The sequence below is a fragment of the Budorcas taxicolor genome, chromosome 4 (genome assembly GCF_023091745.1).
Source record: "Budorcas taxicolor isolate Tak-1 chromosome 4, Takin1.1, whole genome shotgun sequence".
Lineage (NCBI taxonomy): Eukaryota > Metazoa > Chordata > Mammalia > Artiodactyla > Bovidae > Budorcas > Budorcas taxicolor.
The window spans coordinates 63,539,889-63,611,977 of record NC_068913.1 but is presented as its reverse complement, the minus strand read 5'-3'; positions in this window follow the sequence as shown (position 1 = coordinate 63,611,977).

Here is a 72,089-nt window from a genome sequence, read left to right as displayed (position 1 = left end):
GAGGGACAGCAGCAGCTAAGTTGCCTATTTCTAAACAACTGCTGCTGGAATAATTGATTGCAGGAAAAGCCAGACTCGGTTTGGTCTATTTTGGTGATCACTAACTCAACTACCTAATTTTCAGGGAAAACATTTGTCTCCAGTAAATAAAAACAGAATAAACAGTGAGACTTATATGCTGCATTTCAGAGAACTTCAGTCACAGGTCGGATGTGCAAAAGGAGACAGCTGGGGAAATCTGGCCTTGGGTGAGCACAAGTGACAGACAGCAAGAACGATAACAGTAACAACCAATATCAAGTTTTGGTGATATTATTGATAAAGTAACCCATTTAGTTGTCAGATTAAGGTGATAAGCATCATTATTATCCCCATTTTATAGATGATAAAACAGAGGGCCTGAAACTTCACTGATTTGTGCTGAAAGTTACATAACCAGCAGGTGACAAACACTTAGAAGACAGATTCTTCACCCAATCCTGCCCTGCCGTGGTTTTCTTACAGGGAAAATGAGAGGGTGCTATCAGATTCCTCTTTGCCAAACTTTTGTCGTTTTCTTAACACCTTTGAACTTTTTGGCCAATTCTCATACAATTAATACTACTATGTTTTTAGAACTTTTTGTAAACCAACTTTTTTCGGGGAAAGTTTAAATAAGTCTATTAAAAAGGAAACATATCAAAATGTAGGTTGAAAACTAGTATCTCTTAGCTAGAAGATAAAAAATAAATATGTGAAAAAGATTACTGAGTCTGAGGCATAGTCCTATTTCTCCTTGTTAAAAAGAGAGGTTAGCCAGTGTTATAGATATGTTAGGACCTATTAGATTCCATCCATAATTTTCCTCCTGGATATAATCAGAAGTATTGAAAGAGAGCAGGAAAAGCCTTGCTTATGATTGCACTTGGGGAATTGTTACATTGCCCATTTCTCAAGTCTTTCTCCAATATCATAAAACTGAAACCGCATGGCAGAATGCTGGGGCTCAGAAGCCTAAAGAGCCTTAAGTCAGTGGTGAGCCTTCTTTGGCTCTGATGGGCCCTGGCTCAGGTTATTTGTGTGCTGATCATGCAAAGGGAAATGGTGAGGGCATCTTCTTTACCCAGTCAAGAGGAATCTCCTAGCGGTGCTCCAAGCTCCAAAGCATGCAGGTAGTCTTATGGTAGAAGTCTGGGACTACACATCCAGCATGCCTCTCCTTTCAGGCACATGAAGGGACCACACTTCACCACTCACACTTTGGCAAAAGCCATGACCCTTTGACTTGCTTTGGCCAATGAAGCGTGAGGAGAAATGAAATAAAATGATTTCCTGGTGGAAGCATTTAAGAGCTAGTGCATGCTCTCTCTTTGACTGCCACGGTGAATGCTGGGACCTCCTGTGGAGGCAGCAGAGAGGTAAGGTGGTGACGCCTCCATCAGCATGGGTCCCCAAGTGATCACTGTATGCGGCAAGGCCCCACACCATCCTAGCTCTCTACTGATTCACAAGAGCATTCATGTTGTTTTAAGCCACTATAACTTTGCAGTCCTTTGAGGTTAAAGCATAGGCCAGCCTATTCTGACTGATAAAGGGACAGAGCTCTTGTACTGACCACCAAGGCTACAGATCCAGGCCCTGATCATCTGGTGAGCTTTTCTCTCAGCTGGAAGTCCCCTCTTTGGCCATTATTTCTGTCTGTTCATTATCAGCAAACTTGGAAATCTTCAGATGCTTCTGGCATCTGTAGCCACAGTTCTGGAAACTCTGCAGATAATGCTCTTACCAAGCCTTGGTATCCTGAGCCCCCAGGGCATAGTCCCTGGGTACTCATTCTTTTTTTAACTTTTTATTTTGCATTGGATTATAGCTGGTTGACAATGTTGTGATGGTTTCAGGTGAACAGTGAAGGGACTCAGCCATACATATATGTGTATTCCTTCTCCCCCAAACTCCTCTCTCATCCTGGGTTCTTGTTCTTGACCCTTCACGATCATCAACAATGTTTCTGTAAAATGAGACTGATGTTCCCTGGCTGTGTTAACCTCAGTTAAGTGTGCCCCAGAAGCAAAAGTTCTTGGGCACCAAGGATTTTAGCATTTAGAGATAAAGTTCTTTGGATTCACACATGCAACCTCTTCCCTCAGATGCAAACTCACCAGGCTGGCTGGGTCATTTCTTCCATGCTGTGTTCCATGTCTTCAGCCTCTATCAGGGCCTTCCCTCTCAACAGACACGTTATATGTGTCAAACCAGAAAGATCTTTTCCCCTGAAGTCTCCTCATCAGCTGCAGAGAAACAGTGGGCACTAATGGACGTGAAGGGAGTATCTGAGTGTCTGCACTGGCCCATCCAGGGCACTCTGTATGTGGTGGCCTTTACAGTTTCTATGTACATGGGGTCTAATTTTTCCTCATAGACTGTAGGCTCCCCAAAGGAAAGAAATAGTTCTTGATTATGTCTGCACGTGTCTAGTTATCTGTTTCTTCATGACAAGCCTCCTCAAACTAAATGGTACAAAACAAAAATCATTTTATTATGCCCATGGATTCCAGAGATCATAAATTCAATTGGCACTCTAGGATATCAAGAACACTACTTGCAAGCTAACAAGTTAACATGCCACAGTTTTGAGGGTGCAAGCACAAAATATGAGACTTCTAGACCAGAGACAAATGACTTTATTGCTCACAGCAATAACAGTATTTTGAGTATCAGTATTTTCTCATGTCATTTCCCTGAAACCCAATTCCCACAGGGTGATGGGATGAGAGCAGGTGACACCTGCACACAATGGGTAACATTACAGGAGAGGAGCCCTAAGCTTAGGGAAGCTGAATCATTTATAGTAGGAAGTAATGCTTCACATAAACTCCAGAGGAAGGTATTTTCTTTACAAAATAGGCTGCTATTTGTTTTCCAAGTCTGCAAGAAAATCTGCTCTTTGTTTCAGAGGCAAGTACAAATCTTTCTCCTGTATTAAAAGATGGTCTGGAACAAGGGCAATTTGTGCTTCTCCTTATAAGACATGCAGAAATGCTAGCGATCCAGGGAGAGTTGTCTCCCAATGTGGCAGTGGCTTTTTTTCTGCACCAAAGTGTCTAGAGCCTCAGCTGGGAAGACTCACATGGCTGCGGGCTGGAATTATGTGGAAGCCTCTTCATGCACATGTCTCATGGCTGAGCAGACTTAAAAACTGTCCTCAGCTGGGACTGTTAGCTGCTACCACCCTCTGTATGGGTTGGGATTCTCACATTATGGCAGCTGGATACAGAAAGGGAATATGGTAAGAGGGTATGTGGAAAACAACTGAACGAATAGAACCCAAAGGGAAACTGTGTAGTATTTCCCAACTGGCCTCAAGAGTCATGCAGCTTTTCTTTGCCACCTTCTCTTGGTTATAAGCAAGTCATTAGGGCAGCCCAGATGCAAGAGGAGGGTAATCAACCAAGGTCACATTGAAGAGCAATGAGATGGGATACTGTGGTGATTGTCCTTGGAAAGTAGGCCCATGGAGTGTAGTGCCAACCCAAATGCCATAGTTCATGCTTAGTGTAGTGGAAAGAAACCAGCCTAAATATCTACAGGGCTCTGTTTCAGTTTCCGTTGTACCAATATACTACCTGGCCATGACCTTGGGCAAATCACTTACCTAACTGAGCCCCTGAGATCCTAGTTCCCTGGGAGAGCACCAGGAGCATAAAAGGAACCTGTCCTTCTTGCTTCACTAGGTTGTTGTGAAAGTCATGTGAAAGTGCTTTGAGGGTCCTGGATGTGCCAGACAAATAAGCAAGGGGTTCTAAGGATTATCTCATATGTGGCTGTCCAGGAGGTACAGTGTCTGCAGACCATCTGCACTGGAGGCTCTCTTGGAGCCTTACTGGATAAGAGGCACAAAGCTTCAAAATAAATAATGTAACCAAAGCCTTTTAATGCTTATAATCAAGTTACCCATGAAGAGGAGGGGTAGCACCTGGCTTTCTTGCCCTCTAAAGGCTAGAGAACAATAAAAGGATTAAACATACTATGAATTAGCTTCTTGGGTGTTCCTAAGTAGGAGCCTCCTGTACCTAGTCAAAAGAAAATGAAGAGAAAGAGAGAGAGAGAGAATGATAGTGGAGGGAGATGCAAAGAGCAGGATGGATAACTTACCCTGAATGATAGAGACCCATATCCCACTGCTGAGTACAGTTGCCACTACAGGAGACTTAGGAATGGGTGCATGCAATTTCCTGGGCCCTCAATGTCCACACCTTAGGACTGGGTAACACAAGGGTAACACAAGGGGAAATATTTTTAGTTTAGAACATCAAAAAGGCTTGAAGTGTTGCATATTAAAGTTGTTGAGCATTTACTATGAGTAGAAATTTCATAAATCTGGGAGCTGAGTATTATTATTATAAAAGAAGAAACCAGGGTGCAGAGAAGAGAAGCAGATTGCCCAGACTGCATGGCCTGGAAGGGATAAAAGGACAACTTAAACTGAATACTGTTTGGCTCCAAAGCCCAGCCTTCTCCATCATTTCCCTTATTTCTTTGCCTCTTAGCAGGGGTAAAAGTAGGAGTGTGTGAGGGTAGAAACTGGAGTAAGAAGAGGTCATCCAAGCTATGCCTGCCAAGGATTTGTTGCCATGAGGCATTCTGTCATGTCCCCAGCATCAGCCTGATACTTTTGCAGAGTAAGAGTCAAAGGATAGGCAGAGGGAAAACTGCCTGGTCAAGTAGGTGAGTAGTTGCTGAATTTTCAAAGCTTGAGGCTGATTCATTCTGGGCAAAGTGTTGCCTCTGGAGCACCTCTGGTCTCAGTTTACTCTTCTTGATGTGTGCCATTCTACTCTTTTTATAGCTTGGTTTAGAGAGTATTTGTTGAGTGCTTGTTATGTGCAAGACACTTGCCTGCCTCTGGGGATGGCATGATGAATATAATTTCCTCGCCTGGATGAGCACTCAATTTAATGGGAGAAACAGATCATTTTTATTCAGACTGATTAATGCTCTTATAGAGGAAAAAGCATAAGAATACATCCAGGCTCACCAGGAGTAGCAAGAGTCAAGGAAGGCTTCTTGGAGAATTTAATGGCTTAGTTGAGTCTTCAAGGACAATAGATGAAAAGCAAGGGCAGCATGATCAAAGTTATGGTGCATGGACCACTGCTGCTCTACTAGTGTACATTATGATTTCTTTCCTTTTGTCACTTCAAATGCCTTTAGCTTTAGGTTGTATAATACCCAGCTCAAACAGGCTTAAACAATAAGTGGACAACTAAACAGTTGTAGGATTGAAAGGGGGCCATAGCTACAGAAAGAGTAGAGACTTTTAAAATCTTTAAAGGCCTTAAGAAAAATTTAAATGAAGTCCTCAACTTTTGAGAAAATATAAATTAAGAAAATTGACAAAGAAATAGAAAATCTGTATATACCATGAACTCCTTAAAGAACTAAACCAATAGACATAAATCTCTTTGGCAAAAAGGACATAACATGGTACAGCTGGAAAGTTTTACAAAACTTACAAGAAACATATAACTCTTATATAAACTGATAATCTTCTAATTGGTGGAGACAAACCTTTTAATTTCCTCCCTAAATTTAGGAAAACATATGATAAAATTTAACAGCCATTAATACTATGAAACCCTTAGCAAACCATACATGAAAGAGAATCTCCTTAACTTCTCAAAAACCAAGGACATCTGTTATACTTGATGGTGAAACATTAGACATATTCACATGAAGTCAAGCACAAACAAGGGGGCCTATTATTACCTCTCCTAGTCCACATTGTACTGGATGTTCTAGCCAATGCAATAGGACAAGGGGGAAAAATTAAAGATGAATGAAAGAGACAAATTACTGTTGTTTATAGATTAAATAGAAAACAAATGAGCAGAAGATCTAAATAGACATTTCTCCAAAGAAGACATGCAGGTGGTCAATAAGCACACGAAAAGATGCTCATGACAGCTAATTATTAGAGAAGCGCAAATCAAAATTACAATGAGGTACCACCTCCCACCAGACAGAATGACCATCGTTAAAAGGCTACAAATAATAAATATTGGAGAGAGTGTGGAGAAAAGAGAACCTTCTTACACTGTTGGTGGGAATCTAAATTGATATAGCCACTATGGAAAACAATATGTAGGTTCCTCAAAAGACTAAAAATAGAGTTGTTATATGATCAAACAATTCCACTCCTGGTCATATACCCAGACAAAACTATAATTTGAAAAGATACACGCACCCCTATGTTCATAACAGCAATATTCACAATAACCAAGACATGGAAAAAGCTTAAATATCCATTGATAGATGACTAAAGAAATGAAGATAAAGAAATATATCCTTTATGAATATATATATATATATATATATTTAATTCATCCATAAGAAAGAATGAGCTCATTCATAAGATATTACTCATCCACAGGAAAGAATGAACTAATGCCATTTGCAGTAACATGAGTGGACCTGAGATTATCATACTAAGTGAGATAAATCAGAAAGAGAATGAAAAATACCATATAATATCATTTGTATGTGGCATCTAAAATATGACACAAATAATATATCTACAAAAAAGAAACAGACTGACAGACACAGAGGACAGACTTGTGGTTGCCAAGGGAGAGGGAAGTCAGGGAGGAAACGATTAGGAGATTAGGATTTAGCAGATGAAAACTAGTATATCAGTTCAGTTCAATCACTCAGTCATGCCTGACTCTTTGCAACCCCATGGACTGCAGCAAGCCAGGCCTCCCTGTCCATCACCAACTCCCAGAGTTTACTCAAACTCATGTCCATTGAGTTGGATGGTGATGCCATCCAACCATCTCATCCTCTGTCATCCCCTTCTCTTCCTGCCTTCAGTCTTTCCCAGCATCAAGGTCTTTTCCAATGAGTCAGCTCTTCACATCAGGTGGCCAAGTTGTTGGAGTTTCAGCTTCAACATCAGTCCTTTCAATGAACACTCAGCACTGATCTCCTTTAGGATGGACTGGTTGGATCTCCTTGCAGTCCAAGGGACTCTCAAGAGTCTTCTCCAACACCGCAGTTGAAAAGCATCAATTCTTCAGCGCTCAGCTTTCTTTATAGTCCAACTCTCACATCCATACATGACTACTGGAAAAACCATAGCCTTGACGATCCAGACCATTGTTGGCAAAGTAATGTCTCTACTTTTTAATATGCTGGGTTGGTCATGGCTTTCCTTCCAAGGAGTAAGTGTCTTTTAATTTCATGGCTGCAATCACCATCTGCAGTGATTTTGGAGCCCCCCAAAATAAAGTCTGACACTGTTTCCACTGTTTCCCCATCTATTTCCCATGAAGTGATGGGACCAGATGTCATGATCTTAATTTTCTGAATATTGAGTTTTAAACCAACTTTTTTACTCTCCTCTTTCACTTTTATCAAGAGGGTCTTTAGTTCTTCTTCACCACTGCAAGGTGGTGTCATCTGCATATCTAAGGTTATTGATATTTCTCCCAGCAATCTTGATTCCACCTTGTGCTTCATCCAGCCCAGCATTTCTCATGATGTACTCTGCATATAAGCAGGGTGACAATATACAGCCTTGACGTACTCCTTTTCCTATTTGGAACCAGTCTGTTGGTCCATGTCCAGTTCTAACTGTTGCTTCCTGACCTGCAACAGATTTCTCAAGAGGCAGGTCAGGTGATCTGGTATTCCCATCTCTTTCAGAATTTTCCACAGTTTGTTGTGATCTATACAGTCAAAGGCTTTGGCATAGTCAATAAAGCAGAAATAGATTATTTTCTGGAACTTTCTTGCTTTTTCGATGATCCAGCAGATGTTGGCAATTTGATCTCTGGTTCCTCTGCCTTTTCTAAAACCAGCTTGAACATTTGGAAGTTCACGGTTCACATATTGCTGAAGCCTGGCTTGGAGAATTTTGAGCATTACTTTACTAGCATGTGAGATGAGTGCAATTGTGCGGTAGTTTGAGCATTCTTTGGCATTGCCTTTCTTTGGGACTGGAATGAAAACTGACCTTTTCCAGTCCTGTGGCCACTGCTGAGTTTTCCAAATTTGCTGGCATATTGAGTGCAGCACTTTCACAGAATCCTTTTAGGATCTGAAATATCTCAATTGGAATTCCATCACCCCCGCTAGCTTTGTTCGTAGTGATGCTTCCTAAGGCCCACTTGACTTCACATTCCAGAATGTCTGGCTCTAGGTGAGTGATCACACCATCATGATTATCTGGATCATGAAGATCTTTTTTGTACAGTTCTTCTGTGTATTCTTGCCACCTCTTCTTAATATCTTCTGCTTCTGTTAGGTCCATACAATTTCTGTCCTTTATCAAGCCCATCTTTGTTGAAATGTTCCCTTGGTATCTCTAATTATCTTGAAGAGTTCTCTAGTCTTTCCCATTCTATTGTTTTCCCTATTTCTTTGCACTGATCACTGAGGAAGGCTTTCTTATCTCTCCTTGCTATTCTTTGGAGCTCTGCATTCAAATGTGTATATGTTTCCTTTTCTCCTTTACTTTTTGCTTCTCTTCTTTTCACAGTTATTTCCTCCCCAGACAGCCATTTCGCTTTTTTGCATTTCTTTTCCATGGGGATGGTCTTGATCCCTGTCTCCTATACAATGTCATGAACCTCCATCCATAGTTCATCAGGCACTCTGTCTATCAGATCTAGTCCCTTAAATCTGCTTCTCACTTCCACTGTCTAATCATAAGGGATTTGATTTAGGTCATACTTGAATGGTCTAGTGGCTTTCCCTACTTTCTTTAGTTTAAGTCTGAATTTGGCAATAAGGAGTTCATGATCTGAGCCACAGTCAGCTCTCTGTCTTGTTTTTACTGACTGTATAGAGCTTCTCCATATAGGATGTATTATAGCAACCAAAAATGTATTATAGCAACAAAATTATAATGTGGCCAGAAGTAAATCTAACAAAAGTGATGAAAATCTTCTATAAAGAAACTATAAACTAGTATACAGGATGGACAAACAACAAGATCTCACTGTATAGCAGAGGGAACTATATTCAATATCCTGTGATAAACCATAATAGAAAGGTATATGTGGAGAATCTGTACCTTAGTCATTCTGCTATATAGCCGAAATTAACACAACATTGTAAATCAACTATACTTCAATAAGGTTATTAAAAAAGGGTTACAAATAAACTATTTGAACTAAGCTGTTAACAAAACCACTTGATATAAGATCAACATAAACAACAATATCCCAGTGTACTTAAGACAACAAATTAGAAAATATACTCGAAAATGTATTATAGCAACAAAATTATAATGCGGCCAGAAGTAAACCTAACAAAAGATATGAAAATCTTCTATAAAGAAAATATAAAACATTATTGGATGACATGAAGAATAGCTCAGATAAATGAAAAAGTATGCCATCTCTACAGACAAGAAGAATCAGTATCATAAAAATGTAAAATTTCCCTCATGTTAATGTATTACTTCAATTAAATTCCAAGCAAAACACCCAGTATATGTATTTTTGCCATAACCTGCCAGTAGAATCTAAAAGTATTAAAAATAAAAGCCTTGAATATTCAGGCATTTTTGAAGATAAAGAAAGCATAGGAATTTTCTTAAAAGAGATATCAAGGCTTATTATAAAACCATCATAATTAATAGTGTGTGGTATTTGTATAGATTATGCTAGCAAGCCATAAACAGGCACCCACAAGTCCCTGTAAACTTTGTCTGTGAAAGATGTAGCATTATGAATCACTGGAGAAAAGATATTCTATTCAGTGAATATTGCTGGGCCAGTTAGTTAGTCATACAAAAAGAAATTGGATCTTTACCTCAGATAATACACAAAAATTAATTCTAGGTAAATTAAAGAACTAAATGCAAATAGTGAAACATTTAGGAAAATAAAGAAAAAATTTAACAGTTATAGAAAAGAATTTCTTAAAATACAATAAGCTAAAACTATTTTTTCAAGTTTGATAAATTTCACTGATTAAGATATTTCTGTATGGAGAAATATACCATAAATATAACTAACAGATATTATATTTTTAAAGGGAAATAGTAATGAGAAATGATACTTGTTGGTATACAACCTTCAGAAGATTAGTATATAAATCATATTAAAAACTTCTAAAAGTAATAATTGCAAGACAAACAACTCAGTAGAAAAATAGGCAAAGAATATTAATTTCCTTTAGTGTCCTTTTTCCCTATTCCATTTAATAACAGGACTTCTGGAGTTTAGATATATAATTGACGGTGCTGAGGACTATATTTTCTAGCTTCCTTATAGCTAAGTATGTCCAGACGACTAAATCTTGGCCAGTCATGTTAATGGAAGCAATGTGTCCATTCTAGTCTTATGTTTTGAGAAGGCCATTGTTTGCCAGCAACTTCTGCCCCATTTCTGTTTCTCAGGGGCTGGAATGCAGACTTAGTTGAAGTCTATGAGTCATCTGGTGGACTAAGACAAAACCCTAGAGAATGGCATGGTAACAAAGTTAAGGAATTTGGATTCCTGGGTTACTTCCTAGAGCAGAATTGCCTACCTATCCTGATCTGCTCACCCATTCCTGCCTTATTATGCAAGAGAACAATGAATTTCTTTGATATTTGAGTGCCTGAATTTGGAGATCTTTGTTATACCAGTTTTACTTATATCCCAACTAATGTAGATAGGAGTAGGAAATTGAATGATACACAAATATGTATATTAAATATAATAGGAGATTGAAATAAATAATATAAAAATACGTATTGTGTTGTTCAGTTGCCAGTCATGTCTACTTGTAACTCCATGAACTGCAGCACGCCAGGCCTCCGTGCCCCTCACTATCTCCCAGAGTTTGCACAAGTTCATGTTCATTGCATCAGTGATGCCATCCAGCCATCTCATCCTCTGACACCTTCTTCTCCTTCTGCCCTCAGTCTTTCCCAGCAGTAGGAACTTTTCCAGTGAGTCAGCTGTTTGCATCAGATGGCCAAAATACTGGAGCTTCAGGTTCAGCATCAGTCCTTCCAGTGAATATTTAGGGTTGATCTCCCTTAAAGATTGATTATTTTGATCTCCTTGCTATCCAAGGGGCTTTCAGGAGTCTTCTCCAGCACCACAGTTCGAAGGCATCGATTCTTTGGCGTTATGCCTTCTTTATGGTCCAACTCTCACAACTGTATGTGACCACTGGAAAGACCATAGCCTTGACTATATGGCCCTTTGTTGGCAGAGTAACATCTCCATTTTTCAACACACTGTCTCGGTTTGTCATTGCTTTCCTGCTAAGAAGCAAATTGTCTTCTGATTTCATGGCTGCAGTCACCATCCACAGTGATTTTGGAGCCCAGGAAGAGGAAATCTGTCACTACTTCACCTTTTCCCCTTCTATTTGCCATGCAGTAATGGGGCTGGATGCCATGATCTTGGTTTTTTAAATATTTAGTCTTAAGCTGGCTCTTTTACTTTCCTTCACCCTCATTAAGAGGTTTTTTTGCTCCTCTTCACCTTCTGCCATTAGAGTGGTATCATCCACATATCTGAGGTTGTTGCTACTGCTGCTAAGTCGCTTCAGTCATGTCTGACTCTGTACGACTCCATAGATAGCAGCCCACCAGGCTCCCCTGTCCCTGGGATTCTCCAGGCAAGAACACTGGAGTGGGTTGCCATTTCCTTCTCCAATGCATGAAAGTGAAAAGTGAAAGTGAAGTTTCTCAGTCATGTCTAACCCTCAGCGACCCCATGGACTGCAGCCTTCCAGGCTCCTCCATCCATGTGATTTTCCAGGCAAGAGTATTGGAGTGGGGTGCCATTGCCTTCTCTGTGAGGTTGTTGATACCTATACATATACATATTATTATTTTATATTATATATAATAATATATAATACTATATTATATTTATATTACTATATATTATATATTTGTGTTAAGGACACGACTGAGCAACTTCACTTTCATTATTTAAATAAATATTTATTTTTTAAAACATCCTAAAATAGAGTACTACTGTTGGGAAAAAATGTGAAAAAGGATATTAATGTTAAACATCCACCCAAATCCACATGTTGAAATCCTAAGCTCCAGTGCCTCAAAACGCAACCTTGTTTGAAAATAAAGTCATGGCAGAAGTGATTGGTTAAGTTAAAATGAGGTCTATTTAGGGTGGGCCCTAATCGAATATGACTGTTGTCTAATTTCCCCATTAGTCACTTGGCTGGTGTCTAGTGGAAAATTTAGACACAAACATAAAGATGAACAGAGGGAGATGATGTGAAGAGACACAGTCGTCTATAAGCCAAGGAGAAGACCTGGGACAGATGCTTCCTCACAGCCCTCAGAAGGAACCAACTTTGCAACATCTTCATTTTGGAATTCCAGCTTCCAGAATTGTGAGACAATCAATTCCTGTTGTTTAAGCCACCCAGTTTATAGTGCTCACTTATGGCAGCCCTAGCACACTAATCCACCTGGGTGTGTTCAGCTTCTAAGTTGTGTCCAACTCTTTATGACCCTGTAGACTATAGCTTGCCAGGCTCCTCTGTCTGTGGGATTCTCCAGGCAAAGATACTGAGGTGGGTAGCCATTTCCTACTCCATAGGATCTTCCTGAACCAGGGATTGAATCCATGTCTCTTGTGTCTCCTGCACTGCAAGGGAATTCTTTACCTGCTGAACCCCTGGGGAAGTCCAAACTAATCTACCTGTGACTCAACGATTCCTTGTATAGGTGTATGTCTACAGAAACTCTCACAAGAGTGCACCAGAAGTTACACAGAAGGATGAAGCATGGCAATAATGAAATATTGTATATTCATCAATAAGAAAATAAATATTATGCATAAAGTATATTAACACAGTGGAAAACTCTACCACAGAACAATGATGAACTAGTAGCCTCTCAATAGGGATTAAAATACGTAAAAATTTTAAAGTTCACATCCAAAAATATTTTTAAATAAAATTTTAAAACAAAATAAAATACAAGCTGAGAAAAAGTATTTGTGAAATAAGACAGCAAATGGATTTTTATTCTTTTTGCTATGAAGAGTTCTTATAAACAATGACAAAAAGGTAAATACTTCCATACAAAAGGACAAGACACAGCAGCACTTCGAAGAAAAATGTAAATAACAAATAAATGTAGGAAAAAATATTCATTATCACTAAGAACAAACAAATACAATCTTACATCAGGAGAAACCAAAAAGATTTAAAATCTTAACTTTGCAAAGATTAGTAGCACACCAAACTCCTCTGTGCATGAGATTTTGCAGGTAAGAATAGTGGAGTGGGCTCCCATTTCCTTCTCCAGGAGACCCTCCCAGTCTAAGGATTGAACCCACAGCTCCTGCTATGTCTCCTGCATTGCAGGTGGATTCTTTACCACTGAGCCACCAGGAAAGCCCATTCCCAAGTGGCTCAGTGGTAAAGAATTTGTCTGCCAACACAGGAGACGTAGGTTAGTATCTGAGTATGAAAAGTTGAGATATTAATCAATGCCAGTGATTAATAATCTTATTTGAAGGACAGTTTTGCAGTATTAAAAACAACTAAAATATGGAAACCTTTTTGTCCTCCAATATTAATATATCTTAAAATAATAAGAAAGTAACTCAAAGATGTAATCAACCTTGTTCATAATTACCATGAAGTTGTCAACAGACTGGTTTCAAATAGGAAAAGGAGTGCGTCAAGGCTGTATATTGTCACCCTGCTTATTTAACTTGTATGCAGAGTACATCATGAGAAATGCTGGGCTGGAAGAAACGCAAGCTGGAATCAAGATTGCCGGGAGAAATATCAATAATCTCAGATATGCAGATGACACCACCCTTATGGCAGAAAGTGAAGAGGAGCTAAAAAGCCTCTTGATGAAAGTGAAAGAGGAGAGTGAAAAAGTTGGCTTAAAGCTCAACATTCAGAAAACGAAGATCATGGCATCTGGTCCCATCCCTTCATGGGAAATAGATGGGGAAACAGTAGAAACAGTGTCAGACTTTATTTTTTTGGGCTCCAAAATCACTGCAGATGGTGACTGCAGCCATGAAATTAAAAGATGCTTACTCCTTGGAAGAAAAGTTATGACCAACCTAGATAGCATATTCAAAAGCAGAGATATTACTTTGCTGACAAAGGTCTGTCTAGTCAATGCTATGGTTTTTCCTGTGGTCATATATGGATGTGAGAGTTGGACTGTGAAGAAGGCTGAGCACGGAAGAATTGATGCTTTTGAATTGTGGTGTTGGAGAAGACTCTTGAGAGTCCCTTGGACTGCAAGGAGATCCAACCAGTCCATTCTGAAAGAGATCAGCCCTGGGATTTCTTTGGAAGGAATGATGCTAAAGCTGAAACTCCAGTACTTTGGCCACCTTATGCGAAGAGTTGACTCATTGAAAAAGACTCTGATGCTGGGAGAGATTAGGGGCAGGAGGAGAAGGGGATGACAGAGGATGAGATGGCTGGATGGCATCACTGACTCGATGGATGTGAGTCTGAGTGAACTCCAGGAATTGGTGATGGACAGGGAGGCCTGGCATGCTGCGATTCATGGGGTCTCAGAGAGTCTGACACGACTGAGCAACTGAACTAAACTGAACTGAACTGTCAATGCAGATTAATCAGAAACAGCTTTTAAATGGTAGCATATTTTAAAAAAATTTTTAATTGAAAGAAATTGCTTAATAGAATTTTGTCGTTTTCTGTCATACATCACCAAGAATCAGCCGTAGAGACACCCATGTCCCCTCCCTCCTGAATCTCCCTCCCATATCCCTCTCCATCCCACCCTTCAGTCTGTTACAGAGTCTCTGTTTGAGTTTCCTGAGTCATACAGCAAATTCCCACTGGCTATCTCTTTTATGTATGGTATTATAAATTTCCATGTTACTCTCTCCGTATGTCTCCCCTTCACCCTCTTCCCCTCACACCATGTTCATAGGTCTGTTCTCTATGTCAGTTTCTCCACTGCTGCCCTGAAAATAAATTCATCAGTGCCATCTTTTTAGATCCCGTATATGTGTCAGTATATGATATTTATATTTCTCTTTCTGACTTACTTCACTCTATATAATAGGCTCTAGTTTTGTCCACCTCATTAGAACTGATTCAAATGTGTTTCTTTTTACAGCTGAGTAGTATTTCATTGTATATATGTACCACAGCTTCTTTATCCATTTATCTGTTGATGGACATCTAGGTTGCTTCCATATTCTAGCTATTGTAAATAGTGCTGCAATGAACAATGGGGTACATGTGTCCTTTTCAATTTTGGTTTCCTCAGGGTATATGCCAAGGAGTGGGATTGCTGGATCATATGATGGTTTTATTCCTAACTTGTTAAGGAATCTCCATACTGTTTTCCATAGTGGCTATATCAGTTTACATTCCCACCAGCAATGCAAGATGTTCCCTTTTCTCCACACCCTCTCCAGCATTTATTGTTTGTAGACTTTTTGATGATGGCCATTCTGATTGGTATGAAGTGGTATCTCATTGTACTTTTGATTTGCCTTTCTCTAACAATGAGTGATGTTGAGCATCTTTTCACATGCTTCTTAGCCATCTCTATGTCTTCTTTAGAGAAATGTCTCCTCAGGTCCCCTTCCCATGGTTAGTATATTTTTAATCTAAATAAATACTGATGCATCCTTAAACTATCCAGTATTGCTATTTATCGCTTCCAATATATTTTTTTCTATTTTTTTAAAGGAAGCATATAAGGCAGTAATCAGTTTATAGGGTAGGGTCTTCACTGGAGGATGAGGAACTCTAGGGTGAGAAACACAACAGCCTGGCTTAGCACAATGATGGGGGCACCTGTGTCCTCCAGACAAGGAGGTGGGTGGGGGACCACCCTTCAGTCAATTGCAGAGGGAGAACCACTCCCCTGGTTTGACAGAGGGGTCCTTCTACCTGGCAGATGTGCTCTGCATGGAGAAAGGACTGGAGTGAACCAATTTAGTTGGGGCTAAAATGTTGATTTTTACTTTTTTCAGTATATTTGAAGCATTTCAAAATTGAAAGAGCTTTAAAGGTGCTATAACAGAAAGGCTCCAATTTTAAATAACAACTCAAAACTTCAAAAGCTGGTAATAAACTTTATAAGCTAAGTGTAAGATCTCTATGAAGAAAGCCAGAACACCTAGCAAGAAGCTTAAAAGAAGATGGGCAAAATGAAATCTGAGGCTGAAGCCTGACATATAAAATAGTTGCTAATATTTGTTGAGCAAACAGATAACAGACTCCGTTTATCAGGCACGAATTTATGCCAGACACCCCGCAAAGTGCTTCATGCACATTGTCCCAGTTAATCCTCTAATGGTCCAGCAAAGCATGGATTACCAGAATCCCTGTTTTACATAAGAGGACACCATGGAAGACTGAGGTTCTCTGTTTAAGATCAGAGAACCAGGAAGTCCTGGTTTGTAGCTCAGGAATGCCTGGCTCCAGAACTAGGATCTTCACTCCACTGTAAAACCTGTCTCATTTAAGTGGGGTGGAGTCCTGCCTCTTGACACCCTCATACTCCCTAGAAATAAGGAACTATATCTGCTAAGATAGGAAAACAGTACAGCTCTGTAAAAACTTGGTTGATTCAATGTTTCTTGTATTCTGTTCTGCGTCATCTAATTTTTTTATTTTGAATTGCAGCCAGTGTCTTTGGTGCTAACCAGTGTAGGGGTGGCAGAAAGAAACAGGTGAAAGGATCTCAAAGGAAAGATGAGACAGCAGTAAAGGGAGGGTGCTCCATCCTCCTATAGGGACTGCTTCTGGGGCTAATCCTTGCAGGCTTTGTGGTTCAGTTTTGTTTGTTTGTTTGTTTGTTTTACTTTATTTTGCTTTACAATACTGTATTTGTTTTGCCATACATTGACATGAATCAGCCATGGGTGTACATGAGTTCCCAATCCTGAACCCCCCTCCCACCTCCCACCTCATATCATCTTTCTGGATCATCCCCGTGCACCAGCCCCAAGCATCCTGTATCCTGTATCAAACATAGACTGGAAATTCATTTCTTATCTGATAGTATACAGGTTTCAATGCCATTCTCCCAAATCATCCCACCGTCTCCGTCTCCCACAGAGGCTAAAAGTCCGTTCTATACATCTGTGTCTCTTTTGCTGTCTTGCATAGAGGGTTATCATTACCATCTTTCTAAATTCCATATATATGTGTTAGTATACTCTATTGGTGTTTTTCTTTCTGGTGTGGTTCAGTTTTGTAAATGATTTCCTGCCCCCCAAAAAAGGGTATTCTCAGCACTCTGGAATCCAACTCCCTGAGATTCAAGTCTCATTTCTTCTTCTTGGTAGATGTATGAACTCAGGAAAGTTATTTGGCATCTCTGGACCTCAGTTTCTTTATCCTCATAAAAGACTTGTCAGGGCTAAATGAGGTATTGCATGAATAGTGTATGATTCAGAATTTAGCATATAATAAACCCAAATTATGTCTTACTCATCATCATCATTGTCATCATGGTCACATCACCATCATTCTCTGAACCTAGCAGCCCAAGAACCTCAGCTCCTCAACTTCCTACTGCTCTGAACACATAGCCTCAACTTAACTGAGTTCCCCACAGCATGTGGCTACAATAGACCAGGGCCCTGGGAAATGCCCACTCCATCAGGTTCTTGCTCCCAAGCCCAGGGCTGAGAATTGTTTGTAGAAGGCTGAATGAGAGACTGATGACTCAAGATAAGATAGGCAATCAGCTTGGACTCACCACTGCAGACTTCTGGCCTACTTGTAAAATGAGTCTTGTCATTTATTTGACAGTCCCCAGGATTTCACACAAGGGGAGGGACAAATAAAGTCAAGCCCCCAGTGGAATGTTGCTGATAGCCTCAAGTGAGGAGTTGGGTGTTCTGGGGGCCCCCAAGCTTGGGCAGCCCCTCAGTTTCCTAGCCATCTCGAAGCCCACCATTCATTTCAGCCAGTGTTTATAGAGTACCAACCATGAGAAGCAGGTCCAGGTGGTTTTCCTCTTTAAAGACCAGTGAAATATTTGCACTTCAAATGTATTTAATGTGGTTTCAAAAATTTAACTCAGAGCAGAAGTATCCCATCGGTATACCTCCAGCCACCAGCTGCCCTTTAGTCATCTGTTCCTTAAGTGGTTGGGAACACAGGCTTGGCCAGCAAAGATCTAAGTTCAGAGGCTGACTCAGCAGCTCTGAGCCCATTTTCTCCTCATTCTGCTACTAGTTTTGCAGGCTTGCGATGGTTAAATAAGATTGTGCATAAAGCATCCAGGAATGCATGCACCTCATTAAATTAATCCTAAAGAAAATAACTGGCAAAGCAGAGGATCCTCCAGCCACTTTATCTTCTTTATATAGAGTGTTTTTATGTATTAGGTCTCCTTAGAATTCAGATACCACAGTCAGGGGAGGGAGGCCCCGTCCAGTCACGACATATGGCAGGCCTGCCACGCCAGCGTATGGCCTGGGCCTTTGCAGGCTGCCTTATCTGTGAATGTCTTCCCCACCCACTTATGCTGCAGGTGTGGTTCATTTCATTTGGTATTCTCAGCACCTAAAACTAGGACCTGGCATTATGTGGTCACCTCGGTCTATATCTGCTGAAGGAGAGGTCAAAGAACGAGTGAAAGAAAACAGAAAACAGTGAGGAAGAAAAAAATTATCCTATTGTTCAACTGCAGCTTGATGCTTATTCTTCAAGATCCAGATCATCTTCTCTTTTTAACTTTCCTGGCTCCCTCATCTTTTCCCTTTCTTCCCACCATGCCCCCCATGTCTCTCCTCTCCCTCACTCCCATCTCTCCTTTTCCCATGGTAGAATGGATATCTCTTGGTCTCCTTCCTCTTAGAAAATCTACAGAGAGACTGTAAATGAAATGGAATGCACTGACATGGTTAACACAGAGGGGGTAAATGCAATGCCCTCCAATCCCTGAGCCATTGCCAACGGGATCCGCTTGACTATGGAATGGCTGGCTCTTCCTCAGGCCAAAGAAGCGGAGTAGCAGAGTGGGACAAAAGAACATGCATCTGGATGCAAGCCTAGAAACAAAAGGTAGAGTCAACTCACAGAGCGCACTTCAGAAAGTTTAAAGGGAGAGAGAGAAGAGGTACTATGGAGGCCCTGCTGTGACCACCCAGCGAGGCAGAGAGCATGAACAGCATTTTTGTCCAATAAATCGGTGCTTCTCAATGCTGTGTGCACAGGTGTTAGCCAGAGATTTTGTCAAAATTCAGATTCTGCTTTGGTAGATCTAGGGTTGGGCCTGAGATGCTGTACTTCTAACAAGCTCCCAAGTAATGCTAGTGCTCCTGGTCCAGGAATCAAACTTTGAGTACCAAAAGTTTAATGCAAAAAGCCCTAAAAAGTTTTCCTGGCATGTTCTCTCTCATCTTTTTAAAGATGTAACAGGCCACCCAACAGAAATTGAAAGGCTTTGAACAGCCTGGTATCCAAAGGGATTCTCTGGTCTCTCCCCGACCCTCTCTTCTTACAGCCTTTGCCTGGACACTCCCCAACATAGGGCAGCCTCCTCCAGGCAGCCTAGGCTGAAGGGGGATTAGGAATTCCAAGAGCTCAATTTTAAACCTCTAGCTTGATCCCCAGAACCACATATAGCTCCCGCAGCATAGATGAAGGCAGCCATAAAACGTCATCCTCAGGCTTCCTTCAAAGAACGCTTAAGCCATACGGAATTTAATTTCACTGTCTATTCTCCCTTCTAGATAGGTGATTTAAGAGCATGTTTGGAGATACTTCTGCCTCTTTTTGCCCTCCTTTACCCCAACACCCACAACCGTAGACACTGAGCACTTGAGGAAATGATTATTTCCTTATTCTCAAAGTTTTTAACATAGTAGGTACTTGGTAAATGTTTGTTGAACTAATTAACAAAAGTCTTGACTTTTTTTCACTACTTGAGCTAATCAAATTAGATTTTCTTAAGGCAGTCAAATTTCTTTTGCATGACAGCACAGGTTTTGTGAGCTTCAGTGGTTTTACTGAAGATAACTGGCAAGGAGAAGAAAAGAAACAAAAACTGTGGTTCCTGGAACAAACTGTAATACTAGTTTCTCACAGTGTGAGGTGAACAGGATTGGATTAGCCTATTTAAAAGATCACAGAATTCAGAACTAGAAGATATCTTAGACATTGCCTAATCCTCAAATGACAAATTTCTGACAGAAAACAAGTCATTTCTCTCCATTCCTGTGCATGTGGCAGACATCACTAATCAATCATGGTACTTTCCCTGATAAATGTAGATGCGACTTCAGAAACCTAAGGGTTTGTTGTTGTTGTTGTTATTATTCGTTTAAACCTAGGGGTTAAATGTAATACTGGGTTTCTTCACCTGTCCACTGGTGAACCCTTATGCTTCTTAGCGTATCCATCTGAGCACCTGCTCTGTAGTTCTCTTATAAAACTGTACCCCCAGTGTCTCTTTGCCTTCACAAGTCATGACTCAGGCTGAACTGTCTTGAGTTCAAGGTAAGAGAGGCAGTACACATATGCATGAGAGAGGCTCACACTTCATTGTGCAGAGTAGCATGAGGCTTGGGATTGCATCTTGCTCATTCATTCATTATTGATGAAATATTTATAAGACCAGGCACTGGTTTGACCTGTGTTCACCTCTGTATCATAAGCCCCTAAAATATGTGTTTATTCTTGCATAAATGATGGATGGATAGAAGAATAAATGCTTGAATAGTTACCTCTCATAGAATGAAGCCTGGTAGTCCTTAGCAAGGACACTCTTCTTCTACCTCTTGCTAAGGCTCAGAAAGATCATTTTCTTTCTTAATTAATTAATTTATTTATTTTGATTGGAGGCTAATTACTTTATAATATTGTAGTGGTTTTTGCCATACACTGACATGAATCAACCATGGGTGTACATGTGTCCCCCATCCTGAAACCCCCTCCCACCTCCTTCCCCATCCCATCCTTCTGGGTTGTTCCAGTGCACTCGCTTTGAGTGCCCTGTTTCATGTATGGGACTGGTCATCTATTTCACATATGGTAATCACTTCATGGGAAATAGATGGGGAAAGAGTAGAAACAGTGTCAGACTTTATTTTGGAGGGCTCCAAAATCACTGCAGATGGTGATTGCAGCCATGAAATTAAAAGACACTTACTCTTTGGAAGAAAAGTTATGACTAACCTAGATAGCATATTCAAAAGCAGAGATATTACTTTGCTGACAAAGGTCTGTCTAGTCAAGGCTATGGTTTTTCCTGAGGTCATATATGGATGTGAGAGTTGGACGGTGAAGAAGGCTGAGTGCTGAAGAATTGATGCTTTTGAAGTGTGGTGTTGGAGAAGACTCTTGAGAGTCCCTTGGACTGCAAGGAGATCCAACCAGTCCATTCTAAAAGAGATCAGCCCTGGGATTTCTTTGGAAGGAATGATGCTAAAGCTGAAACTCCAGTACTTTGGCCACCTCATGCGAAGAGTTGACTCTTTGGAAAAGACTTTGATGCTGGGAGGGATTGGGGACAACAGAGGATGAGATGGCTGGATGGCATCACTGACTTGATGGACGTGAGTCTGAGTGAACTCTAGGAGTTGGTGATGGACAGGGAGGCCTGGCGTGCAGCGATTCATGGGGTCACAAAGAGTCGGACACGACTGAGCGACTGAACTGAACTGAACTGAACTGAATATACATGTTTCAGTGTTATTCTCTCGAGTCATCCCACCCTCGCCTTCTTCCACAGAGTCCCAAGTCCATTCTGTGTGTCTGTGTCTCTTCTTGCTGCCTCACATATAGGGTCATCGTTCCCATCTTTCTAAATTCCATATATATCAGTTAATGTACTGTATTGGTGTTTTTCTTTCTGCCTTACTTCACTCTGTGTAATAGGTTCCAGTTTCATCCACCTCATTAGAACTGATCCAAATGCATTCTTTTTAATAGCTGAGTAATATTCCACTGTGTATATGTACCACAGCTCTCTTATCCATTTATCTGCTGATGGACATCTAGGTTGCTTCCATGTCCTGGCTATTATAAACAGTGCTGTGATGAACACTGGGGTACACGTGTCTCTTTCACATCTGGTTTCCTTGGTGTGTATGCCCAGCAGTGGGATTGCTGAGTCATATGGCAGTTCTATTTCCAGTTTTTTAAGGAATCTCCACATTGTTCTCCATAGTGGCTGTACTAGTTTGCATTCCCACCAACAGTATAAAAGGGTTCCCTTTTCTCCACACCCTCTCCAGCATTTATTGTTTGTAGACTTTTGGATCGCAGCCATTCTTTTTTTATACTGAGCACACTCTATACACAGCCTCACATGCAAGGAGTCCCCAAGGGCAGCACTCACTTGGTCGGGAGGCACTTCTAAATGTGTTTTAATCTGTGCCTACCAGACTCCATTCAGTCAACTAGATTGTTTCTGTAGATGGAACTGGTCTAGGTTCTGTCCTTTACTATTTATGTAAAATGCTATCTTAGATCTTCCACATAAACATCTTGTTTAATCTCAGGCACAGTTGGACAAGGCAGTTATCATGAGTCTATTTTATAGTGGAGGAAATGGAGGCTCAGAAAGGTCATTTGATTTGCTCAGGCTGACAGAGTTGCAGAGCAGACTGTGAGCTCTGTCTGCCTGACTCACAAGTCTGAGCTTTTGCAAAGGGGGCTATGGCTAGCTGGTGTCACAGAACTCATGGAAAACCGACCAGTTGTACCAAGAAGGCAAGGATTTCTGCATTTGTGATCATCTGCTTACATAAAGAGTAATTCTCCCCACAGCTGGTGAGGAGGGGCCTGGCCTTTGCTGCCCACAGCTGGTGAGGAGGGGCCTGGTCTTTGCTGCCCCTGTTTGTCCATTGTTGCTGGATGTCTCTAAGTCCTCCAGAGCGGAAAGGCTAGGCTGGTCAATCCTGCATAAAAGGACGGTAGAGGGAGGGGCTCCTTTCAGGTATTACCCAATTAAGGATTTACTGAGGATAAAAAAAGAGCAAGAGCAGGTTTGTGCCCCATCTTTACCCGCCTGCCCCACCCCAGCCGTCAGTGCCAGAGGTAGCAGCTGCAGTCTGGGAATGACCCAGGCACTGCTTGTCACCTCACAGCCCTGGAACACCCCCCAGGCCTTGACTGCCTGGACTCTCAGCTAAAGCTTGGGGGCACTGGGAAAGCCCCACTTTGTGTAATTGTTTAATTATCATGTCAATGTAGATTCATTAGTATGGCAGCTGTCATTGCAAATAGGGGAGGTGGGGGCTCCCAGAGCCCCTAGGGTCAGCCTAATTGATGTAGTGAACAGAATACTGTATTTACTCAACAATGGTTTGGGTTTCCCTTCTGACCTGGGAAGGGCATCAGTGCTTACCGGGAATCAATAGCAGCTGAATTTTCATCCACAGAGATGGGACTCTCTCTCTCATATGCATGGGCTTATCCCCTCCAGGCTCTTCCTGAGGATAGGCAGGCATCCCCACTGCATTGAGAGGCTGCAGTCTTTCACTTCTCCCAGGTCAGAAGAGATGTGGGTGTGAGAGTGCTAGAATTACATTCCTCCCTTAACAGAAGTGTTGAATAGGTTCTATTTAATTTTGATTTCCACAAAGGTCTGACTAGGTCACATTTACTTCTGCAGCCCTCCCAGCTAGTTCATGGTACAGAACAGCCTAATGTTTAAAAAATGTTTGTAGAATGAGTAATAACTTGCTTTTATTGAATACTGACTGTGATAGGCACTGCCCCAAGATTTTACAGTTAATATAGCAGGCTTCCTAGGTAGCTCAGCAGTGAAGAAACCACCGCCAACGCAATAGATGTGGGTTTGATCCCTTGGTCGGGAAGATCCCCTGAAAGAGGAAATGGCAACTCACTTCCGTGTTCTTGCCTGGAAAATCCCATGGACAGAGGTGCCAGGCAGGCTACATTCCATGGGCTGTCAAAGAGTCAGACATGACTTAGCGACTAAACAATAGCAACAACAAATCAACTTATAATTCTCCCAGTAACCCTCTGGGAAGCACTGTTCTTGCTATTTATTGCTGTGTAACCATTATAACTTCCTGTAGTGGCTGAAAACAACAATTTGTTGCTATTATATCTCATGAGTCCATGAACCAGGTATTTGGACAAGGTACAGAAGGGAAGACTTACCTCTGCTCCATAATGTCGAGGCTTCAGGGTGACTCCAAGTCTTGGGGGTATTACAGCTAGAGGCTGTCTGAGTCTCTCTCTCTCTCCCCCAAATCCACAGCATCTTTAAGTGGCTAGCCTGGGCTTCCTCACAGCACAGCAGCCTCTTCTGTGGCAGTTTGGGCTGCATGAGGCCAAAGCAGAACCTGACAATCCTCTTAAAGACTAAGCTTGGGGGATTTCCCTGGTGGTCCAGTGGTTAAGAATCCACCTTACAAGGCAGGAGACACAGGTTCAATCCCTGGTCAGGGAACTAAGATCCCACTAAGCATGTACACCACAGCAACTGAGCCTATATAGCTAGAAAGTATGTGCCCCATAGTGAAAGACCCCTATGTGACACAACAAAGACCTGCGTGCCACAACTGGGCTGAAGCAGCCAAATAAATAAGTAAATAAAGAGCCTGGAACTGGCATATGACACTTCACTAGACCTTATTGGTCAAAATAATCACAAGCCTGCCCAGATTTAAGAAGAGGAGAAATAGGTGGCAGCTCTTGAGTAGAAAAGTATCAAAGACTTTGCAGCCATCTCCAATGCACCATAGAGACTATGATTATTTCCAAATACAAATGAGGAAACCAAGACCTAGGGAGGAGAGACTGGCAGCCAGTAAGTGGGGGCACTATGGGCTGGACGCAGGAAGTCCAACTCTGGAGCTGTTAATTGCTGCAGACCTGCTTTGTAACCTCAGGTTACTCACTCCCTTCCTCAGGCCTTGGCTCCATATAAAGTAAGGGAGTTGGGCCATATTATTATTATTTCAAAAGTCCCCTCTCATTTAAGTAGTTTCTAATTCTTAGCCACAAAGAAAATAATCTCATCCTGCATTTGTGCTTATACTGCTTTGGGGCACAAGTGGTTGAACTGTGCCTTTCTAATTTAAAATTTCTCAAGAATTTTAAAACATGAGTTAAGTATCCAGAGATTCCTCCTAAAAGTCAAATCAAGGAGAATCCAGTTTGTAAGTACTTGAGTTACAGGTAATGTGGTGCTCAGGTCTTTATAAGAAATCCACTCACTCACAGACTTAGAGAATGAGCTTATGGATACCAGTGGGGAAGGATATGGAGGGAAGGGATATCTAGGGAGTTGGGATGGACATGTACACATTGCTATGTTTAAAATGGATAACCAACAAAGTCCTACTGAATAGCACAGGACATTATGCTCAATGTTAGATGGCAGCCTGGATGAAAGTGAAGTCTCGGGGAGAAAAGACACTTATATATGTATGGCTGAGTTGCTTTGCTGTGCCCCTAAAACAACTAATTGGCTACACTGCAATATAAAATAAAATAGTTTTTTAAAAAAAAGAAAGAAAGAAACCCAAGGTTCCTGGGGCTGATATTCGTCTACTAATTCTTCCCCACAGATGTTTTAGCCCCAGAATGTGGACTCCTCAACTTCTCTCAGGCTTTGATTTATAACCTCAAAACCATTCCCAAGTTGTGACTAGACCCATGGATATTTGGAGTCTTCTTAAGAGAAGGAAGCAGACTAAAGAGACTAAACTCCTTTTTGTGAAGAGAAATTTGTCCTGACAGCTTTAGGCTGCTAAACATCCCAAGCTGATCAGGCTCCCGAGGAATGAGGTTGCAAAGTCTGGTTGTTGGGGTTGGGCATGGGAGGGGTGTCATGTAATGGGTCTAGACCAAGAACTGGAAGACAGTCTTGGCTTACATAGGACAAACTGCCTATGTGACCTTGGACAAGACATTTAACCTCTCTGTGGCATGGTTTCTTCATCAGTAAAGAAAGGAATTTGATCAAGCCCAGGAGGACAGATAGGTTTCATCACTGGTGTCAACTTCACTGACTGAAAGTGGCTCCCAGAAGGGCCTGTGTGGAGGGTCCTTGCACTGTGCCGAGGAAGCTTCCTGTGACAGGAAGCTCTTTTGAGTTGGAGTGAGCGAGAGATGCCTGAGCTCAAATCCCAGATCCTCCATATAGTAAATGTGTGATCCTTGAAAACTGTCCTAAATTTTTTGAAATCACTTTTTATCTGCTAAACAGGAATCATGAGGCTTTTCTTCATAGAATTGATGGTGACCTAATTGAGACAGCCTGGAAAAACCTTTCAACCCAGAGCCAGGCACAACATATGTGTTCAATAAAGGCTCATTGAATCTGAAATCTGAGCACCACTGGGATATATAGTAACAGGCAGGGAAGCCTTTAGTTACTTAAATGTCCTGTCAAATGTAGCAAAACCCATATCTTAATAGTCTGTGCCATTTTAGATCAACATTAAGGCTGTGTTTAATGCTGTAAGCATGATGGAATATGGAAAACATAAAGTAAATGTACTTTTCTAAAACATGGACACGATACTTATCTACAAAATGAGTAAAAATGAGCATTAAATGAGAAAAAAATTGTAAAATACTAGTGCCCAGCAGGTGCTTGACAACAGTGGGCATGGAGAGGTTAGAACTCTTAACTTCACCCAACACTGGAAGACAGAGAATAGAGAAAAACATGGATAAATCAACATAGAAAAAGCCTTAGCTTCATCCTCTACTCCTCACCAAAACTGCCCCAATGAATAAGTTCCATAAATGTAAATGCAAGGTATGCTGACTCTGAATTTTGGAATGTCGGGCAGGGAAGACAGGGGTCTGATGATGTTATAGTCTAATATTTGGGTAGTTCAGTCAGTAAAGAATCTGCCTGCAGTGCAGACCAGGGTTCGATTCCTGGGTTGGGAAGATCCCCAGGAGAAGGAAATGACAAACCGCTCCAGTATTCTTGCCTGGAAAATCCCATGGACAGAGGACCCTGGCGGGCTATAGTCCATGAGGTCATAAGAGTTGGACACGACTTAGCAACTTTCAAATTTAGTCCATTAGGTATGCAAGTGAAAGGACATTCTTCATGGTGCCACTTCAACAATAATTATACTTTAATATCACATAGAGCGTGCTCACAATGTTCCAGGCACTGTGCTGTGCACTCTGGATGGGCATTGGCTCATTTAATCCCCACAATAAACCACTGAGGCAAGTTCTTCTACTATCCCTATTTCCCAGGATGGCACAGAGAGGTCTGGAAATGCCAAAGGTCACACAGCTATGACATTTTAGGAAAATGACCCAGGGTAGGAAGACCCACTATCCTAAGCCTGGGAGGCCTCCAAAGTGGTGGGGCCAGCCATTCCTTTGCTCAGCCCCAGCACTTATTATTCTCATGACCTTGGGCAAGAGACTGACTAATCTTTTCAAGACTCAGTCTCCTCATCAATAAAGTGGGGATACTAATCATAGTAATCCCTGTCTTGTTCTCCTGTCTTGAAGACTGGGTTAAATGGTGTACATAATAAGATGAGCATTGTGCCTGGCACAAAGTAGATGGTTGATTATTGTCAGATTGAAGTAGAAGTGAAGTGAAGTCGCTCAGTCGTGTCCAACTCTGCGAGCCCGTGGACTGTCGCCCACCAGGCTCCTCCGGAGGTCCATGGGATTCTCCAGGCAAGAATACTGGAGTGGGTTGCGGAGTACTGTATCCTCTTTAAATGCAGTGTTTCACTGCATTCCCAGCCACACTGAAATCATTACAATGGATCTGGGAACTAAGGAGGCCTCAGAAATTTAAATCAGTGTCTGTTAATGCTTAATTACATGGTGCAATTTCATGTGTGTGTTTGTGTGTATACACTTCTTTTTCACAAAAGTATGATTTTTCAGTCACAGAAAAGCCTCGCTATGCTTAGGGTTTAGTGTTGAGGTGAAAATCTAAACTGATCCAGGGAGTTTAAGAAAAATGATTTATACAAGCATATAAATAATGCCCATAATGTAAAGCTCAGTATTTCTTTTACTCATATTCTGTGTGTTCATCAGTTTGAGAACAGCACATGAGACAGCACTCCTTACAAATTAGGTGTAACTTTGGATGATTTGCTGACCCTCACTGACCAGGGTCTCCCTTTCTCCCCTACCTATAACATTCACTTTGCATCATAACCAAATGCAGCCTCCCCATTGCTCCCCCACCTTCCGTTGGGAATGATCTCTTTATCAATAATCCGACCCCTGGAAGCCCAGTGGGCGACTCTTTAGTGCCCCTGACACCAATGCAGATGGGGGTTTCGGATCCCCAGTGTAATCCCAGCCTGAAATGTTACCAGGAGCCCTACGGCTCTTCAATTACCTTCCTTGGCCTGTCAAGACCACAGCATCTCAAATTCAGTTAGCTGGTCTTTGGGTCTCAGCCAAGGCCCAGCCTCTGCTCCTAATGACAGCCAGCTGAGGGGACACTGAGAGGGGCTAAATTCAATTTGCAGCCCTTCTAATGAGATTAAGGGAGCAGGGTTTTTTATTTTCTCCAAAGTTTGCCATGGGCAGGATGAATGATGGCCCAGGGATGAGCTGTCAACGTCAACAAAGGCTCCAAGCTGGGAGAAGGGGGATGGGAGACAAGAATGGGAGAGAGAGAGGGAGAGATTTTCCAGACAGAGCCAAGGAGCTCTAAGTGAATCGCCCAGCAGGTGACAATGTCTGGCTGGCAGAGTGTCACTCTGTGGACAGGATGCTGTCAAGAATGAATCTGGAGGAAAGGTAAATGTCAATCATAAGCAATATTCCCAAGTAGAATTTCTTTTTTTCCCTTGCTTCTGAATTCTTTCTCACTGTTTTTGACTTTCCAAACGTCATGAAGAAACCTGTATTTCTTAAAATGAGTCAACTCGGAAGTATTTACTCAAATAAAGGTTGGACTGTGAAGAAGGCTGAGCGCTGAAGAATTGATGCTTTTGAACTGTGGTGTTGGAGAAGACTCCTGAGAGTCCCTTAGACTGCGAGGAGATCCAACCACTCCATTCTGAAGGAGATCAGCCCTGGGATTTCTTTGGAAGGAATGATGCTAAAGCTGAAGCTCCAGTACTTTGGCCACCTCATGTGAAGAGTTGACTCATTGGAAAAGACTCTGACGCTGGGAGGGACTGGGGGCAGGAGAAGAAGGGGACAACAGAGGATGAGATGGCTGGATGGCATCACTGACTCGATGGACGTGAGTCTGAGTGAACTCCGGGAGTTGGTGATGGACAGGGAGGCCTGGCATGCTGCGATTCATGGGGTCGCAAAGACTCGGACACGGCTGAGTGACTGAACTGAACTGAACTGAAAGGAGCAAGGCTCCCACTGCTTCCAGGAACAGCCCAGCCTTGGCTGAACGGACCTGTGTGCCTTCTAGTCTGAGAGCTTCCACTGAGCTAGTCAGTTAGGACCTCAGATTCCCACAGTGTGTTGTGGCTGGTGGTGAAGCACCAGAAGGTGCTTTATCTGATGCAGAGTAATGTCAAGGTGAGCAAAACCCATCTAATGCATGTTTTAGTTAGCACCCGCCTCTGAGTATCAACAGCTTAGTTGTGGGGGTACCCTGAAGAAATGGAGCAGGACATTCTTCTGGGTCCAAATGAGACATAGAGGGAAAGCCCTTTAGGAAGTCTGAAGAGGAAGAGGCTTTGGTAGTTGGGAGAGACCAAGGAAACTTTGTTTTTGGGATGCAGCCTTGAGCTGTACCCTGAAAGAGGATGAGACCTAGAGAGGCTGAGAGAAGGAACTCAGATGAGTCCCTTGTGGCTGCAGGCTTCTACTTGCAGGCCCAGCTGTGTTCTGTTTCGGGGTCTCTCCTGGTAGAAACTGCAATAGTCCTGCTGCCCCAAGCCTGGATCTCAGGCTCTAAGCACCTTCTTAGGTCTCCACAGAGATGGTTCACACATACAGCAGAGCTCCCACTCAGCTTCCTGTCCCACCCTCAACCCCTCCATCCACGTGCCAGCCCTGCACCAGATCCCAGCTGATGCCTAGAGTTGCCTGGATTTGGTTTCAGGTACTTTGTCTCTTGTTCACTTGCTACTGCCTGAAGTCCTGTTCCTAGCAGACTGGTAACTGGGGTCATGACATAACTGTCCTTTTCCTACTTCCCTTGAATATGGAAACCAACCCTAACCAAGGCCTGCAGTTAGCTTCAGAACATGTCAACATGAGTTAAGACAGCTTATGGGCACGTAGCAGACACTCCTTACATGGGTTACATTGCTGTTGGCTGAAATGGGCTCGTGAGGAAGGTGAACCTTGATTAGACTTGAGGGTGGGAGCAGTTAGACACAAGGCACCATGTGGGAGGAAAGCTCAGAGCCAGGATCATGTTGTTGGTGTTCAGAGAACAGCAATTTGTCTCCTCCAACACATTCCTGGTGGCCGAGTTTTGACCTCCATTGCCCACTAGGCCCACAACTGGCTCTTCAGGGCTGGTACCACAGCCTGAACCTGGCCATCAGCCAGATGGACTAGAGGAATCCTACAAATTTCAGAACCCAGAACATCTCAGGGTCATGTTATAGCCAGAACTATCAGAGAATATCTCCCACACAAAACAACCACAAAATTCTTTTGGGGCTTGTGAAGGATTATGTTGGGTTGTTGGGTTTGAGATAAATCGAGTTACTAATCCTTCCCAATACCTTACAAGTTCAATGCTGCTGAGAAATACAACTCTAAGATGCTGGAATTCTAAGCCTGAAAGAGCTCAGTTTTTTAACTAATCATGGCTGCTCTGTTAATGTGTCTTCTTTTATGTTGTGAGTTGTTTCTGTATCTCTTCTTCTGGCTTCACTGACTTGTATTAAAATTCCTTGTGAAAAAAATCATTCTGTCCTGGGGCGAGGGGGAGGCAGGGTTTGTGCCATGAATTGATAGAGACATCAGAAATTCAAGGCAAAGGCCTGGGACTTCCCAACTCGGCTTCACTCTGTCTTATAGTGGGAAGAGCAGGGTATTTAGGTCTTAATAAGGAAGCCCTGTCCTGGAAGGTCCTGTCTGGAGGCACTTTGTATGGGCCTGTGAGCCAGCCCCTGTCCCTTTCCCACCTGAGGCTATGAGTGAGATGGAGAAATAATCTGGGAGGAGTAGAAAAGATAAAGATGGCCAGGCTTAAGAATGGGCAGCTGTCAATGTGGATGCTTATTAATAAGAAGGAGTCACTAAAGGCCAGTTCCCCAGGAGCTATAACTCTCTCCTACAAAACACATTTTCAATCACAATGGATTTTCGTGCCTATTTTCTTCATTCTCTTTTTAAAAAAATGTATCAATTTGGCTACACTGTGCCTAGTTGTGTCACGCAGGATCTTTCATTGCTCTGAGCTGGCTCTCTAGCTGTGGCATGAGGGCTTAGTTGCTATGCAGCATGTGGGAGCCTAGTTTCCCAACCAAGGATTGAACCCACATCCCCTGCATTGCAAAGAGGATTCTTAACCACTGGATCACCAGGAAAGTCCCCATATGCCTATTTTCTTATGTGAACCTTACAGCAAGTCTGTGAAGAAGGTATCTTGATCTCCATTTTAAGGTGAGAAATCAGAGGCACCCCAGACTTAAATGAATCACTTAAGTTCATGCAGGGGTAAGCTTAGGATGCAAGACCAGGTCTGCCTGATGCCAGATATGCTGCTATGACTATTTCCCTACACTTCATTTTAATATACAACCTGTGTGCATAAGATGGACAGCCCTCCCCATCTCCTCTGACTGCACTCCTATGTGGAGACCCAGACTCTTCTGTCACACTCTGATGGTGGAACTGGCCACCCATTATGAGAGAATCATCACAGGACAGCTCCCATGTGCCAGCTTTGTGTTGATGAAGAAAGAACCTCACTAATATTTAGGAGCACACTGAATAAGTGGGCCCTGGAGCCAAGAGCCCTGGGCTGGGCTGCTCAGCCCTGCTGTTGCCAGCTCCTACAGTGATCTTGAGCAAAGGACTTCCTCTCTCTGCATGCCGTCTTGACTCCTTGCCTGTTCTGATGCTCCCAGATTCACATTCTCCAACTGCCCAAACATCCTGAATGGTCACTTAAATCCATTTCTTACTTCCTACAAATTACATTTTGCTTTTGTTCTTCTTATTCTCTTCCTGGCCTTCCCTATTTGCTGTGCCAAGTTCAGTTAACACTCTGGTGTGGTCATGAACATTTCCAATGCAAAAACTCACCCACCCCCAGTGCCTGCTGGGTTTGTTAAAAAATACCCTTTGGGCCCGCCCCTTCCAGGGCGATGCCAGACCAGGGGATGGAGCCCTGGGTCTCTTCACTTTGCGCCACATTATCACAGAAAGGTGGATTAGAAGTTATCTCCGCTCTGCTTTCTCTCAGAGCTCCTTGGCAACACAGCCACCTCGATATAAATACACACTAGAAATGTGCACAGCCTCATACTCACAGTGGAAGCCTTCAGAGGCTGGGGCGGGTCAGAGGCGTGGGGGTGGTGCAGCACAGATACTGCCAGGGAGCAAGGACGTCACGTCAGGAGATCCTCAGGATGCAAAGGGGTGCCAGCCTCACCGCTTCAAGGTCAAATATGGCACTCATCAAATAGAATGCCTGTGATCCCTGATAATTCTCTGGTGTGCATGCTAAGTCGCTTGTGTTCTTTGTGATCCCTTGGACTGTAGCCCACCAGGCTCCTCTGTCCATGGGATTCTCCAGGCAAGAATACAGGAGTGGGTTGCCATGTCCTCCTCCAGAATTTTCTGGCACCCCATCCCAAATGCTGGAGATCTTTCATCTCTCTAGATAGTGACAGATTTCACAACTAAAGCTTCTTTTGCATTCTTTGCAATTAAACCAAGAGCAGAATCACCTTTCCTTTATTTGTTTCCCTAATAACTTTTTCTTCCTGGTGTTGCTAATGTTCCATTCAGATTGAAATTCTGTTGCTTTTGATCACTGGTCATATCAAGATCTAAAAAGAATCAAGGTTAAAATCAAACACAATGAAATTGTGCTTCTGTGTGTAATAATGTGTAACATTTTGGGATTTCACTAATAAAAGGAATTATAAACCAGTCCACTCCTAGCATATGGTTAACTCTGGTGTCTGAAATAGTATAAAATATTCAGGAAACCAATGCAAAATGATTCTCATGGTTAATACTGGTTCAGTAGCATGCCATTTCCTTGCACTGGCCCTGTTCTAGGTAGGACCATAAACTCAACTACCCACAAACATGATTCAAGCACGTTTAGGTGATGCATGCTTAAAAGACTGCAAAAAAAAAAAAAAAAAAAAAAAAAGCTCTCTTTGCTTGGAGGCAAGAGAATAAAGCCCCCCAAATATCTCTCATGTATACCTCTTAAGATTTAGTCATTAGGATCTGTCAGGCATTTCCAAACTACAAAGGACCTGAAAAGAAAATACAATAAAGACATCAGAGACCTAAAATGCCAGGCCAAAGAGAAGAACCAGAAGGAGCAAGATTTGTTCACTGTAAATATTTTAAAACTGTATCCTTATCTTGGTCCAGTGCTGTGTGCTGTCTTGTCTTTGATAATTGTAAATATTTAATGTACTATAGCTCCATCTCCTTACTGATATAGGAAAGATGAATAAACCCATATGCACAGGATGTGTTTTCACTTGCTGTGCAGACTGCTTGAAAGAGAGCGGCCTATGAGCGACTGCTGTGGATGGCTGTACACTGGACAAGGGTGCCTGCCCAGTAGAAGGGGCTGAGAAACAAGCCCCAAGCACTCAACTCAGGGGTTGCTGGGTCAGTTCTGAGCTAACAAGCAAACAATTCCTTTCTGCAGTTAGCTGGGACTGGAGGGTGGTTTGGTTTGGTTTTGGTTTTTGCAATTCACAGTTTACTAGTGTGAAGGAAACAGAGCAGATCAGATAGGAAAAGTGCTTCTGTTTAATAAAAAGCAAAATCTAGCAACTTTTAAGTCTCAGTATGATTTTCTTTAAAATGAAAGTATAGGAATTTTCCATCTGTTTACTCCTTTAGCAGCCTAAGACCTACCTTGGGACTCAATTTTCTTTGCAAACTGACAAAAAGAAACTTCTGAAAGCAAGAATCTACTACAAGAGGAAGGAGGGTGAGGCAGTGAGGAAAGAAGGTGGCTCCAGAAGCCTGGTTCTCTGAAGACCTTCTTTCCATCATCTGCCCTACTCCTGACACCTGACTTGGTTTGCCCCAGCAGGTAACCAGGTCTACATTGCCTTCAGTTCCTCCAGCCTTCTCATTATTCCATTCTTGCTCAATTCTGATCCTGCCTTCATGATTCCCTCACTGCAGGGACTGTGGATGCTTTGCTTCTATTAAAGGCAGTCGGTATCACCTATTTCCTAGGTGCTAGCAGAAAAGCAGGCAGAGGAACCCTAGAGACTCTAGCTGGAACCATTGGCAGGAATAGGCTTCCACAGTTACTGTGACCTTGTAAAGAAGAAACCTGGGAAACACCTGTAAGGCCCAAACACTCAACTCACATCTTTGAATTGTAATCATTAAAGGAGGAAGCTTTGGGTAACTCTTAAAGCAAGCAGGGTAGGCAAGGCAGCCTGATGCTGTGCTTAGGAGAGCTGGCTCTGAGGCCAGATGGCCTGAATTCCAACCCACCTCCACAGTTTTAACACAGAGTGTTCCTGAGCATGGATTCCAGTGGCCTCTGTCTCATCTCTAAAGAGAGAGTAATAGAAGTTCGAGTCTCATTGGATTGTCCTAAGAATTAAGTGTTAATGCTCTTGTAAAGTTACCTAGAGCAGTATTTGAAAGGCTAAGTGGTCAAGGTGTATTGGCTATTATTATGATTATTATACTCAAAAGAGTTGGAGTGGTAGAGCTCTGAGAAACTTCTACTGCTTAGGAGGTTAGAGGTAGATTGCTTTCCAAATTTGGCCGTTAAGATGTTGTTTCCATGTTAGGGAAAGCCGGAGGCACAGTAGGCTTACATAACACCCCAAAGCACCAAGCGCACACAAGTATACATACTCATGCACACACAGATTCATCTTGCAGCCATGCACACACACAGGCACAACTCCAGAAATAGCCTGGGGCAGTATATCCAATCAAAGGTGCATGGATGGTGGCGGGCTTTATTTGGCTTAGCTACCATCCAACTGATTCCTGACCTAGATGCCAAGATGCCATGATACAAACTGGGATGCTCCAGGGTCAGGTCTCTACAGGGTATGCAGAAAGACAGTTGACAGAGGGTTTGCTTTTACAAAGGCCTCTGAGAACTCCATCCTTTCTTCTCCCTCACCCTTCCCCTTTCTCTCCAGGAGTTTCAGGGGATAGTATGAGCCATTGTTAAAAGTCTTGGGCTGGAGGGTCCCAGCTGCCAATACCTAAAGATGGAGGTAGGTGGTAATGTTGTTGATGACCTATTCTCCAGAGAAACTGAAGCAATGTCAGAGATCCAAGCTTAGTACAAAGAGGGTGTCCAATAAGCGGTTGCTGAATAAACGGCCAAAAAAGTAATGATAGATTCCAGCTCCAGCCACTTATTGGCTAATATCATTGGGTAAGTCACATACCCTTTCTTTAGCTTCCTCAGATGTAAAAGGGAGATAAACATACCAATCCATAGAACTATGTGAAGATTGAATATTAAACCAAAGTAGAGACTCAGTATACAATGGTATCTTTCCTCTCCAAAGTGTAGGGCCTCCAGGGTAGTGCAAGCAAGGAATGGTCTCTTTGAGATAGACAGTTGTGGACTATGTACTTTAACATAGAACCAGGAACAATGGTGCTTGAGAAAGAGTTTGTGATGAGGACATTTCTAGTTAAGAAAAGCTGTTATGTGCATTTCCCTTTATGGGGCAGACACAATGCAGTTCTTCCATCTCAGGATGCTCACTAGGAAATCCATACTTCACAGCTTAGGCCTCCTGGCTTATGAGGCAGGTGCAATCTGCCCAGGGTATCCTTCGAGAGGTAGAAATCTCCCTGAGTTTTTGCTGTCTGTATCAGTTTTATGGCCTCTTTTTGCTTTGCTCATTTAGTTAGTTAGTCTTTAGGGAAAATGGGCTAGGCTAGGGAGCAGAGAAAACAAGACTCAAATGTGTCTGAAGCCAGGTCCCAATACTAATCGAACAAACCAGAGACTCTCACAGGCAGAAGGAGCAGCTTTGTTTACTAAAGCCAAACAAGGATCCTAATGGGCTTGACTGGTTAAAATTCTAGAACAGCCTCCCATTGTCTGATTTTCTAGGTATTTCAAGGCATTTCCAAGTTTCTCAAAAGCATAAAATTTTGAGACATACTGAGGTCTATCTCTTTTTCATCTACCTATCACAAATTCACTTTAAATCACTGTAATAAGCACACATGAATGCCATGTTGTAGGGTGTATTTGGATGCAGGATACATCAGGAAACCATGAGAGTGTGCTGTAGGCCCCAGGCGGGTGGGAACCACTATACCAGACCACTATTTTATGTCCCTCTCGGGACTTGATGATCATAAGTATTCTTCCCACAATTCCCAGCCGTGTTTCTCAGTAGGATATGGGAAATTACTCTGCAGTCTCTAATTTGCCCCTTTTTGTGTGTGGATTTAAAGATGTTTTAATAGTTTTCTTATCTCTCATGACATCTTTCTTATGTGACATGGGGGAGTCCTCTCCTCCCTATGCTTCTTTCTCTCACTCCTCCCTAAAGATGCGTCATTCCTTCATCACCTGTTCAACTAGTGTGAAGAACCAGAGATGCACACTCAATAAGACAGACAGTTTCTGCTCTCGTGGCTCCATGAACTCAGTCTCATGGAGAGACAGGATTCATGTATAACTTACGTAAATAAGTGATAAGAAATAGATACTTGGATGTGCTGTCCAAACCCCTCTTCAGGACAGGAGAAGCCACTCTCAGCTGCTGGGAGTTCTTCCAGATATAACCCTCAGCCCAACACTTGTAGAGATTTCCTTAACTAAAGAGGGTTACCTCACCCAAGGTCATGCTCTGGTCCCAGGGTATTCCATATCCAATGCCATTTGACCCATTGCTTACTCTGGACAACCATGAAAGGCCATCTAGCTTCTAAACTCCACAGATATGCAAACTCAGTACCTTCGTCTCATAGGTTGAACTGTGAAGCAGGCAAAATTCTGTTAGCAACCAATATGCCTTCTTCCATCAACTTTTTGTAAACAAGACATAAGAGAGCAAAAACTGAGGACTGGTAATGGTCAGTGACATTCTAGGGGGTTACAGTCTCCAGAAACAGAAACAGCTTGGGTGATGGTGGCAAGAATCTTGAAAGCAATGCATATTTGGAGTGATGACTTTTTCACATTCCAGTGGTTCTGAGTGTTGTAGAGCCAGATAGAAAAGAATGCCTCCTGAGCAAGGCAATCATACATTAATAAAAGCCTGAGAAGTACTGGAAACTGTATTGAAAGCTGTGAACATCAATCCACCTTTCAACCATAGAATGAAGAACAGGAACCAACCATCACTAGTAGATAAAGCATAGAGCCAAGGGCAATCCACATGGGTTATCTGTTGACAACACTGAGCTTAAATTGCCCTCGCCTTTTTGAAAATGAGTAATGCTTTTGAAAACTTCCTGGTAACAGCTGTTGGAATTTAAGATAGAATGCATATTTAGGATGATAAGAGAAAATAGAACATATTCTTCATTAAAAAACTGAAAATGAAAGAAAAATCAAGGAAGTATGAAAACCAGAAGTCAAAAAGGAATGAGACAGATTTAAAATGAAATAAATAAATTATAACAATAAAAGTAAGTAGGTTGAGCTTGTCTAATAATAGGTCAATTGTTTCATACAGAGTGGAAAACCCTATTTAACTTTAGAGACAAACTATACATACATTAAAATAAAGCTTTAATTGAAAGTGCACATATGGTTACCAGCAGAAAGCAGGAGTCACAGTTTTCACTGTGAAGAGTCGTGGTGCTCAGTGGAGGAGGTTACAGGTTCTTTCCCCCCGCCTCTGTCTGCTTAGCTTCTCTCTCCTGCACTGCTTTCTGGAGATGAATCACAGCTTCACAGACAGGTCTGAGGGAGAAAATCAAAGAACTGTCTTCCACATGGACAGGGCCTGGTAAGGCCTGATGTGTCAGAAACATGCGGCAGATTATGAGGCAAGAAGGAGAAAGGCACCAAGATAAAGATGCAAGACGGCGTGACCGAGAGAGATTTCATCAGACTAGGAGAGCGAGTGCCTTCTAAAACGGGAGAGTGCCAAAAGTCTCCTCTAAATGGCCAAGAGAGGCACAAGTAAGACTCGAATTCCAAGCTTGACTTACCCCAACCACCCTTTTAAAATGAAACGCCAGTTAAAGACCGGACTTTCTCAAAGAATCTCAAAGTTTTTCAGAAGTTAACAACAACAAAATAATCATATTTTACAGGTCATACTCTTGGTCACAAAACAGTAAACCAGAAATTGAAGACATTTATTTCAATTAAATCCCCAACTACTTATAAACTGTAAACTTTATTTTTTTCTAAAATTCTTTTGTTAGAGATCAAATGAAATGGTAACACAATTATTTAGAAAGCAATGTATAGAATTTGGCCAAAACTATAATAAGAAGAATATTCATAGCCCAAGTTTTTATTATTAAACAGGGAAAAAGAAAATAAAATAACAATTCACATCATGAAAGTATAAAGAAAACATTTAAAAATATAAGAAAAGAGGAAACATTAACAAAGACAGAAGCAGAAATATTATTAAGAGTAATAAAACTGAGAAATGGGCTAATTATTTGTAAAGACCAGTGAACATGGACAAATATCTAATCACTATAATTTAAGAAAAGTGACAGATATACAATATTAAAAACAGGAAACATAATCACAAATTTTCAAATTGTAAGCATAGACTTGATCAGAGTACCATATGACTGATTAATGATTTGGCCAAACCCCAAATCAATTCCAGATAGATTGAGGTGCAAAAATAAAATATCTGTAAATATTTATATTTATTAGCAGTATAGATGCATTTTATAAATATGAAATAGTTGATCAATTGTATCATATGATGTATGGCAAAACCAATACAGTATTGTAAAGTAAAATAAAGTAAAATTTTAAAAAAAACATCAAAAAACAAAAAAAAATAAGAAACCAAAACTATATAGGGAAAAAAAAACTGAAATGCAAATGACAAATTTCTAATTTGTCATTAAAAGTATTTCTAATAAGTATAACAAAATATCAGTGACCCTAACATATAAAACATATGAATATAAAAATAGATAGAAACTAATAAAATAGCAATCTCAAAATACAAATGCATATATTTGAAATATTTGGAGTTTTTTAAATTGTAACAGATATGTTCGTGTAAAAGTGGGAATTAATAAGAACCTACTGTATAGCATAAAGGAACTCTACTCAGTACTCTGTAATGGCTATACGGGAAAAGATTCTTAAAAAGGAGTAGAAATATGTGTCTGTAAAACTGATTCACTTTGCTATACACCTAAAACTAACACAACATTGTAAATCAACTATATCCCAATAAAAGTTATTTTAAAAACTGAGAAAAAAAGAGAGTTTTTGGCCTATTGAATTGGAAAACATTAAAAATAATACTCATCTGTTGATATAAACTTTTTGGGGTATAGTTGGGATATGTATCAACAAATTCTTTAGATTGTGTATACATTTCTCCTGGAATTTCACTTCTAGGAAGGTATCCCAAGGAAATAATCTGACCAATGTGTAACTATTTAGTTACAGTGATTATTGCTATATTAAAAAATAATCATATTCCCAAATTGAGAGCAGTATTAATTTTTAGCAACAGAGGATTGGTAAAGTTAATTATGGACCCTCTGTGTAACTAATAAAAAACAGTATGGCACACCTATATTTATTAATCCTGAAAGATGCTACTAATTGTAATATAATTAGCATAAAGAGCACATTACAATATAAACATTAATATTTCATTCTTATTTCTATATATGTATAAATGTGTATTTATTATGTTTGCATATTCTTCAGACATTTCTGTTATTAATTGGTGAGACTGGGGATGACTGTTGATCTTCTGTATTTTATACTCTATAATATGTTCTGTTATTTTACAAAAGAGAGAGAAAAGAAAGAGAACATTAAGCAAAACCAACTACATGTTTTTAAAACCAGAGGCACTGGCTATGGTAGAGCTTATATAGTTCTACCTTTATATTCTTTCGCATGTTTTATATATGGGTCCATTTTCACATTCATTTCGTGCCTGCATCATTATTCCCTCAAGGACAATTCATTATTTCTCTGTGTGCCCAGCATTGTATGTATTGTGCATATTATTAAATGTTAGTATTTCAGGGAAAGAAGAAAGGAAGGCAGGGAGAAAGGAGTGGGGACAGAGAGAGGGGAAAAGGAAAGAAGGGCATAAGCGAGGAAAGAAGGAAAAGAGGGAGAAAAGGATAAGATAAGAGGGAGGGAGAAGGGAAAGGAAGGAAGAAGGGAGGGAGGGCTCAAGAGAGGGAGGCTGGGGAAACAAGGGGAACAAAATTTGGTTATAGGCATCATTTCTGCACAAACATACTTTTACCTCCTGGAGACAGAACCAGAATCCCAACCAAGCTGCCTCCTATACCCAGGTCACATTTCTGCCATGCCACTCTGTTTCAGATACCTTGTGATGCTGCTGGGCTCAGACCAGGGGGAGCCAGTCTAAGAAAATCTTTTCCCACAAGGTATGAGTGCTTTTGCAGATGTTTGCTAACATATCAACAGCTGGAGCACTGCCTAACACAGTTCCTCAATCATAGCAGACATTACCTAATTGATAAGGGCGTCCCTCTGAGCACGGCAGCCTGTTCCCAGTTCTGTGTGACACACAATCAAACTCTGTTCCCTTTCCCTGTGACATCAACATTCTTGGCTGAGCCGTTGGAGGGGAACTCCTTTTCCACCCAAGATAAACTGAAATCTTGGGACAGAACCATTCCCCAAGGATCTGCAGCGCCACATTCTCCCATCCACTCCCATCTTCCCGGTCCACACAGTGCTCCAGTTCTAGCCATGAGCTGCACTTCAGGCCTCACTGACATTGACCCCAGTGCAGCTGTAACTCTTCACCAGCTCCTTGTGACAGCGGGAAACAGATTGGAAGAACCAGGCATCTGGTGTCAGTGGACATACACACATGAACCTCTGGTGCTGGGACCATCTCTCCCTCTCCTTCCTCCGTGTCCTCCCTCCACACATACACACACAGTTATGCATCAACACTGACAGTGTCCATCTGGTCTTTTCTGGCTCTAGCGTCGTGGTGATAGCATATTTCCTTAATAGCATTTGGGGGTGGCCTGTGAACCCAAGAAGCAATAGGCCCTAGCTACCTATGGCCAGCTCAGGCCACGGCACAGAGAGAAACACAAAAGACCCTGAATTAGAGGAAAACCCCCTGAAATGCAGCCCGAGACAAATTCATCTTCTGCCACTTCTTATGCCTATTGGACATAAGGTGTTGAGATCCTTGGCTAATATAGCATGTACCTCAAGTACTATGATCCTTATCTAAGGAAATTTTTGCTACTAAATAGTCCCAGGCCCCTGAGATTAAAGGAAATACACAATCAGTAGGAGAAAGAACATCAGAGTTTGGATTGGGGGTGGGGGGAGGCTTTATATTGGTGGGAGGAAGGGAAGTTTCAATAAATGAAAGATTAGTTTGTCTTATAGCATAACAGAGAATTTAGAGCCAAATAGACACAAATGCAAACACTGGCTCTGCCAATTACTAGCATTATAACCTGGGGCAAATTTTTCTCTCTCAGCTTTCGTTTTCTCATGTAGTTCTTATAAAGATTCAGTGAGAAAATATATAAAAATCCCTGGTCTGGAGTAAGGAATAAAAGCAATTTTTAAAATGTGTATGAAGAGTTTTGAAGTCAGTTTCTTAATAAATGTGTCTAGATTGCCAGTTCTCCTTTTGTCAGGTTGATATTATCTTCCCATTCCATAGTAAATCATGACACAATTAGCATAGTTGTCTGTAATCAAAAATAAATGGTGCCCAGCATTTAAAAGAGAATGCTAGAATGGGAAAAATCTCAAAATCATCTTACTCAGCCCTGGGCCTTTTACAGGTGAGGAGCCTAAGCCCTGAGGAGGGAAAGTGAGGACATAATTGATGCTAGGGAGTTTGAACCCAAGCCTCGCCATGTGTCTTTTATCCCTAGCAGCATCTCAGGTGTAAGGGGAGTCGTGGGCATAGGCCAAGGCCCTAGTCCCTTAACAAGTGGACGCAGCAGGGTGAGCTCAGGTTCTCATTCACCCCAGCCTCTAGAGCAGTCATACTGTGCCTCTTGAGGCTCCAGGAAATTTTTTTCATATCTCCTCGGTTTATTGTTGTCAAGGTTGGGTCTCCACTGGAGTGTTCAGTCTCAGATTTTTGCTAAAATACCCCCTCTGTAGAAAGTTAGGGTTGATATAGCATACACCCCACCCCCACACTCACACCTATTGACTTGTAGTGAGGTGGCTTCATCCTGACTAGCTATGAGTTGTGGGAGTGACTGAAATTCGAGCCCTGGGTCCATGAACAGGCTTAGCATTTACACCGCCAGGGTTGCCCAGGGTGCCTGGGGAGAGCCTAGTAGAATCTGATCACTAGTGGGAAGTTGAGGGGTTAGGGGTCACCTTCATAGGTGGCCAATGGAGACCAAGCTGGTCTCTAAACCCCCAATACAGTGAAGAAAGACAGAAGAGGCCCTGGCCTGGTTCACCTTGTTTTGGCGTTTTGCTCTGTCCCATAATGCTGGGAAACCTTGGGCAATCATACCCCTCCCTCTGGGTTTCTTCAAGGTGGAGAAGAGTGGTTGCAAGAACCGCTTTCACATTCAACACTGTGGGATGCTCACCATGCTGGCCACCCATCCCTCCCCACCTTGTAGGCCTCTGCAACCCCAACTAAAACTAGAGCAGAGCCCACAGGGCCCCTCGTCACTCCCTACCCCTTGAAGAATTTGTGTCTCCAGAGGGAAGAGTGTCATGTAGAATTTCTCTTTCATTCACCTGAGTACAGACAGCCAACTTTTCCTGTCATGGGAGCCCATCAAAGACTGGACTAAGTAAACTTCTGTTTTCATATCTCATTCTCTTGAAGAGAACACAGCCATAACTCCACAGAGAGTAAACACACACGGTCTAATCTTTCTCCTTACTGGGACAGTTTGTTGAAATTGGTGAAATGATGCAGACCCTGCCGAAATGGTTTGATAAGAGCTGTACGTCCGACTTAGTGATTATTAAACAGAGGGAGTTTAACTCAGCTGCTTCTGATAGTTTTAAAAAGAACCCTCTCTCTTACTTGAATCTTACTCCCTGCCATGTGTACACATGACTTATACATACATGAAGCTCAAACATCTATTCAGGCACCCCTGACTTCTTGTTTCCTTAGGGAGGGTGTCTGTGCCTTTAGAGAGAGAAAAAAATCCCACCTCAATTTTGTGATCCCTCTTTGGGTTATTAGAGACATCATGAAAGAGAAGCCACAGTTGTATGACTCATACTGCACAAGAATTATGCTGAAAAAAGAGTAGTCAGTGGAGTTTTGGGTACATAAGTTTTTCTTAGAGCAGGCATCAGCAAAGGGCAATCCACAGGTCAAATCTGGCATATCGGCAATCTTTTTATGGCTACAAATTTACATTTTTGAATGGTTAAAAAAATCAAAAGAGGAATAGTATTTCATGACACAGGAAAATTATATGAAATTCAAATTTCAGTGTCTACAAATGAAGTTTTATTGGAATACAGCCTCATTCATTCATTTAAGTGTCATCCTGTGGTGCTTTCAGGCAGTCAGACTTGAGCCATATTTACTATCTGGACCTTTACAGAGAATGTTTGCTGATTTCTGGGCTAGAAAAGTTTTAGAAGTTTTTCTTAATACAAGTATATTTTTTCATACCATTTCACAGATGAATGAACTGGGAGAAGGAGATTTTAATGAATGTTCTCAATGTGTTTGAGCCCAAATAAAGCAGGTTTCTCACCCCTACGAAGCTGAATTCCCTTCTAATCCCTCCACAATGCACTGGCCATCAGAAGATATCCCCCGCAGAAGGGCTGTTGAAATGTCCATTAAGAAAAATTGATTCTGAAGTGTGACATCATGTCCTTGAAGATACATGATATCATGACAGGACATGATATAATGTCCTGTGCAAAAATAAATTGCATTGTCAGACCCTCAGTGGCTTTAGGAGGAAAGATATGGCTGTGAAAATAAAATCATAATTTGTGAAACTGTGATATTTGTGGAAGGAATGTTCAGCATTGAGAATTCTTCCCTTTATAGTAAACATTACATTTTGTGTTAGCTGCTCCATGACTACTGCCTGGCCTCCTTTGTTCTTTCATTGAAACACCTCGTAAGAACTGAGTTTCCCATGCTTATTTGATTTTCAGGCTTTTGCCGTCACTCAGTGATATTCCTCAGGAAGGTCACTTTCCAATTCAACTTCTTACATACCATTAAACAACACCAGGTTGAGAATTCCCAGAACTTCTTCTTTTTTTCCCTTAAATTCATTTTTAATGAAAACACTGAGGATTATGAAATCATCTAATTCATTTAAGTGCTGTAGGAAGTTTCAGAGAAAATAATGTACAGCCATATCCTACATGCCAGAGTATAGGTGGCCTAAGAAAAGGGAGGGGGAGAAATTGTCCCTTCTTGGGACCAAATGCATAAATTCTGTTATAGTTCATAAATGATGGTTTATGGTTCATAAATGATGGTCCCAAACCCACATTTTGTGTGCTGTTTTCACAAACAATACCCTACTGATCCAAGAGTGTTTTCCCAGCTCAGAATTCCAGTTGAAAACAGGGTGTCTGAGTTCCCATACCCTGTCTAAGAATCTTATCCCTGAAAAATCACCTTCATTCCCCACCATCCAGTGCACCTCATATCTCATTTAATACACATTCATGTTGAAGACTGGAAAAGAAATTCCAAGTTAACTGCTACTTTTGAGTGACTTCTCTGTGTCAGAGACTGCATGAGTGACTGCCCTGGACTTTATATTAATTCTCACAACAGCCCTCAGTGATGCTCACTGTTATCCACATTTTACAAGGGGAAACCAGGGCTTATAGAGGTTAATCATTTTGTCCCAAATTGCACAGCTATAAATTCTAGGAATTCAGGTCAACCCAACACTGACAGTCTTTGCCACCCCCATCCCTGCCCAAACTGCTTCTCTAAATAAAATGAATCAGACTGAAACTGCTTTTGGAGTGATTTGAGTTTGACATAGGAAGACTTTCCCAAGAGTCAGTAATGTTAAATGTTAGAACATAAAGAAGGGTCTTGTGGAATCACTTCAGGAAAACTCTAAAATAATCTATCCTGCATTTCCATGGTGAACAACTTCTGAGTTGAACATGCTTTCTTTATTTTTTTAATTGAAGTATAGTCAATTTATGATATTATGTTGGTTTTAGTTTTAGAGCAAAGTGATTCAGTTGTATATATTTTTCAGATTAAGTTCCATTATAGGTTATTACAAAACATTGAATATAATTCCCAGTGCTACACAATAAATCCTTGTTGCTTATCTGTTTTACCTATAGTAGTTTGTGTCTATTAATCCCATACGCCTAATTTGTTCCTCTCACCTTCCTTCTCTCTTTTGGTAACCATAAGTTTGTTTTCTTTGAGTTTGTTTCTGTTTTGCATATAGATTCATTTGTATTAACTTTTAGATTCCACATATAAGCTCTATCATATACTGTTGTCTTTGTCTGACTTCACTAAGCATAATATTCTCTAGGTTCATCCTTGTTGCTACAAATGGCAATATTTCATTCTTTTATGGCTGAGTAGTATTCCATTGTGGCAAAGGCAATGGCACCCCACCCCAGTACTCTCGCCTGGAAAATCCCATGGATGGAGGAGCCTGGTAGGCTGCAGTCCATGGGGTCGCTAAGAGTTGGACACAACTTAGTGACTTCACTTTCACTTCACTTTCATGCATTGGAGAAGGAAATGGCAACCCACTCCAGTGTTCTTGCCTGGAGAATCCCAGGGACGCGGAAGCCTGGTGGGCTGCCATCTATGGGGTTGCATAGAGTTGGACACAACTGAAGCGACTTAGCAGCAGCAGCAGCAGTATTCCATTGTGTGTGTGTGTATACACATATACACACAATGTGTATGATGTATATGTATATACAGATACATACAAACACCATGTCTTCTTAAGTCAATCATCTGTTGAAAGACACTCAGGTTGTTTCATTGTCTTCAATTCAGTTCAGTCGCTCAGTCATGTCCAACTCTTTGCGACCCCATGAATCGCAGCACACCAGGCCTCCCTGTCTATCACCAACTCCCGCAGTTTACCCAAACTCATCTCCATCGAGTCGATAATGCCATCCAGCCATCTCATCCTCTGTCATCCCCTTCTCCTCCTGCCCTCAATGCCTCCCAGCATCAGGGTCTTTTCCAATGAGTCAGCTCTTCTCATGAGGTGGCCAAAGTATTGGAGTTTCAGCTTTAGCATCAGTCCTTCCAATGAACACCCAGGACTGATCTCCTTTAGGATGGACTGGTTGGATCTTCTGGCACTCCAAGGGACTCTCAAAAGTCTTCTCCAACACCACAGTTCAAATACATCAATTCTTCTGTGCTCAGCTTTCTTCACAGTCCAACTCTCACATCCATACATGACTACTGGAAAAACCATAGCCTTGACTAGATGGACCTTTGTTGGCAAAGTAATGTCTGATTTGAATATGCTATCTAGGTTGGTCATAACTTTCCTTCCAAGGAGTAAGCATCTTTTAATTTCATGGCTGCAATCACCATCTGCAGTGATTTTGGAGCCCAAAAAAATAAAGTCTGACACTGTTTCCACCCAGTCTATTTCCCATGAAGTGATGGGACCAGATGCCATGATCTTCGTTTTCTGAATGTGGAGCTTTAAGCCAACTTTTTCACTCTCCTCTCACTTCCATCAAGAGGCTTTTCAGTTCCTCTTCACTTTCTGCCATAAGGGTGGTGTCATCTGCATATCTGAGGTTATTGATATTTCTCCCAGCAATCTTGATTCCAACTTGTGCTTCTTCTAGCCCAGCGTTTCTCATGGTGTACTCTGCATAGAAGTTAAATAAGTAGGGTGACAATATACAGCCTCGACGTACTACTTTTCCTATTTGGAACCAGTCTGTTTTTCCATGTCCAGTTCTAACTGTTACTTCCTGACCTGCATACAGATTTCTCAAGAGGCAGGTCAGGTGGTCTGGTATTCCCATCTCTTTCAGAATTTTCCACAGTTTGTTGTGATCCATACAGTCAAAGGCTTTGCCATAGTCAATAAAGCAGAAATAGATGTTTTTCTGGAACTCTCTTGCTTTTTTGATGATCCAGCGGATGTTAGCAATTTGATCTTTGGTTCCTCTGCCTTTTCTAAAACCAGCTTGAACATCTGGGAGTTCCCAGTTCACATATTGCTGAAGCCTGGCTTGGAGAATTTTGAGCATTACTTCACTAGAGTGTGAGATGAGTGCAATTGTGCAGTAGTTTGAGCATTCTTTGGCATTGCCTATCTTTGGGATTGGAATGAAAACTGACCTTTTCCCGTTATGTGGCCACTGTTGAGTTTTCCAAATTTGATGACATATTGAGTGCAGCACTTTCACAGCATCATCTTCTGGGATCTGAAATAGCTCAACTGGAATTCCATCACCTCCACTAGCTTTGTTCATAGTGATGCTTTCTAAGGCCCACTTGACTTCACATTCCAGGATGTCTGGCTCTAGGTGAGTGATCACACCATCGTGATTATCTGGGTCATGAAGATCTTTTTTTGTACATTTCTTCTGTGTATTCTTGCCACCTTCATTGTCTTAGCTATTGCAAATTGTGCTGCTATGAAAATTGGAGTGCATGTATCTTTTTTAAAAAACATTTTATTTATTTATTTATTTATTTTGACTGTGCTGGGATTTTGCTGAAGGGCAGGTGATTGGGGGCTACTCTCTAGATGTGGTGCACAGGCTTCTAATTGCAGTGGCTTCTCTTTTTGCAGAGCATGAGCACTAGCGCACACGGGCTTTAGTAGTTGCAGCTTGCAATCTCTAGTGCACAGGCTCAGTAGTTGTGGCACGTGGACCCAGTTGCTCTGTGGCACACGGAATCTCCCTGTATCAGAGATTAAACCCAGGTCTCCCGCATTGGCAGACGGATTCTTCACCACTGAGCCATCAGGGAAGCCCTGGAGTGCACATATCTTTTTAAGGTGATACCCCATTGTGGCTTTGATTTTCATTTCTCTTATAATAATAAGTGATGTGGAGCATCTTTTCATGTAACTATTAGCCATCTGTGTGTTTTCTTTGAAAAAAATATCTATTTAGATCTTGTGCTCAGTTTTTTAATCTTATACAAATGTTTTATTTTTATTTTCTTGTTGAAGTATAGTTGCTATGTAATATTATAGAAGTTACAGGTGTACAGTATAGTGATTCACAATTTTTAAAGGTTATACTCCACTCATAATTGTTGTAAAATATTGACTGGAGTGGATTGCCATTTCCTTCTCTAGGGATCTTCCCAACCCAGGGATTGAACCCATGTCTCCCACTTAGCAGGCAAATTCTTTACCACTGAGCCACGTGGGAAGCCTGTATATATATATATACATATATATATGTATATATATATATATTCCTTATCCATTCATCTGTCAGTGGTCACTTTCATATCTTGTTGGTTGTAAATAATGTTGCTATGAACATTGGAGTGCATGTATCTTTACAAATTAGTGTTTTTGTTTTTTCAGATATTTACCCAAGAGTGGGGTTGCTGGGTCATATGATAGTTCTATTTTTAGGTGTTTTTTTTTTGTATTATTATTGTGTTATTTTTAGTACTTTTAGTTTTTTCCATGATGGCTGCACCAAAGTACATTCTCACCAACAGTGTATGAGTATCCCCTTTTCTCCACATCCTCGCCAGTATTTGTTATTTGTGTTCTTTTTGATGATGACCATTCTGACCAATGTGAGGTGATATTGCATTGTGGCTTGGATTTGCATTTCCCTTTTGATTAGTGATGTTGAACATCTTTACATGTGCCTATTGGCCATCTGCCTTTTTTCATTGGAAAAATGTCTACTCAGTTTTCTACACATTTTGTAATTGGAATTTGGGGCGGGGGGTTGATATTGAGTTGTATGGGCTATTTACATATGTCAGAAATTAACCCCTTATCAAGTCATATCATTTGCAAATATCTTCTCCCCCTCAGTAGGTTGTCTTTTCATTTTGTTGATGGTTTCTTTTGCTGTACAAAAACTTTTAAGTTTAATTAGGTCCCATTTGTTTATTTTTGCTCTTATTTCCTTTGCTTCAGGAGATGGATCCAACTCGATAGGGTTTGTTTTTTTTTTTAATTTATATTGGGTTGTATGAACAATGCTTTCTTGAAGTTAATATTTTAAAATCCTTAAAATTCTGAAGCCATTTGGCAAGTTAAGACTAGAGTTAGAATTTCTGGACTTCTCTCTCATTAGCCATCACATCCAAGCAAAACCCCCCAGATATTCAGTGGGCGGTTGCACTGGACCCAACTTGTGCAGATTGGACCCACAGGCTACTCAGGAGAACTCTGATAGAGGGCTGAACCACTGAACACTGCTCAGCTATGACACTTAACACTTGCCTTTTCTCCCTCTCTCTGATGTTAATGGCTGATTTCCCCAAGGTTCTTTTTTCACCCTTTAACCATGCGTCTGTCACCTCGGCTTGTTAATGGCTTTTGGGCATCCTTTGGCACAGTGCATCACTATGTAGTTCCGCAGAGATTCCTGCCAGCCATTCTCCTTGGTTAGGGGTTGCTTACAAGTTGTAAATCAGCATATTAGTCACAGTTAAATGTTTACTCAAGAACTTTCTGAACAGCCTGGGAGTGTGGTTTACAGTATGGGATGGTAGAAGGATACTACAAGCAGAAACCAGCTTGGGGGACAGATTGAGTCGAGCGTCTGGGCACCATTTGAGGATGCCACTCTGCAAGATGAGGTCCCTCAGCACTTGGAGCATCAGAGAAGGCATATTCATCTAGAAAAAGACCACAAAAATAAAGAAAATGCTACACCAGAATTTCCCTCAGGAATCCTAGCTGAGTATCCACTCTTACTCTGAAGCCTCAAATATCAGTTTGTTCTTGTTTTAGGTGATTTTTTTTTTTTTTTTTTTTTTTTTTGAGAATATGGATTGCTGTATCACCACAGAACAGGAGATCCTCATACCTTCTTGCCCTGTGGGTACAGAAGGGACCTGGGAGAGTCACTGCCGGTCACAGGCAGTAGCTATTTCATTGTTGACGGAAACAGATGATGAGTTATGAAATAGCAATTTTGCACCAAATTGGAACCACTTGGGTGGTATGAATACCAGCTTTTCTTTAAGGAAGAAGACAATCTGTTTAAAGCATGTTCTTTATATAAAAATTCAAAAATCTAAAATGCAAAGCATCATCACTTAGGCTACTTGTGACTTTTAGGAATAAAGTCAAAACATTTGGGAAATGATGCTGTGGACTTCCTTGAACTCAAATATCTGACCCCTACTCATGAGAGATTTGATGCAGCCAGAAAGTGAGCAGACTTTCCATTGCTAGTTCCTAAAAGGGTAGCAAGAAGAAGGCCATTCTCAAGTCTGTGGAAAGAAAAAGCTGGTATTTCTTCTCATTTAAGGCTTCTCATCCACGGAGCAGGAATTTGGGCAACAAGAATATAAAAAGTGCCATGGGACCGGCCTGGCCAACTGATCAGGCTAGAGCTCTCAACAAGGACAGGAAGATGGCCAAATCAAGTAAATGGATTTCAAGAGAGGGGATTTCGACAGGCTTAAGGGATTCATTGAAAAGCCTCTACAGAAAAGAGATCAAGGGTCAGACAGGGGCCCTGAGACGGCCAGGTGTTCTTGCAGGAACCAAATTCCACAAAGCTCCTGCATTGTTACCATTCACTAAAAACAGACATGGAAGGTAAATGGCAGTCCAACAAGCAAACCCTGGGCTAAATGGGAGCGGAGACACACACCCAAGTGACTGAGAAATTGTAAAATGGACTCATTCCCAGGGAGGGTGACGAAGAAATCTGAAAAATGTGTTTAAGGAAGGCAGGAAATCGGAAACAGGGTTTGAGACGTAACCTTTCAGAGGACACAGAGGAAGGTAAAGGGAAACACTGTCCCTTTATTAGGTGAGGGTGTGGGGAAAGGAGGTAATGACCATGAGCCCTCTCCCAAGGTCTGAGGTCTGGGAGGTTCATTTAGCCTGTGAATGCAACTTGAAAATGAGAATGAAAAATGAGCACTCCTTAAGAGCATACAGTGCTTTACAGTTTCCAATATACTTTCCAGTCATCTTATTGGAGCCACCTCACAAGTCAGTGGAAATATTTGGAAGGTAGGTAACCCACAAGGAGAAAAGGCATAAGTAGGCTAAATACTGATGCCTGCATCAGGTCATGAACACAGTTTGACTTACACAATCTGAGACTTGTGTCCCAGGCCATTAAGAGACCTTTCCAGGTGCACAACAAACCATATGGAATGGTGGACTAATTCGAGGTATTAATAACTTTCTTAAAACTCAGTCCCTGTGCCAGAAAACTCCTGGCAAGACAAAAACAATGCTACATTACTTTGTAGGCACATAGAAGTGAATGCTGCTGCTGCTAAGTCACTTCAGTCGTGCCCGACTCTGTGTGACCCCATAGACGGCAGCCTACCAGGCTCCCCCGAACCTGGGATTCTCCAGGCAAGAACACTGGAGTGGGTTGCCACTTCCTTCTCCAATGCATGAAAGTGGAAAGTGAAAGGGAAGTTGCTCAGTCGTGTCCTACTCTTCGCGACCCCATGGACTGCAGCCTACCAGGCTCCTCCATCCATGGGATTTTCCAGGCAAGTTTATACGAACATAAATTAGCCTCCTGCCTCTATACAAGGGTGTACATTAACTCCCCAGATTAACACATAATGGGGAAAATGTGCTCCATATGGAGTTCTGAAGCTTCAGGTTTTTACATAGATCCTTTTCCAAAAGCCAGTATGATTCTGTTAATATATCACACGGCACACAAAGAATGAATATGCAAGTGGCTTGGAACAGAGTGAGACTCATGGTGCAGTCTCTGAACTTTTCCTTGAAAAGTTCATTTCCCTGCTTGCTCATTCTTAGAGAGATAGAATGAACTCTCTTTATCCTGATGACCTTCTGTTCAGGATTCTTTTTCTTTGATTAAAGTTAGCTTTTAAAGAAAGGTAAAACCCAACTGCTCCTGAGGGGTCCTTTTTCCTTGCATAGAAACTTACAGCCCACTCAAGAGCCTCACTTGACAGTAAAGTCATCACCTATCAGAAAGACAATGGACCAAAAGTTTTCTTTGCTAACTGAAGCCTTTTATCTTATTTGCAATATGCTAATTTATAGAGAAAGAAAGAAAAAAAAAAAGAATCAGTTTCTTGTCTGTTTGAATTACTTTTGCTAGCAAGTTTGAGAGGCCTTTAACTTCTGCAGTTAATTTCAACCAGTTGTGCTGTAGTTTTGTAGTAATCACCTCCAGAATCCACGTCAAAAATCTTATTAACATACATGTTTTTGACTTAACACCAGGCCAAAGACAATCAAAACTGGATCTGAGGGCTTGATGCTATTGAGTCTCGTTAGCTTCTGCGTAGCAAAAACTCATTGTAATTTCTTCAGAAGTATAATTTAGACATACACTTGGAGGAAGAAAAGCTCGAATCAGAAAAGAACCAGGATAAGAACACTCAAGGCTCTTTCGTTGTTCATAGCCTAAACTGCTTTTTCCCTCCACGCCGAATGCAATATTTAAATTCTCGTGCCAGTTTCCACATTATTTACCAGGAAGTGCACACGTCAAATGCAGCTTCTTATAGATACTTTTACTTCTTAGAATGACATCGGGTCCCAAACACTATTACTCGGGTCTTTCAGAGCGCTTCTCATCCTATTGCTCATTCTCTACAGGGGTAGTAGAATGGTGTACCGTGTAACTGGGCACAAAACACGCAAAGAACTGACCAACTGATGCTTCCCGAGAGTCCTGAGTCTACAACCAACTTACACAGAGTCCCTTAGCTTTTTTTCTTTCCCTCTTCCAGCGGTGAAGAGCAGATTCTCCTGGGGGCAATCTAACGTTCTGATAAAAGGGTTACCTCCCAGGTTACCTCTAGCCGCGGGCGGGGCTTCTGTATACCCCCAGGGCATCAGGCTGGAGCTGTCCACCTTCGCTTCACATCCTGAAAATGGGGAGGGGCCGCCCCCGAGTCACAGGCACGCCTGTTCAGAGTACTTTCTTACACATTCCAGTCATCCCAGCTGTGCAGTCTCGAGGCCACAGGGCCTTCGGGAAATCGCTCCGTAGAGGGGCATTAAGTGGCTTCTACGCCTCCCACGTTTCAGCGCGAGCTTCCTACTGGGGGATGGAAGGAGACACTAAGCTCTCCTCCTATGGAACACTGTTAGGTTCCGACTTACCCAACTCGGAGGCCACGGAAGCACATGGAACGCCGGCGACGACAGCACCGGGGAATTATATTTCTTACCCATGAATTCATTCATCCAAAAAGTATTTGTGAAGGACCTACTATGTGTGAAGTGCTATCCTAGATTCAGTGACAACCAACACTGTGTCATAAATGTAAGCCTCCTGTCAGACCAATATAATTAACAGAGTTTATATTTGGATTAGAATTTATCCTTGCAACCTGTCTTGACTTTGCTAGTTGCCAGTTGTGCCTCACATATCAGACGATGATGTGTGCTGATGCCCAGAGAACATCCATCCATAATGACAGAATCAACCCAGATGGTGAAAAGGGTCACATCTTATGTCTGCTTTGCTCCTCTAACAATTCTAGTAGGTAAGGAAGGCATTTTACCAGTGAGGTGACTGAGATTCAGAAAGATTAGTTACCATGCCCATGGGGCCACACAGATAGGGAGGAATGAAGCCAGACTGGGTTCCAAGTCATGCCACCTTATGAAGTTCTTCCAGAAAGGATTGGTATCGCTGTTGCCGAGGAAGGAGCAGAAGACAACACACTAACGTGCAGACCCCAAGAGGCCAAATGTAAGGATTTCGGAGTCCCCTGTGATCAGTCTCTAACTCAAGTCCAGGATGCCCAATTAAATTTGAATTTCAGATAAGTTCCAAAAATTGTCCTGTCATGTTTCATTTTATGTTTTGTGGCTAAATTTATCCACACTTTCCCGGATTCCCTGGGAAGTTACAAACTGTGATCAAGGGACCCTTGCCACCTACTCCTTTGGAGCCCAATATCAATCTCTCCTGAAAGGTTTTAGAAACTGCCTCCTTGTATATAACCTTGAGTTTGCTGCCTTCTTTAAGGCAGAATTTTGACCTGATGAAACAGGCATGATTGTTTATCCAAGAACCAGAATAGTTGAAATATAAATAAGATAGGCAGCTGCCATGTGTGGAACTCTGACTTGTGCTTCACACCTTCAGTTCAGTTCAGTTCAGTCGCTCAGTTGTGTCCGACTCTTTGCAACTCCATGAAGCGCAGCACGCCAGGCCTCCCTGACCATCACCAACTCCCGTAGTTCACCCAAACTCATGTCCATCGAGTTGGTGATGCCATCCAGTCATCTCATGCTCTGTCGTCCCCTTCTCTTCCTGCCCCTAATCCCTCCCAGCATCAGAGTCTTTCCCAATGAGTCAACTCTTCAGATGAGGTGGCCAAAGTATTGGAGTTTCAGCTTTAGCATCAGTCCTTCCAACAACACCCAGGACTGATCTCCTTCAGAATGGACTGGTTGGATCTCCTTGCAGTCCAAGGGACTCTCAAAAGTCTTCTCCAACACCACAGTTCAAAAGCATCAATTCTTCGGCGCTCAGCCTTCTTCACAGTCCAACTCTCACATCCATACATGACCCCTGGAAAAACCATAGCCTTGACTAGACGGACCTTTGTTGGCAAAGTAATGTCTTTGCTTTTGAATATGCTATCTACGTTGGTCATAACTTTCCTTCCAAGGAGTGTCTTTTAATTTCATGGCTGCAATCACCATCTGCAGTGATTTTGGAACCCCCCAAAAATAAAGTCTGACACTGTTTCCACTGTTTCCCCATCTATTTCCCATGAAGTGATGGGACCAGATGCCATGATCTTCGTTTTCTGAATGTGGAGCTTTAAGCCAACTTTTTCACTCTCCTCTCACTTCCATCAAGAGGCTTTTCAGTTCCTCTTCACTTTCTGCCATAAGGGTGGTGTCATCTGCATATCTGAGGTTATTGATATTTCTCCCGGCAATCTTGATTCCAGCTTGTGCTTCTTCCAGCCCAGCATTTCTCATGGTGTACTCTGCATAGAAGTTAAATAAGTAGGGTGACAATATACAGCCTTGATGTACTCCTTTTCCTATTTGGAACCAGTCTGTTTTTCCATGTCCAGTTCTAACTGTTACTTCCTGACCTGCATATAGGTTTCTCAAGAGGCAGGTCAGGTGGTCTGATATTCCCATCTCTTTCAGAACTTTCCACAGTTTATTGTGATCCACACAGTCAAAGGCTTTGCCATAGTCAATAAAGCAGAAATAGATGTTTTTCTGGAACTCTCTTGCTTTTTTGATGATCCAGCAGATGTTGGCAATTTGATCTCTGGTTCCTCTGCCTTTTCTAAAACCAGCTTGAACATCTGGAAGTTCTCAGTTCACATATTGCTGAAGCCTGGCTTGGAGAATTTTGACCATTACTTTACTAGCATGTGAGATGAGTGCAATTGTGCAGTAGTTTGAGCATTCTTTGGCATTGCCTGTCTTTGACCTTTTCCAGTCCTGTGGCCACTGCTGAGTTTTCCAAATTTGTTGGCATATTGAATGCAGCACTTCCACAGCATCATCTTTCAGGATTTGAAATAGCTCAACTGGAATTCCATCACCTCCACTAGCTTTGTTCATAGTGATGCTTTCTAAGGCCCACTTGACTTCACATTCCAGGATGTCTGGCTCTAGGTAGTGATCACACCATCGTGATTATCTGGGTCATGAAGATATTTTTTTGTACAGTTCTTCTGTGTATTCTTGCCACCTTTTCTTAATATCTTCTGCTTCTGTTAGGTCCATACCATTTCTGTCCTTTATCGAGCCCATCTTTGCATGAAATGTTCCCTTGGTATCTCTAGTTTTCTTGAAGAGATCTCTAGTCTTTCCCATTCTGGTGTTTTCCTCTATTTCTTTGCATTGATCGCTGAGGAAGGCTTTCTTATCTCTCCTTGCTATTCTTTGGAACTCTGCATTCAGATGCTTATATCTTTCCTTTTCTCCTTTGCTTTTTGCTTCTCTTCTTTTCACAGCTCTTTGTAAGGCCTCCCCAGACAGCCATTTTTCTTTTTTGCATTTCTTTTCCATGGGGATGGTCTTGATCCCTGTCTCCTGTACAACGTCACAAACCTCCATCCATAGTTCATCAGGGACTCTATCTATCAGATCTAGTCCCTTAAATCTATTTCTCACTTCCACTGTATAATCATAAGGAATTTGATTTAGGTCATACCTGAATGGCCTAGTCGTTTTAGCTGTGATTTTCTCCATTTTACAGAGTCTGTTAACTGAGGCCCAAACCAATAAAGTGTGAGGACCTGGGATTTAAATGCATACAGACCACTCTTCTGTGTTTTTCCCATTATGCTCCCTGATGAAAAAATTTGCATATTCCAGAAACTGGACCTGAGCTCTTTTCATAATATTTCCTAACAACTTGCAGCAATGAGTCTTCCTCTAGTGGCAAAGATATCTTGAAGCAGGAGAATATGTAAAGGGGCTCAGGAGGGCTGTTAAGACTTGACAAGCAATGGCAAGGTGTCAAAATGACTGATGTTGTCTTGTCCCAACAGCAGAATCTCCCTTTGGGGAGCAATTGAATGTAACACCACTTCCACCTTTGGGGGCAGGGTCAGGGCTGCTAACCTCTCCCTGTGGAGATCCCTGCGGGCTTGTCTTCAGGCACTCATGCACTTAGCTCAAGGCCTCACTCTTTTTCCCAGATGCCTTTTCACCAGTTCCCACCAGAGCTCCCAGTAGTCACAATGAAACGATATGCCTGAACTGTGGGTGTTTGGTGAGGGAACAAAGAGCAATGCTTTTGTCAAGCGTGTGTGTTGATGGGGAGAGAAGGGAGAGGTGCAGAGGCTCCTGGTACTTTTCCATCATCTGCTGCCTTTAATAATCCTACGCAAATGGCTGTGTCCTTTGGATTCTCTGACTTGAAAGTCCTTGGTTATCCATCCTGCTTCTTGGGATGCCCACTACCGAGAAAATCCACTTTCATTGTACCTCTAGGATTCATGGAGTGGGGAGAAGGGATAGTGAGTGAGAAAATGAGTATATTCAAAGTCAGACTCATCACAGGTCAGCCCTCCCTTCCACCCCCACAAGTCTGCCCACCACTCTCTCTAAAAGGCTTTCTGCATGAGCGATCCATACAAATTCAATTTGGGACTCACTATAGAATGGCCACATAGAACCAATGGATAGGCCGGGTTAAAAATTAAATATATGGATCATCTTCAGGAGGGGAACTTTGGTTGACAACATTACTCTCTTAGCCAAGGGTTGATGGTCAGGACTAAAGGTTGCCCCACATATTTCAAAGATGTTCTGCTCAGACCTGCAAACAGTAGGTACATTCTGAAAGAACTAAGTAAACTCATCAGTAGCCCAGAGGCAGGGATAAAGTGGTGACACTAGACCAACTGTATAGATTTGGAGATGTGTTGCCTAAAGAGGACAGAACAATGAGAAAACATACCTTAATAGACGCTACTCATAAATTTCCATTCAAAAATGCATCCTGATCTGTGTTAGGCTAGGCTTCCAGTTTAGTCAATCTCCTGTCATAGGAGTTTGCTACATATTGAGGGGTTTTTGCATGACCTTTTTTGTCCTTACAGTACCCAGAACTTCCTCTTCCATCTACCTGACACTGCCCCCAGAAAATGACATGGTTGCTTGTTTCTCTTCTTGCTGGTCTCAGCCCAAACAACACCTCTTCAGAAAGGCTTTAATTCTCTGGCCACCCCCCATACATGAACTAGCACCCCTAGTACTTTCTGCCATTATTCAGTTTTATTTCTCTTCATAATTCTCATGTATGTCTTTGTCTGCCCAGCATTCTATGTGGGCTAGATCAGACTATTTAAGCATCAGGGATGACTTTGAGAGGAAGAAATTTCCATCAAAACAGAAACTTTCAACTTGATATGTTTATGGTGTGTGCGTGTGTGTGTGTGTGTGTATGCAAGTGTGTAAGGAGGAATAACCCTTCCCCACTGCCTTTGGTGTTCGTGCTGGTTTATGGAGCAACACTCAAGAAGATGCTTTTGTTTGTTTTATTTAACCCCTATGGAGCAGTTCACGATGTGCAAAGCAATTGCTTGCTGTCATGTGAGCTTTCCACTTCCCACTGTAGGTAGGCCAGCATTGTTTGTTTTGAAGATGAGGGAACTGAGTTTAGATAGACTAGCAGACTTATGAAATGTTTTGAGGTTAGTAAAGAGGAGAGAAGGGCCCAAGGTAACCACTCAGGTACATCAGACACTGGGGGTATCTTTACTGTAAGGAAGTTGTATTCATAAGCTGATCACTGAAGACAACAAGGCAACTGCCCCAATCCACCTCTTCTCAGTGTCCCCCAGGGAACAAGGGAAATGGAGACAGAGAGGGGGCTATGTGGCCCTGGGCTTGTCGCTTTGTCCCTCTGAGTCTCAGTCTACTGAGGGGGTTGTAATAGCTCTCTTTCAGGAGTTGTGATGATCAGAATTAACAAACGCCAAGTGCCTAGATTATGCCTGTCCTGAGCTCAAGATAAAGTCACAAACCCAGAATCTGTTGCTAACCAACCTACTAAAAGGCCAGGTAAAATCTTGTTGAGTGAGTTTTCAGATAAGAGGAATTTTAAATTCATAGTTATAGTGTTGTTAGATTCTAACACTGTAGGAGAAATCTACTACTTTGTCAGCGTCCTCTGCCTGTTTGTCTTTGCGTCAGAGTTTAGCGCAGAGTGTGGCTGCACCTTTCACTTGGTCCATTGCTGTTGCCTCCCACCTCTGCAGAGGCTCCTCCCTCCCAGTGCTCGGCTCACCTTTCCAAGGCACCTTGTGTCCCTCCTGGCCCATTCCTTCCCTCATCTACCCTGACAGCTCCTGAACTTAAAGCATCCCTTCTTGTAAGACGTTTTACCTTAGAGACAAGAAAATGTCTTTCCTCGAAAGCCTCCATTGCATCTTGCTTCTCCTCCAAGCCATCGCCCGAGCTCGTCCTTTTCTGTCAATCATGCTGACAGTCTGGCTTTATGGCTCTGGCACGGGTAACCCCTCCATGTCCTTTCCAGTCTCTCCTCCCAGGTTTTACCTCATTGCCCCCCACGACTGCCGCTTCTGCCTTTGTACACTTTGAGTCCTTCCTCCTGGCATATCCCTCCACCTTCCTTCATTTAGTGAATGCCTACTCACACTTTGAGGCTAGTTTGGTATTGTCTCCTTTTATCCCCTTGGAGAAGTTAGTCCCGTTCTCTTCTGCCCTTGCAGGGATATATGAGCATGCTTCTTGTAGATTTCTGTATAGACATCCCTCTCCCCATGTGGGGAGAATATACTTGAGAATGGGAACTGTGAGTACCACAACTCTATTTCTTTCCAGGGGTAGACTGGTCAGGCTGTTTGGCTAGTTGAGATATCCTGATCCCCTTCTTGCTGCCACACCCCACCTTCTGTGACATTCTATGCGATGGGCCATAGGCACTCAATAAGTATATATCAAATTAAGGAAGAAAGAAAGGAAGAGAGGGAGGGAGCAGACATGTTTTTATCCCTCCTCTTCCCAGTTCTCCCTCTGGAAAAAAATGGATGGAGAAAAATTCCTGAATGTGTCTATCCTTCTCTATTAGCCTCTTTCCTCCCCTCTGATGCTGACTTCATGGCTCTGGACCAAGTTCATGTGTTCTCTGTACCTTGGTAGCTTCTTTCTCACAAGTTCTCCTCAGTTCCTCCCACAAATAGTCCCATGGGAGCTCTTCACCCGCCCTGACAAAAGCCTCAATGTGTCCAAACTGCAGGGCAAGCAGAGCTGACCTCTAGCTGTGACCCCCCCACACACACACCATGGGCACAGTACAGATGTTCCTCATTCCAAGCCCTCCCCATTCCAGCATCCACTTGCAGACTAGCAGTCCAATCTTCCCCACAAAGGAAAGCATATCCTTAAGTCAGAGGTAGTGCCCACTTTCTATAGCTTGGGGTAGAAACTCATGTATTCATGTTTATCTAATGTTGTTGAGAACATTGAAATCATCATCATGGGATTTAACAGTCTGATGTACAGTCAGTTCCTTTGTAACATGACATCTGTGTTTCTAAAATACACCACACCATGCAGAACCACACAATGAAAACAATAGGTTGTTAATCGTTTAAAAATATATAGAAATACCACAATAAATATGGTGCATTACCTTGAAAGGGACTTGAAATATGCTTCTCAGGAGTGGGTGTCAGAGGGGTTGCAACTTGTGACAAGTGGTAGAAGAAGATATATCTGAACCTGGGTGGAAAGCTGTAGTATTATATGTGGGTGTGTGTGTGTTCCATAGCTCACATAGTAAACCCAGGTGGCTGGTAGATGTTTGAGGTATTTGCATGTGTGTGATTATGGATTCCTACACAGCTCATTTCAGATAGATGCAGATTTCTACCTTTCCTCATGTTTCTTGTGATCAGAACCACGCACACTCAGCTCAAGTTGTTCACTAGTATTTCAATTGCATTGGAATAATTTTGCATTTTCAAAACAAGTGTTATGGTAGAACTGGCTGTACACTCCAACAGACTGTGACCCAGGTGCTTGCCCACATCTTTTTATACAATGACATTTCCCCCCATAAAATGTGTACTATCAGAGAATAAAATTTGGGAAGGTATTTTAAAAATAGAAAGCATCTAAAAATGTTATTATTTTTCACCAGGACTTTTTAAATCACCCCAGTGTCCTTTCAGAGGACAGGAGAAAGAACAGTTTGCTCACAGCCTATCTCTTTGAGATCAGTACTTTGTTTCCCATTATACTCTTTGCTTCATTTTCTCTTGACCAACCATGCTTTCATTCAGGTTCTTGCTTTGTTTATGCCATCTGGCCTCACCTTGTGCGGGAAAGAGCTAGCTATGGGCTTGAAAAATAAAAGACAAATTCCATATAACCTGGAAGTCGGCAGTTTCTCTTCAGTAGTTATCACCTGCACCCCAGTTAAAATAAGGTGCCCCTTCTAGGTGGGCACAACGCTGTGGCAGGGTGCACTGTGGATGCATTTCAACTTCTTCCAGGTGATCCCTGGGTCAGGTGCCCTTATGCAGAGGACATAGCCTGGCCAAGCTTACCTGACTGCCTGACCACCTTAGGCTCAGCAGGTCATGAGTTTATTGGTGTTGAACCTAGAGACTCAGCATGGTAAGAGAGGAGCAGGAGGAATGAGAGCCTGGCCTGAGACCCTGAACAGATCCAAGCAGGAAAGTCCCCTGCAGCAACTGACCCAGAGTCACCTAGACAGGGCTGAGTCATGCTCCAAGCAAAGGAGCTGGGGTCCTGTGCCAGGGCTGGCTGCCAGGCTGAGGGAGGAGGGCTGACACACCCAGAGGTCAGGGCCAGGCAACCACATCACCAGGCAGCATGTGGAGGCTATGTTCTCTGTCCTTTGGCTCATGGGCCTGGGAAAGCATCCATCCTCAGCCTCTCTGGGCAGAGACCTGGGACTGTGGTGGGCTTTCAGGCTTGGTGAGAGTATCTTAGAGCCTGGGAAGGGGACTCCATTTGATACCCACTGACTCAGAATCTTCAAGAGATGAACCTGAAAATCTGTATTTTTAACCAGCCCCACCCCAGAAGATTTTTATGACCAGGCCAGTTTGGCAAACCCTGACCTAGACCAGTGATTTGCAGAATTCCTTTTAGCAGCAAAATTCTTCTGCAAAGGAAATGTTTGCAGAAGCCAAGGTTGCCCCCAGGTGAAGCAGGGAGGAGCCCACAACCCCACCCACTCAGGTTCTTTCTAATCTCTCTCCTTGAGGTAGAGACTCTTTGGGCCAACAGAAGAGAATTTGAAAATTGCTGATTTAGTCCAATAATCCATTTTACAGAAAAGAAAGTTGAGGCCCCCAAAAGTTAATGTGTCTTTCCCAGTGGTCACAGGGTAGGAAGTGACAGGGCCACTTTATGAGCTGGGGCACTCAGGTCCCCTCTCCATCTAAAGCCAGGAGTACTTTTACAAACTAGAAAACCAGGCAGGAGAGCAGGAAAGGGCTGGCTCTGGAGAGGCCCCAGCAAGTGAGCGCAGGGCTTTAACAATTCACCTCTAAACCCAACCAGCTTTGTAGCAAAGCAGCCACACACCTGTGGGAGAGCGGAGTCGATGTCAGAACCAAATCTACGTGAGGCTTAAAATGCTAGGCCCTTTCCCTGAGTGCGAAAAGCATCAATTCTGTGTTAGAACAATGAGTGAAAGTGCAGAGCCACTGCCAAACTTAGAATTGAAACTATTCAATTTCAGCCTGTTGAGATTCAGAATGCGTGTTTTTTAAAGAAGGCAGAATATGAGGGGGATTTCTTCCATTCTCTGGCCCTCTTCACTCTCAAGGAGAAGTACCTGGGAGCTCAGTGTGCTTGTGAAGACTTGAAACCCAGGGGGCTCTATCTGGGTGCCAGACCTCTTCAAGCCTCTTCACAAGTGGAGCCATTGATACAGGTGGATCAAGGTTAAGTACCTGAGGATTACTGTGTGTTTTCTTTCTGCTGCAAATGATGCCCAATTGAATGGAGGCTGGGTCAAGGAGCAGGGAGTTTAGAGTGGGAGGGTCTCAGAGGAACCTGGATCACGTTCTTCTCCCTTCCACCAAAGTTTTTTTTTTTTTTCTTTACAAGGAAAGACATCACATAACAAAATAAGAGAGAGTGAGAGAGACAGAGGAGAGAGAGAGATTGAGAATAATGGGGTGTGGAGAGGAAAGCAAGAAAGAGAGAAACCAAAGTAGAAATGTCTTTTTCCATACGTAAATAAAGACAAAAGAATATGAACTGAATCATATGTATTTGTTTACCTGAAGGGTGTTTATCCCTTTAGTTTCAAGGATAACAAAGATACATTTAAAATGGCAACCCCATTGACCCTTAGCCACCAATCCTCAGCCTGCCCTCCCCTCCTGACCATGGTCCATGATCAATCCTCACATGAGCACACCAAGAGCATCTGGAGGTCTTGGATGGCTGTGCACAAATCAGGATTGCCCAGAAATGGCTGCAGTCTATGGGTCTAGTTCACTTCTTGGAGCAAAGGGCTCCAAGGGAGGCTAGGGCTTCCCAAGGGAGGAGTGGAACAGGGTTCCAATCAGAAGCTGACTCTGCCATTTCTGGCTTGAGCATTCAGCTGTGTAGTCAGTCCTCCCAGGTTGATTCTGTGGCTCATCTACTGTGGAAATCCCTCTCAGAAAAGGGATTCAAGAGGAGTGAAGAGGGCTAGAAAGAATCTGGGGAATGAAACAGCCTCTGGTTAGCAAAGTCTGATACAGTCTTTCCCAGCTTCCCAGGAAAACACCCACAGAAACTGGGAAAGATAGAAAATACTCTGCAACACTAACAATCAAGAGAGATAGATGGCATTCGCTTCAGAATGTTTCAGCAGAATCAAGAAAAATTCACCCAGATATAAAATGGAGCCTGTTTAAGAAAGAAAAAAGACACGTCATGTCTTCTCCCAATGTCTTTTCCTAAACTCAGAAAAGCCAAAGTTAGCTGCAAAGAAGTTCTATTCCTTCTCCCCTTCTTCCGTGGATCTGATAGGCCACCAGGGTCCCATTTTCCTCCTGGCCCTGCCTTCCTTCCCACCGCATTTCTACAGATACAGCAGCCTGGGCTGTTCAGTGAAGGTGGAAAGAATGGGAAGTGATCTTCCCTCAGTGAAGACCTTGCTTGATACCTCTCATGTGATCCCCAGCAGTGTTTCCTAAACTGCCTCCTTTATAAATGTGGAAAACTTCCCATATAAATGACTAAGTGAGCCTGTGTGACCATCATGTGCAAATGCATGATTTCTACAATGGCTTTCCACAATGGATCCCATACAACTTTCAGAAATTATTAGAGGAAAAAGATCTACAAATATGGAATCCGGGGCAGCAGGAATAAGTCTAGAGATAAAGCCTCCACCACTTGACCCCTTAATTCTTGCTGTATTCACTTCCTGTCAACTATTATAGGCTAACAAAATCTGCCATTTTTTTTTCCTGTGTTTATTAGAGGGGCTTCACAGACATTATCGCTCATCCTTATTCTAAAACAAGCCAAAAAGCACATATTCTCACCCCTTTATAGGTGCGGAGACTGAGGGAGACGCTGCCCACCCCTCCACTCCATCCCTCTCGAGGGTCCACCCTGCCACCTCTCAGTGAGCAGTTCCCAGTCCTCTCCACCCCGAATCCCCTGTTTCTTTGTATATTCTGTTTTTCCCTTTCTGTCTGGAGTCCTGCTCCCTTTTGTCAGCCAAACATCACTCTTTCTTCAGCATTTGGTTCCACATGTTCTCTGGAAACTTTCTGGACCTCTTCTCCCTGCTGCCACCCCCTCATCCCATCATTTCCTTCTCTACTTACTTTTAAGACCTTGGCTGTAATGATTTATATGTTTTATCTTCTCCTTCTCCACAGCATGTTCATATCTGCACACGAGATTTTCTCAGTTGTGGGTCAACGATAACTCATTTGAAGTGGCCTCAAACAAAACAAATAAAAAGTGAGGAGGCATGTTCCTCTGAGCCACTGAGTTTGCGGTAACTTGTGACACAACAGATAACCCAGAACAATGCCCCCCTCATGTGTAAAAGGTCAAACCCAGTAACAGCTCAATTAATGTGGTTAACCAATTAGTAACTACTCAACCTTTCCAACATTGCTGTTTTCTTGGTCATTTCTAACCTGAGAAGGGGTGATCTTCTGTGTTTTTAGAGGTGTGCCATTTAGAATGTAGGTCACTAATCAATCAAATTAAAACAGACGAGTTTCCTGCCATTGCCAACCTCCCTTTGGAAACTTGACAACAAACCTCTTAATGTATGTTATTTGGAATCAGATGAAAGAGCTCGCAATGCAATCTATGTGTGTAATGCCAGAAAAAACTTGAGTTTTTGATGAAGAGTCATCATCACTTGGCCATTCCTGTCTTTAAAAAAAAAGTATAAACGGAAGATGCAGGGCCAAAAGTTAACAAAAAGGACTATCAACACCATCACATTTTAAAAATGTGTTTGAGATCAAATACTTTATGTTCGTCTTATTAGTTCTTTCCACACCATCCAATCCTCCAGCACAGTAACAATTCTAGTCTGTGCAAGTGACAGAATAATACAGCAGAGACAATATGATCCAAGACACAATCCATTGGTCAACCAAAGACAAGCTGTGATTCTCGACCTCATTAGTCAAATTGCTTCCCCTTGCTCTACTCTTAATTAGAAACTAAATGTGGTTTTTTAAGACATTTGCACAAAGTTTAGAAGTGATTAATTCTTGGCTGTATTTTCAGGATTGTACACATAAATTTATACACACAATGAATAATCCTTAAATGGAAACAATTCAATTTAATTTAACACATTTATTGAATACTCAAATATGTGCTAAATGTTGGTAATAGCACAGTGATACAACATTGCCCATGAAGTTGTCCCAGTTTTTCAATAAATTAAATTGAAAATCTGTTTAAAATTCAAAGAAACAATTTATGCTAGGTTTCAATGCTTATGTAATTTGCGAGAAGGCATTATGAGGACTTTTAAATTTTAAAATATGTTAAAATATTTCAATAAATACATGTTAAATGAATAAATGAATGTTGCAGTTCATGTTCATTAGTTGACTAAGGTTGACCACAGCATAGTTTGTGTTTCTATTGACACATCCTTAAAAATTATACCAAAGTTTAACTCATGATTGTCATCCGATCTGTGGTTAGTTAGTACTTCAAAATTGTGTTTGCTGATAAAACTTTTTCTGGGACTGACTGATGGATTCTTTTTAACACCCTTTCATTTTGCCAAGAGCCCTGAATGAAGCAGCTGAGCAACTCAATTGTGAGTTTGAGAGCAGAAACATCAACACTTTTATAAACTGTTAGCTTCTTGGTCATGACAGACACACAGTGTCTTGGTCAATTTGGTCACTCTATAAGTAGACTCTTTTGTAAATAGAAATATATATGTGATGCAAAGCTGACACATAATGTAAAGATCATCTAAACTAGTTGCTAAAAAGCAATATAATAGGCTTTTTAAAATATGAGTGAGAGATTTGCCTGGAGATCCTGAACTTCAAGGCTTTCTGTTCTGTGCTGACAACTGAGGGGAGCTTGAAGCCTCCTTCACCCTAGAAGCTGCTGTGTGACCCATTTGCAGCTCATGCAGGAGGTCATTTTCACACACCCTCTTCCATGTCATCACACAAACCCCTGCTTCTTGGCCCAGCAGAACACTGTAGGAATGAAGTTAGCCTGTGTCCCCGTTCCTTCCTTCCACTATTTGAAAGTGAAGATTAATAAAAACCTATTGAAGAAGAAAGCTGCCTCTCCTTTTATACAGTGAAGTTGTCTTTCATGCAACTTCTTGAGGATCTCTTACTTTAGATGAATGGGTTAGAGCAGTTACACCTCTCTGACAGACGTGGGTACTGCCTATGGCTTTCTGAATCTGAATCTGTCTTCCCCTTCTACTGCCGATCAGGATCCTTCCAGACTGCCTCAGGCTTCTCAGCCCCTTGGTGGTCTATTTTGACATCTGCTTGCCCTTATCTTGAATCATTTTAGCTGATAGGCCTTTCCTTGGAAAAGCTGTCTGACAGGTTTTCTTTAACTCCCCTAACAAGTACTTAGGGAATTATCTTAGTGGCCTGTTAGAGTGACAGTCCCAAGACCTCCGAAAAGAGGCTCACGAGGTATGCATGTCCCCACGCTTGACCGTCGCTAAATTGAATAGTGCGTGATCTCTAAAACTTTTCTTTCAGCCGTGAGGAATACAGATTCTGTCCGAGATAACTCTGTTTGAACCCATTTCTGGCCCTGACTAATAATTCAGTTTTGAGAAGTCACTACTTTCTCATGTGTTGAATGAAGGTAAAACCATGAGTGTCTCAGGGCTGACAAGAGAGAGAAAGTCCAGGATTGCGCCCTCCCCAGCCCCTAGGGTGAAGTTGGTGGAGCAGTTCCTCCCAGAGAATTGAGTCCCTTCTCCCAGCTCCCTTCTCCTGGGAATAGGAGAGGAGTGAGAGCAGCAGAAAGGACCCAGTGCCCTCAGTCACGCACCTGTCAGTGCCGCTCAGTGGCTCTGTCTCTAGGGGACCCTTTCCCCCATGGTTTCCTTTCATCTTCCTCCATTCCTCCTCCTGCCACACAGCACACAGCTCAGACCTCCATCGTGGATGTCCATCCAAGGAACCCTATGGAAGGAGAAACCCAAATCAGCGAATCAAAACCTGCCTCAACACTGTCCGGCAAAGAGGAAAGTAAAAGCCTAAGCCTCTACCACAGAGGAAAAAATTCAGTCTATGCTCAAAGATATTAATCTACATCAAGAAATAACCTAGCATAGGTTGTTGATGCAATGGATAAGAATCTTCCTGCAAATGCAGGGGACACAGATTTGATACCTGATCTGGGAAGATTCCACATGCCTTAGAGCTGCTAAGCCTGTATGCCATGGCCAGCCCTCTAGAGCCCATGAGCCAAAACTACTGAAGCCCGAGCGACCTAGAGTCTGCACGACACAACTACTGAGCCCACATGCTATAGCTACTGAAGCCCATGCACCTAAAGCCGTGCTCTGCAACAAGAGAAGCCGCTGCAACGAGAAGCCTGTGCACCACAGCCTAGAGTAGCCCTCACTCACCACAACTAGAGAGAGCCCACCCGCAGCAACAAAGAAGCAGCACAACAAAAATAAATGAATAAATGTCGTTTAAAAAAAAACAAAGAAACTTAAAAAAAAGAAGAAATAAACCTAGCATAAAAAGGTCAAGAGGATCTTTCCGTTCAGATAAAACTTTAGAATTCTGGGAAAGTGATTTTCTTTTTAACCAAGTATCAGAAACAGGAGATACTGCTCATCCTGTTACACTCATCCATAGAAAAATGAAACAGATTAGATTAAAATAAATCAAAATGAAGCTGATTACAAACTTTTTTCTTTCTTTCATCTTGATACATGTTTTTAAAATTCACCACTTGAAACTGAGGAAGACCAGTTCCAGAGAATATGATAACATAATTGATGACCTCTCAAAGAAGTAGAAGTTCTGGCTTAATAATACTAGCTAATGTTTGGTGATTGCTCACAATGTTAGAATGTGAATGACTTTGTTCCATGTTTATTAGGCATCATTTAATTCACGCTCACAATAACCCTCTGAGGATGGTTAGTGTTAACTCAATCTTACAGATGAAGAAACGAAGGCTTATTAACTTGTTCAAGGTCACATGAATTGTAAATAATGGAGCTGGGATTTGAAGTGAGGAGTTGGATTCCAGAACCCATGGTCTGCACCAGGCTGCCATGCACAGCAACTCAAGGTGTAAGTGGCATGACTGAGGGAGAAAGAAAAACACTTGAGGGTGATGTTAGGAAGTCTATGTGCCTGGTGACTAGAAAAAAAGATGGTTTCTGGAAAGTGTCTCTGGAAAACAAGGGATGAGAAGTGAGGCTGAAAGCCAGGTCCTCCAGAAGGGAAGCTGGACTTAGGTGAGGACTTCCTCTAGAAGGGGTTAGGTTTGAGGCAGAGACTCTGGGGTAATAGCTTGCAAATGTTCTTTGCCACTAGAACATCATTTGAAAATATTTTTCATTTTCAAATGAAAAATATTGAGGTCACAATGGCAGACAGACTTAAAAGTGGCCACCCAACCTCTGCCCTCTAGTGTTCACATCTGTATAATCCCCTCCCCTCCACGGTGGGTGGTAGGGTTCCCTGGTAGCTCAGACGGTAAAGCGTCTGCCTACAATGCGGGAGACCTGGGTTCGATTCCTGGGTCGGGAAGATCCCCTGGAGAAGGAAATGGAAACTCACTCCAGTATTCTTGCCTGGAAAATCCCTTGGACCGAGGAGCCTGGTGGGCCATAGTCCATGGGGTTGCAAAGAGTCAGACACCACTGAGCGACTTCACTTCACTTCAGCGTGGGTGGGACCTGTGGCTTGCTTCTAACCAATAGAATATAGCAAAGATGATGGATATCACTCCGATGACTGTGCTATATTATAAAAGATTATCTTGCTAGTGGAGTTCACTGCTAGAGATTCTTCTTACCATCATGATGAAGTTAGTATCCATGTGGAGAAATTGCAGGCAGCTTCCCCCTGCCAACCAATGAGAAGCCAGGCCCCTCAGTTCCAGAGCTGTAAGGAAATGAATTCTGCCAGCAACCAGAATGAGCTCAGAAATGGATTCTTCCTTAGTCAAGTCTTCAGATGGGAACAAAACCCAGTCAATTCCTTGACTGTAGGCGTCTGAGACCCCACGGAGAAGACCCAACTAAGCCATGCCTAGACTCCTGACCAGTGAAAATTCTGAAATAACGTGTTTTAAGCCACTGAGTTTGTGGTAGTTTGTTGCAATAGCAATAGGAAGCTAATACAGTCACAGTATGGGAAGCACCCAGAGTGAAAGTACAACTACTCTTAGGGGTTTTGAGGACTAGGAGGAAGGCAAGTTAATAAAGGAAATTTGTCAAGGAGGCCACTGCTATGTGGTAGAGGAAGGCTGGCTCTAATCACTGCCCAGTTCTGGGCCTGCAAGGAACCACACACACTTTCGAGCCCCTCTCCCTCTGGGGTGCTTTGGGGCTTCTCACCAAATGAAAGATCATCTTATTCTCTCCCAGAAAACCCTGAAGGTTGGAGAGGGGCTCCACATGCTGACATCTGCCTGTGGAGGGGAGGGCATGCCTCTCAGGGGAGGTGCAACCCCGCTGCAGAAAGGAGAGCTAGGCACTGGGGTGGCAAACACTGCTCCCACAGGAGGCCCCTGCTTGTGTTTTTTCTGCTGAGTAGACACAAGCTGTTGATCTTCTCTGCCAAAACTGGGTAGTTCATTGTCTGCTAGGAAACAAAACCCTTCTCTTCTTCCCCTTCCCCCTGCTCCCTTATACTCAGAACCAATACTATTTTCAACTCAGTTATAATTCAGTGCTATTTTAGGTAAAATGTTAAGGGGAACATAGCCATATTTATATCCCAGAAATACACACACAGACAGAGAATGCTAATGTCCATTACAAAGTAATTGGATCCTATTTGTAAGTTATGTGAAAGATAATCATTACTTTGCTTAAAACCTTAACTTGGTTGCTGGTTATTATGTGAAAGCACAGCAATGAACTCTATTTTTGCTAAGAAATGTATAAATGTAAAATGCGTTGTCCAAATCTTGGTTACTGAGAGTTACTAACCACCTTCATGAAATCAAAAGAGCTCTGTCCTAACTCATTCTTAGGTTGAATCAGAGTGAAAACTCCTATTTACTGAGCTTATAACATGGCAGGCCCTGTGCTCAGCACTCAGTATGCTTTATCTCCTGAAATCCGCACAGTAATGACATGAAAAAGAGAACATAATCATCTGCAACTTAGGGAAGGAGAAACTAGGTTTGAGGAGGTCAGAGTGAGTGCTCAGTTGGACAGTCCCAAACCTAAGGCCCCACATTAAGCATTAGGTATTCTGTGTCTGTTCACCACACAGAAAGAAAGAAGGGTCAACAGGACTCCATCTATGTTCATTATTCTTTTCCCCAAATTAGATTAAAAGTCCTGAAGACAGAGTCCAAAACTCCATGGCCACAGGAAAATTTTCTTGGTTTTTAAAAGCTCAGAAACCCAGAAGAGAGCACTGCACACCCTGGCAGAGTCTAGCCTGCCTACAGAAAACCAGCTGCACCTGCAATCCAACACCTTCAAGAGAGTCTCCACCATCATAGCTCCTCCCAAACATGGGCCCCCTCCAACTGTGGCCTTGTAGAGGCAGAAGATGATCAGTCTTGTCCACCATGCCAAACTCAGCGCTAAGCACAGAGGAGACCCTCAGGCAATGTTTGCTAGATAAGTGAATGAGTAAATGGATGGATATATAGATAGATGGATGGATGAACAGATGGGTAGACAGCAGGAAAGACAGATTGATGGATGGATGGTTGGATGGATATGACAAAGCTCAATTCAAGAGAGGGAGAGAAACAAGCTCAGCTCCTTTCAAATCAGCTTTTCATTTTTGGTCATGGACTCCTGGGAACCCCAGAACGATGCAATGTAAAATATCAATAAGGAATACACAATTCGTTCCTTTATTGTTTGAGCCACGTGTTTCCAAGATTTATTTTAAAAGTGTTGGTAGACAAAGAACATTTATTTTATTAAGCATCAGTCAAAAAGCTTTCTAAAAATCAGCAAATTGAAAGACAAACATTCCTGCGATGTTGAATTCTTCAGTATGGGGTCTCTAATACTTAACCCCTGAGTGGACAAGCAGGGAACTTGACAAAAGGCACATTTCAAGAGGTAAGCACAGAATCTTATCATGGCCCTGCCTGAATACTAACAAATTAGGAAATTAGGTCAAGTTAGATCAACAAAATGCCCAGCCAGCCATTCAAACACTATGGCTCTAAGCCTGTCAGCATTTTTGAAGTTTAACCAGAGTCAGTGGTAAGGCTGGTTCCCAACAATGGATCTGTTGACATTGACATGGCAAATGAGGTGATACCCTCACGTTTGCTCCATGGGTAAAGAGTGCATAGCCCCACACATGAAGGAAGGCACAGTTTTCCTGTCCTTTTGCAAGGAGCCATGACCTCATCCTGCTACATCTCCTGTCTCCAAAATGCATCCCTCAGAGGCCAAAGAAGCTGGCAAACAGGGAAGCAGGAGACGTCATATCAGTGAGAAAGGCTGCTTTGTTGGGAAGTCCCCTTGAGTGGGGACATCTGCCAGACTGGCCATGTGAAGCTGAAGACATGGCTATGATGATCCAGAAGGAAACAATGATATACGAACTTTTTCCACTATCCTTGCTCCTTAAGAGAAAGCTGTTTCCAGATGA